Source organism: Phyllobates terribilis, unplaced genomic scaffold (genome assembly GCF_046119375.1).
Source record: "Phyllobates terribilis strain yellow unplaced genomic scaffold, ASM4611937v1 Scaffold_7__3_contigs__length_470593459, whole genome shotgun sequence".
NCBI lineage: Eukaryota > Metazoa > Chordata > Amphibia > Anura > Dendrobatidae > Phyllobates > Phyllobates terribilis.
The window spans coordinates 6717414-6789502 of record NW_027362767.1 but is presented as its reverse complement, the minus strand read 5'-3'; positions in this window follow the sequence as shown (position 1 = coordinate 6789502).

Here is a 72089-nt window from a genome sequence, read left to right as displayed (position 1 = left end):
CACGCAGCGTTCTCACTGTCCGCTATCACTTACATCGGTAACACGCAGCGTTCTCACTGTCCGCTATCACTTACATCGTTAACACGCGGCGTTCTCACTGTCCGCTATCACTTACATCGGTAACACGCAGCGTTCTCACTGTCCGCTATCACTTACATCGGTAACACGCAGCGTTCTCACTGTCCGCTATCACTTACATCAGTAACACATGGCGTTCTCACTGTCCGCTATCACTTACATCGGTAACACGCGGCGTTCTCACTGACCGCTATCACTTACATCAGTAACACGTGGCGTTCTCACTGTCCACTATCACTTACATCGGTAACACGCGGCGTTCTCACTGTCCACTATCACTTACATCAGTAACACGCAGCGTTCTCACTGTCCGCTATCACTTACATCGGTAACACGCGGCGTTCTCACTGTCCACTATCACTTACATCGGTAACACGCGGCGTTCTCACTGACCGCTATCACTTACATCAGTAACACGTGGCGTTCTCACTGTCCACTATCACTTACATCAGTAACACGCAGCGTTCTCACTGTCCACTATCACTTACATCGGTAACACGCGGCGTTCTCACTGTCCACTATCACTTACATCGGTAACACGCGGCGTTCTCACTGTCCACTATCACTTACATCAGTAACACGCAGCGTTCTCACTGTCCACTATCACTTACATCGGTAACACGCGGCGTTCTCACTGACCGCTATCACTTACATCAGTAACACGTGGCGTTCTCACTGTCCACTATCACTTACATCAGTAACACGTGGCGTTCTCACTGTCCACTATCACTTACATTGGTAACACGCAGCGTTCTCGCTGTCCACTATCACTTACATCAGTAACACGTGGCGTTCTCACTGTCCACTATCACTTACATCGGTAACACGCGGCGTTCTCACTGACCGCTATCACTTACATCAGTAACACGTGGCGTTCTCACTGTCCGCTATCACTTACATCGGTAACACGCGGCGTTCTCACTGACCGCTATCACTTACATCAGTAACACGTGGCGTTCTCACTGTCCGCTATCACTTACATCGGTAACACGCGGCGTTCTCACTGTCCGCTATCACTTACATCGGTAACACGCAGCGTTCTCACTGTCCGCTATCACTTATATCGGTAACACGCAGCGTTCTCACTGTCCGCTATCACTTACATCGGTAACACGCGGCGTTCTCACTGTCCGCCATCACTTACATCGGTAACACGCGGCGTTCTCACTGTCCGCTATCACTTACATCGGTAACACGCGGCGTTCTCACTTTCCGCTATCACTTACATCAGTAACACGCAGCGTTCTCACTGTCACCTATCACTTACATCAGTAACACGCAGCCTTCTCACTGTCCGCTATCACTTACATCGGTAACATGCAGCGTTCTCACTGTCCGCTATCACTTATATCAGTAACACGCGGCGTTCTCACTGTCCGCTATCACTTACATCGGTAACACGCAGCGTTCTCACTGTCCGCTATCACTTACATCGGTGACACGCAGCGTTCTCACTGTCCGCTATCACTTACATTGGTAACACGCGGCGTTCTCACTGTCCACTATCACTTACATCGGTAACATGCAGCGTTCTCACTGTCCGCTATCACTTACATTGGTAACACGCGGCGTTCTCACTGTCCGCTATCACTTACATCGGTAACATGCAGCGTTCTCACTGTCCGCTATCACTTACATCGGTAACACGCGTCATTCTCACTGTCCACTATCACTTACATCGGTAAGATGCGGCGTTTTCACTGTCCGCTATCACTTACATCGGTAACACGCAGCGTTCTCACTGTCCACTATCACTTACATCGGTAACACGCGGCATTCTCACTGTCCGCTATCACTTACATCGGTAACACGCGGCGTTCTCACTGTCCACTATCACTTACATCAGTAACACGCGGCGTTCTCACTGTCCACTATCACTTACATTGGTAACACGCAGCGTTCTCACTGTCCGCTATCACTTACATCGGTAACACGCAGCGTTCTCACTGTCCGCTATCACTTACATCAGTAACACGCAGCGTTCTCACTGTCCACTATCACTTACATCGGTAACACGTGGCGTTCTCACTGTCCGCTATCACTTACATCAGTAACACGCAGCGTTCTCACTGTCCGCTATCACTTACATCAGTAACACGCGGCGTTCTCACTGTCCGCTATCACTTACATCGGTAACACGCAGCGTTCTCACTGTCCGCTATCACTTACATCGGTAACACGCAGCGTTCTCACTGTCCGCTATCACATACATCGGTAACACGCAGCGTTCTCACTGTCCGCTATCACTTACATCAGTAACACGCAGCGTTCTCACTGTCCACTATCACTTACATCAGTAACACGCGGCGTTCTCACTGTCCGCTATCACTTACATCGGTAACACGCAGCGTTCTCACTGTCCGCTATCACTTACATCGGTAACACGCAGCGTTCTCACTGTCCGCTATCACTTACATCGGTAACACGCAGCGTTTTCACTGTCTGCTATCACTTACATCAGTAACACGCGGCGTTCTCACTGTCCGCTATCACTTACATCAGTAACACGCAGCGTTCTCACTGTCCACTATCACTTACATCGGTAACACGCGGCGTTCTCACTGTCTGCTATCACTTACATCAGTAACACGCAGCGTTGTCACTGTCCACTATCACTTACATCAGTAACACGCGGCGTTCTCACTGTCCGCTATCACTTACATCGGTAACACGCAGCGTTCTCACTGTCCGCTATCACTTACATCGGTAACACGCAGCGTTCTCACTGTCTGCTATCACTTACATCAGTAACACGCAGCGTTCTCACTGTCCACTATGACTTACATCAGTAACACGCGGCGTTCTCACTGTCCGCTATCACTTACATCAGTAACACGCAGCGTTCTCACTGTCCACTATCACTTACATCGGTAACACGCAGCGTTCTCACTGTCCACTATCACTTACATCAGTAACACGCAGCGTTCTCACTGTCTGCTATCACTTACATCAGTAACACGCAGCGTTCTCACTGTCCGCTATCACTTACATCAGTAACACGCAGCGTTCTCACTGTCCACTATCACTTACATCGGTAACACACGGCGTTCTCACTGTCCACTATCACTTACATCGGTAACACGCGGCGTTCTCACTGTCCGCTATCACTTACATCGGTAACACGCAGCGTTCTCACTGTCCGCTATCACTTACATCAGTAACACGCGGCGTTCTCACTGTCCGCTATCACTTACATCAGTAACACGCAGCGTTCTCACTGTCCGCTATCACTTACATCGGTAACACACGGCGTTCTCACTGTCCACTATCACTTACATCGGTAACACGCGGCGTTCTCACTGTCCGCTATCACTTACATCGGTAACACGCAGCGTTCTCACTGTCCGCTATCACTTACATCAGTAACACGCGGCGTTCTCACTGTCCGCTATCACTTACATCGGTAACACACGGCGTTCTCACTGTCCACTATCACTTACATCGGTAACACGCGGCGTTCTCACTGTCCGCTATCACTTACATCGGTAACACGCAGTGTTCTCACTGTCCGCTATCACTTACATCGGTAACTCGCGGCGTTCTCACTGTCCGCTATCACTTACATCGGTAACACGCAGCGTTCTCACTGTCCGCTATCACTTACATCGGTAACACGCAGCGTTCTCACTGTCCGCTATCACTTACATCGTTAACACGCGGCGTTCTCACTGTCCGCTATCACTTACATCGGTAACACGCAGCGTTCTCACTGTCCGCTATCACTTACATCGGTAACACGCAGCGTTCTCACTGTCCGCTATCACTTACATCAGTAACACATGGCGTTCTCACTGTCCGCTATCACTTACATCGGTAACACGCGGCGTTCTCACTGACCGCTATCACTTACATCAGTAACACGTGGCGTTCTCACTGTCCACTATCACTTACATCGGTAACACGCGGCGTTCTCACTGTCCACTATCACTTACATCAGTAACACGCAGCGTTCTCACTGTCCGCTATCACTTACATCGGTAACACGCGGCGTTCTCACTGTCCACTATCACTTACATCGGTAACACGCGGCGTTCTCACTGACCGCTATCACTTACATCAGTAACACGTGGCGTTCTCACTGTCCACTATCACTTACATCAGTAACACGCAGCGTTCTCACTGTCCACTATCACTTACATCGGTAACACGCGGCGTTCTCACTGTCCACTATCACTTACATCGGTAACACGCGGCGTTCTCACTGTCCACTATCACTTACATCAGTAACACGCAGCGTTCTCACTGTCCACTATCACTTACATCGGTAACACGCGGCGTTCTCACTGACCGCTATCACTTACATCAGTAACACGTGGCGTTCTCACTGTCCACTATCACTTACATCAGTAACACGTGGCGTTCTCACTGTCCACTATCACTTACATTGGTAACACGCAGCGTTCTCGCTGTCCACTATCACTTACATCAGTAACACGTGGCGTTCTCACTGTCCACTATCACTTACATCGGTAACACGCGGCGTTCTCACTGACCGCTATCACTTACATCAGTAACACGTGGCGTTCTCACTGTCCGCTATCACTTACATCGGTAACACGCGGCGTTCTCACTGACCGCTATCACTTACATCAGTAACACGTGGCGTTCTCACTGTCCGCTATCACTTACATCGGTAACACGCGGCGTTCTCACTGTCCGCTATCACTTACATCGGTAACACGCAGCGTTCTCACTGTCCGCTATCACTTATATCGGTAACACGCAGCGTTCTCACTGTCCGCTATCACTTACATCGGTAACACGCGGCGTTCTCACTGTCCGCCATCACTTACATCGGTAACACGCGGCGTTCTCACTGTCCGCTATCACTTACATCGGTAACACGCGGCGTTCTCACTTTCCGCTATCACTTACATCAGTAACACGCAGCGTTCTCACTGTCACCTATCACTTACATCAGTAACACGCAGCCTTCTCACTGTCCGCTATCACTTACATCGGTAACATGCAGCGTTCTCACTGTCCGCTATCACTTATATCAGTAACACGCGGCGTTCTCACTGTCCGCTATCACTTACATCGGTAACACGCAGCGTTCTCACTGTCCGCTATCACTTACATCGGTGACACGCAGCGTTCTCACTGTCCGCTATCACTTACATTGGTAACACGCGGCGTTCTCACTGTCCACTATCACTTACATCGGTAACATGCAGCGTTCTCACTGTCCGCTATCACTTACATTGGTAACACGCGGCGTTCTCACTGTCCGCTATCACTTACATCGGTAACATGCAGCGTTCTCACTGTCCGCTATCACTTACATCGGTAACACGCGTCATTCTCACTGTCCACTATCACTTACATCGGTAAGATGCGGCGTTTTCACTGTCCGCTATCACTTACATCGGTAACACGCAGCGTTCTCACTGTCCACTATCACTTACATCGGTAACACGCGGCATTCTCACTGTCCGCTATCACTTACATCGGTAACACGCGGCGTTCTCACTGTCCACTATCACTTACATCAGTAACACGCGGCGTTCTCACTGTCCACTATCACTTACATTGGTAACACGCAGCGTTCTCACTGTCCGCTATCACTTACATCGGTAACACGCAGCGTTCTCACTGTCCGCTATCACTTACATCAGTAACACGCAGCGTTCTCACTGTCCACTATCACTTACATCGGTAACACGTGGCGTTCTCACTGTCCGCTATCACTTACATCAGTAACACGCAGCGTTCTCACTGTCCGCTATCACTTACATCAGTAACACGCGGCGTTCTCACTGTCCGCTATCACTTACATCGGTAACACGCAGCGTTCTCACTGTCCGCTATCACTTACATCGGTAACACGCAGCGTTCTCACTGTCCGCTATCACATACATCGGTAACACGCAGCGTTCTCACTGTCCGCTATCACTTACATCAGTAACACGCAGCGTTCTCACTGTCCACTATCACTTACATCAGTAACACGCGGCGTTCTCACTGTCCGCTATCACTTACATCGGTAACACGCAGCGTTCTCACTGTCCGCTATCACTTACATCGGTAACACGCAGCGTTCTCACTGTCCGCTATCACTTACATCGGTAACACGCAGCGTTCTCACTGTCTGCTATCACTTACATCAGTAACACGCGGCGTTCTCACTGTCCGCTATCACTTACATCAGTAACACGCAGCGTTCTCACTGTCCACTATCACTTACATCGGTAACACGCGGCGTTCTCACTGTCTGCTATCACTTACATCAGTAACACGCAGCGTTGTCACTGTCCACTATCACTTACATCAGTAACACGCGGCGTTCTCACTGTCCGCTATCACTTACATCGGTAACACGCAGCGTTCTCACTGTCCGCTATCACTTACATCGGTAACACGCAGCGTTCTCACTGTCTGCTATCACTTACATCAGTAACACGCAGCGTTCTCACTGTCCACTATGACTTACATCAGTAACACGCGGCGTTCTCACTGTCCGCTATCACTTACATCAGTAACACGCAGCGTTCTCACTGTCCACTATCACTTACATCGGTAACACGCAGCGTTCTCACTGTCCACTATCACTTACATCAGTAACACGCAGCGTTCTCACTGTCTGCTATCACTTACATCAGTAACACGCAGCGTTCTCACTGTCCGCTATCACTTACATCAGTAACACGCAGCGTTCTCACTGTCCACTATCACTTACATCGGTAACACACGGCGTTCTCACTGTCCACTATCACTTACATCGGTAACACGCGGCGTTCTCACTGTCCGCTATCACTTACATCGGTAACACGCAGCGTTCTCACTGTCCGCTATCACTTACATCAGTAACACGCGGCGTTCTCACTGTCCGCTATCACTTACATCAGTAACACGCAGCGTTCTCACTGTCCGCTATCACTTACATCGGTAACACACGGCGTTCTCACTGTCCACTATCACTTACATCGGTAACACGCGGCGTTCTCACTGTCCGCTATCACTTACATCGGTAACACGCAGCGTTCTCACTGTCCGCTATCACTTACATCAGTAACACGCGGCGTTCTCACTGTCCGCTATCACTTACATCGGTAACACACGGCGTTCTCACTGTCCACTATCACTTACATCGGTAACACGCGGCGTTCTCACTGTCCGCTATCACTTACATCGGTAACACGCAGCGTTCTCACTGTCCGCTATCACTTACATCAGTAACACGCAGCGTTCTCACTGTCCACTATCACTTACATCGGTAACACGCAGCGTTCTCACTGTCCGCTATCACTTACATCGGTAACACGCAGCGTTCTCACTGTCCGCTATCACTTACATCGGTAACACGCAGCGTTCTCACTGTCCGCTATCACTTACATCAGTAACACGCAGCGTTCTCACTGTCCACTATCACTTACATCGGTAACACACGGCGTTCTCACTGTCCACTATCACTTACATCAGTAACACGCGGCGTTCTCACTGTCCGCTATCACTTACATCGGTAACACGCAGCGTTCTCACTGTCCGCTATCACTTACATCAGTAACACGTGGCGTTCTCACTGTCCGCTATCACTTACATCAGTAACACACGGGGTTCTCACTGTCCGCTATCACTTACATCGGTAACACGCAGCGTTCTCACTGTCCGCTATCACTTACATCAGTAACACGCAGCGTTCTCACTGTCCACTATCACTTACATCGGTAACACGCAGCGTTCCCACTGTCTGCTATCACTTACATCAGTAACACGCAGCGTTCTCACTGTCCACTATCACTTACATCAGTAACACGCAGCGTTCTCACTGTCCACTATCACTTACATCAGTAACACGCAGCGTTCTCACTGTCCACTATCACTTACATCAGTAACACGCAGTGTTCTCACTGTCCACTATCACTTACATCAGTAACACGCGGCGTTCTCACTGTCCGCTATCACTTACATCAGTAACACGCAGCGTTCTCACTGTCCACTATCACTTACATCGGTAACACGCAGCGTTCTCACTGTCCACTATCACTTACATCAGTAACACGCGGCGTTCTCACTGTCCGCTATCACTTACATCAGTAACACGCAGCGTTCTCACTGTCCGCTATCACTTACATCGGTAACACGCAGCGTTCTCACTGTCTGCTATCACTTACATCAGTAACACGCAGCGTTCTCACTGTCCACTATCACTTACATCAGTAACACGCGGCGTTCTCACTGTCCACTATCACTTACATCAGTAACACGCAGCGTTCTCACTGTCCACTATCACTTACATCGGTAACACGCAGCGTTCTCACTGTCCACTATCACTTACATCAGTAACACGCAGCGTTCTCACTGTCCACTATCACTTACATCGGTAACACGCAGCGTTCTCACTGTCCACTATCACTTACATCAGTAACACGCAGCGTTCTCACTGTCTGCTATCACTTACATCAGTAACACGCAGCGTTCTCACTGTCCACTATCACTTACATCGGTAACACGCGGTGTTCTCACTGTCCACTATCACTTACATCGGTAACACGCAGCGTTCTCACTGTCCACTATCACTTACATCAGTAACACGCAGCGTTCTCACTGTCCACTATCACTTACATCGGTAACACGCAGCGTTCTCACTGTCCACTATCACTTACATCAGTAACACGCAGCGTTCTCACTGTCTGCTATCACTTACATCAGTAACACGCAGCGTTCTCACTGTCCGCTATCACTTACATCGGTAACACGCGGCGTTCTCACTGTCCGCTATCACTTACATCAGTAATACGCAGCGTTCTCACTGTCCACTATCACTTACATCGGTAACACACGGCGTTCTCACTGTCCACTATCACTTACATCGGTAACACGCAGCATTCTCACTGTCCTCTATCACTTACATCGGTAACACGCAGCGTTCTCACTGACCGCTATCACTTACATCGGTAACACGCAGCGTTCTCACTGTCCGCTATCACTTACATCAGTAACACGCAGCGTTCTCACTGTCCACTGTCACTTACATCGGTAACACGCAGCGTTCTCACTGTCCGCTATCACTTACATCGGTAACACGCAGCGTTCTCACTGTCCACTATCACTTACATCAGTAACACGCAGCGTTCTCACTGTCCGCTATCACTTACATCAGTAACACGCGGCGTTCTCACTGTCCGCTATCACTTACATCAGTAACACGCGGCGTTCTCACTGTCCGCTATCACTTACATCGGTAACACGCAGCGTTCTCACTGTCCGCTATCACTTACATCAGTAACACGCAGCGTTCTCACTGTCCACTATCACTTACATCAGTAACACGCGGCGTTCTCACTGTCCACTATCACTTACATCAGTAACACGCAGCGTTCTCACTGTCCACTATCACTTACATCGGTAACACGCAGCGTTCTAACTGTCCACTATCACTTACATCAGTAACACGCAGCGTTCTCACTGTCCACTATCACTTACATCGGTAACACGCAGCGTTCTCACTGTCCACTATCACTTACATCAGTAACACGCAGCGTTCTCAATGTCTGCTATCACTTACATCAGTAACACGCAGCGTTCTCACTGTCCGCTATCACTTACATCAGTAACACGCAGCGTTCTCACTGTCCACTATCACTTACATCGGTAACACGCAGCGTTCTCACTGTCCACTATCACTTACATCAGTAACACGCAGCGTTCTCAATGTCTGCTATCACTTACATCAGTAACACGCAGCGTTCTCAATGTCTGCTATCACTTACATCAGTAACACGCAGCGTTCTCACTGTCCGCTATCACTTACATCAGTAACACGCGGCGTTCTCACTGTCCACTATCACTTACATCAGTAACACGCGGCGTTCTTACTGTCCACTATCACTTACATCAGTAACACGCGGCGTTCTCACTGTCCACTATCACTTACATCAGTAACACGCAGCGTTCTCACTGTCCACTATCACTTACATCGGTAACACGCAGCGTTCTCACTGTCCACTATCACTTACATCAGTAACACGCAGCGTTCTCACTGTCCACTATCACTTACATCAGTAACATGCAGCGTTCTCACTGTCCACTATCACTTACATCGGTAACACGCAGCGTTCTCACTGTCCACTATCACTTACATCAGTAACACGCGGCGTTCTCACTGTCCGCTATCACTTACATCAGTAACACGCAGCGTTCTCACTGTCCACTATCACTTACATCAGTAACACGCGGCGTTCTCACTGTCCGCTATCACTTACATCGGTAACACGCAGCGTTCTCACTGTCCGCTATCACTTACATCAGTAACACGCGGCGTTCTCACTGTCCACTATCACTTACATCAGTAACACGCGGCGTTCTCACTGTCCGCTATCACTTACATCAGTAACACGCAGAGTTCTCACTGTCCGCTATCACTTACATCAGTAACACGCGGCGTTCTCACTGTCTGCTATCACTTACATCGGTAACACGAGGCGTTCTCACTGTCCGCTATCACTTACATCGGTAACACGTGGCGTTCTCACTGTCCGCTATCACTTACATCGGTAACACGTGGCGTTCTCACTGTCCACTATCACTTACATCGGTAACACGCGGCGTTCTCACTGTCCGCTATCACTTACATCGGTAACACGTGGCGTTCTCACTGTCCGCTATCACTTACATCGGTAACACGTGGCGTTCTCACTGTCCGCTATCACTTACATCGGTAACACGTGGCGTTCTCACTGTCCGCTATCACTTACATCGGTAACACGCAGCGTTCTCACTGTCCGCTATCACTTACATCGGTAACACGCAGCGTTCTCACTGTCCGCTATCACTTACATCGGTAACACGCAGCGTTCTCACTGTCCGCTATCACTTACATCAGTAACACGCGGTGTTCTCACTGTCCGCTATCACTTACATCGGTAACACGCGGCGTTCTCACTGTCCGCTATCACTTACATCAGTAACACGCAGCGTTCTCACTGTCCGCTATCACTTACATCGGTAACACGCAGCGTTCTCACTGTCCGCTATCACTTACATCGGTAACACGCGGCGTTCTCACTGTCCGCTATCACTTACATCGGTAACACGCAGCGTTCTCACTGTCCGCTATCACTTACATCGGTAACACGCAGCGTTCTCACTGTCCACTATCACTTACATCGGTAACACGCAGCGTTCTCACTGTCCACTATCACTTACATCAGTAACACGCGGCGTTCTCACTGTCCGCTATCACTTACATCAGTAACACGCAGCGTTCTCACTGTCCACTATCACTTACATCGGTAACACGCGGCGTTCTCACTGTCCACTATCACTTACATCAGTAACACGCGGCGTTCTCACTGTCCGCTATCACTTACATCGGTAACACGCAGCGTTCTCACTGTCCGCTATCACTTACATCGGTAACACGCAGCGTTCTCACTGTCCACTATCACTTACATCAGTAACACGCGGCGTTCTCACTGTCCGCTATCACTTACATCAGTAACACGCAGCGTTCTCACTGTCCACTATCACTTACATCAGTAACACGCGGCGTTCTCACTGTCCACTATCACTTACATCAGTAACACGCAGCGTTCTCACTGTCCACTATCACTTACATCGGTAACACGCAGCGTTCTCACTGTCCACTATCACTTACATCAGTAACACGCAGCGTTCTCACTGTCCACTATCACTTACATCGGTAACACGCAGCGTTCTCACTGTCCACTATCACTTACATCAGTAACACGCAGCGTTCTCACTGTCCGCTATCACTTACATCAGTAACACGCGGCGTTCTCACTGTCCACTATCACTTACATCGGTAACACGCAGCGTTCTCACTGTCCACTATCACTTACATCAGTAACACGCGGCGTTCTCACTGTCCACTATCACTTACATCAGTAACACGCAGCGTTCTCACTGTCCACTATCACTTACATCAGTAACACGCAGCGTTCTCACTGTCACCTATCACTTACATCAGTAACACGCAGCGTTCTCACTGTCCACTATCACTTACATCGGTAATACGCAGAGTTCTCACTGTCCGCTATCACTTACAACAGTAACGCGCAGCGTTCTCACTGTCCACTATCACTTACATCGGTAACACGCAGAGTTCTCACTGTCCGCTATCACTTACATCGGTAACACGCAGCGTTCTCACTGTCCACTATCACTTACATCGGTAACACGCAGAGTTCTCACTGTCCGCTATCACTTACATCAGTAAAACGCGGCGTTCTCACTGTCCGCTATCACTTACATCGGTAACACGCGGCGTTCTCACTGTCCGCTATCACTTACATCGGTAACACGTGGCGTTCTCACTGTCCGCTATCACTTACATCGGTAACACGCAGCGTTCTCACTGTCCGCTATCACTTACATCGGTAACACGCAGCGTTCTCACTGTCCGCTATCACTTACATCAGTAACACGCAGCGTTCTCACTGTCCACTATCACTTACATCGGTAACACACGGCGTTCTCACTGTCCACTATCACTTACATCAGTAACACGCGGCGTTCTCACTGTCCACTATCACTTACATCAGTAACACGCGGCGTTCTCACTGTCCGCTATCACTTACATCGGTAACACGCAGCGTTCTCACTGTCCGCTATCACTTACATCAGTAACACGCAGCGTTCTCACTGTCCACTATCACTTACATCAGTAACACGCAGCGTTCTCACTTTCCACTATCACTTACATCGGTAACACACGGCGTTCTCACTGTCCACTATCACTTACATCGGTAACACGCGGCGTTCTCACTGTCCGCTATCACTTACATCGGTAACACGCAGCGTTCTCACTGTCCGCTATCACTTACATCAGTAACACGCGGCGTTCTCACTGTCCGCTATCACTTACATCAGTAACACACGGGGTTCTCACTGTCCGCTATCACTTACATCGGTAACACGCAGCGTTCTCACTGTCCGCTATCACTTACATCAGTAACACGCAGCGTTCTCACTGTCCACTATCACTTACATCGGTAACACGCAGCGTTCCCACTGTCTGCTATCACTTACATCAGTAACACGCAGCGTTCTCACTGTCCACTATCACTTACATCAGTAACACGCAGCGTTCTCACTGTCCACTATCACTTACATCAGTAACACGCAGCGTTCTCACTGTCCACTATCACTTACATCAGTAACACGCAGCGTTCTCACTGTCCACTATCACTTACATCAGTAACACGCGGCGTTCTCACTGTCCGCTATCACTTACATCAGTAACACGCAGCGTTCTCACTGTCCACTATCACTTACATCGGTAACACGCAGCGTTCTCACTGTCCACTATCACTTACATCAGTAACACGCGGCGTTCTCACTGTCCGCTATCACTTACATCAGTAACACGCAGCGTTCTCACTGTCCGCTATCACTTACATCGGTAACACGCAGCGTTCTCACTGTCTGCTATCACTTACATCAGTAACACGCAGCGTTCTCACTGTCCACTATCACTTACATCAGTAACACGCGGCGTTCTCACTGTCCACTATCACTTACATCAGTAACACGCAGCGTTCTCACTGTCCACTATCACTTACATCGGTAACACGCAGCGTTCTCACTGTCCACTATCACTTACATCAGTAACACGCAGCGTTCTCACTGTCCACTATCACTTACATCGGTAACACGCAGCGTTCTCACTGTCCACTATCACTTACATCAGTAACACGCAGCGTTCTCACTGTCTGCTATCACTTACATCAGTAACACGCAGCGTTCTCACTGTCCACTATCACTTACATCAGTAACACGCAGCGTTCTCACTGTCCACTATCACTTACATCGGTAACACGCAGCGTTCTCACTGTCCACTATCACTTACATCAGTAACACGCAGCGTTCTAACTGTCCACTATCACTTACATCAGTAACACGCAGCGTTCTCACTGTCTGCTATCACTTACATCAGTAACACGCAGCGTTCTCACTGTCCGCTATCACTTACATCGGTAACACGCAGCGTTCTCACTGTCTGCTATCACTTACATCAGTAACACGCAGCGTTCTCACTGTCCGCTATCACTTACATCGGTAACACGCGGCGTTCTCACTGTCCGCTATCACTTACATCAGTAATACGCAGCGTTCTCACTGTCCACTATCACTTACATCGGTAACACACGGCGTTCTCACTGTCCACTATCACTTACATCGGTAACACGCAGCATTCTCACTGTCCTCTATCACTTAAATCGGTAACACGCAGCGTTCTCACTGTCCGCTATCACTTACATCGGTAACACGCAGCGTTCTCACTGTCCGCTATCACTTACATCAGTAACACGCAGCGTTCTCACTGTCCACTGTCACTTACATCGGTAACACGCAGCGTTCTCACTGTCCGCTATCACTTACATCGGTAACACGCAGCGTTCTCACTGTCCACTATCACTTACATCAGTAACACGCAGCGTTCTCACTGTCCGCTATCACTTACATCAGTACCACGCGGCGTTCTCACTGTCCGCTATCACTTACATCAGTAACACGCGGCGTTCTCACTGTCCGCTATCACTTACATCGGTAACACGCAGCGTTCTCACTGTCCGCTATCACTTACATCAGTAACACGCAGCGTTCTCACTGTCCACTATCACTTACATCAGTAACACGCGGCGTTCTCACTGTCCACTATCACTTACATCAGTAACACGCAGCGTTCTCACTGTCCACTATCACTTACATCGGTAACACGCAGCGTTCTAACTGTTCACTATCACTTACATCAGTAACACGCAGCGTTCTCACTGTCCACTATCACTTACATCGGTAACACGCAGCGTTCTCACTGTCCACTATCACTTACATCAGTAACACGCAGCGTTCTCAATGTCTGCTATCACTTACATCAGTAACACGCAGCGTTCTCACTGTCCGCTATCACTTACATCAGTAACACGCGGCGTTCTCACTGTCCACTATCACTTACATCAGTAACACGCGGCGTTCTCACTGTCCACTATCACTTACATCAGTAACACGCGGCGTTCTCACTGTCCACTATCACTTACATCAGTAACACGCAGCGTTCTCACTGTCCACTATCACTTACATCGGTAACACGCAGCGTTCTCACTGTCCACTATCACTTACATCAGTAACACGCAGCGTTCTCACTGTCCACTATCACTTACATCAGTAACATGCAGCGTTCTCACTGTCCACTATCACTTACATCGGTAACACGCAGCATTCTCACTGTCCACTATCACTTACATCAGTAACACGCGGCGTTCTCACTGTCCGCTATCACTTACATCAGTAACACGCAGCGTTCTCACTGTCCACTATCACTTACATCAGTAACACGCGGCGTTCTCACTGTCCGCTATCACTTACATCGGTAACACGCAGCGTTCTCACTGTCCGCTATCACTTACATCAGTAACACGCGGCGTTCTCACTGTCCACTATCACTTACATCAGTAACACGCGGCGTTCTCACTGACCGCTATCACTTACATCAGTAACACGCAGAGTTCTCACTGTCCGCTATCACTTACATCAGTAACACGCGGCGTTCTCACTGTCTGCTATCACTTACATCGGTAACACGAGGTGTTCTCACTGTCCGCTATCACTTACATCGGTAACACGTGGCGTTCTCACTGTCCGCTATCACTTACATCGGTAACACGTGGCGTTCTCACTGTCCACTATCACTTACATCGGTAACACGCGGCGTTCTCACTGTCCGCTATCACTTACATCGGTAACACGTGGCGTTCTCACTGTCCGCTATCACTTACATCGGTAACACGTGGCGTTCTCACTGTCCGCTATCACTTACATCGGTAACACGTGGCGTTCTCACTGTCCGCTATCACTTACATCGGTAACACGCAGCGTTCTCACTGTCCGCTATCACTTACATCGGTAACACGCAGCGTTCTCACTGTCCGCTATCACTTACATCGGTAACACGCAGCGTTCTCACTGTCCGCTATCACTTACATCGGTAACACGCAGCGTTCTCACTGTCCGCTATCACTTACATCGGTAACACGCAGCGTTCTCACTGTCCGCTATCACTTACATCGGTAACACGCGGCGTTCTCACTGTCCGCTATCACTTACATCGGTAACACGCAGCGTTCTCACTGTTCGCTATCACTTACATCGGTAACACGCAGTGTTCTCACTGTCCGCTATCACTTACATCGGTAACACGCAGCGTTCTCACTGTCCGCTATCACTTACATCGGTAACACGCAGCGTTCTCACTGTCCACTATCACTTACATCAGTAACACGCGGCGTTCTCACTGTCCGCTATCACTTACATCAGTAACACGCAGCGTTCTCACTGTCCACTATCACTTACATCGGTAACACGCGGCGTTCTCACTGTCCACTATCACTTACATCAGTAACACGCGGCGTTCTCACTGTCCGCTATCACTTACATCGGTAACACGCAGCGTTCTCACTGTCCGCTATCACTTACATCGGTAACACGCAGCGTTCTCACTGTCCACTATCACTTACATCAGTAACACGCGGCGTTCTCACTGTCCGCTATCACTTACATCAGTAACACGCAGCGTTCTCACTGTCCACTATCACTTACATCAGTAACACGCGGCGTTCTCACTGTCCACTATCACTTACATCAGTAACACGCAGCGTTCTCACTGTCCACTATCACTTACATCGGTAACACGCAGCGTTCTCACTGTCCACTATCACTTACATCAGTAACACGCAGCGTTCTCACTGTCCACTATCACTTACATCGGTAACACGCAGCGTTCTCACTGTCCACTATCACTTACATCAGTAACACGCAGCGTTCTCACTGTCCACTATCACTTACATCGGTAACACGCAGCGTTCTCACTGTCCACTATCACTTACATCAGTAACACGCGGCGTTCTCACTGTCCACTATCACTTACATCGGTAACACGCAGCGTTCTCACTGTCCACTATCACTTACATCAGTAACACGCGGCGTTCTCACTGTCCACTATCACTTACATCAGTAACACGCAGCGTTCTCACTGTCCACTATCACTTACATCAGTAACATGCAGCGTTCTCACTGTCCGCTATCACTTACATCGGTAACACGCGGCGTTCTCACTGTCCGCTATCACTTACATCGGTAACACGCGGCGTTCTCACTGTCCGCTATCACTTACATCGGTAACACGCAGCGTTCTCACTGTCCACTATCACTTACATCAGTAACACGCAGCGTTCTCACTGTCCACTATCACTTACATCGGTAACACGCAGCGTTCTCACTGTCCGCTATCACTTACATCAGTAACACGCAGCGTTCTCACTGTCCACTATCACTTACATCGGTAACACGCAGCGTTCTCACTGTCCACTATCACTTACATCAGTAACACGCGGCGTTCTCACTGTCCACTATCACTTACATCGGTAACACGCAGCGTTCTCACTGTCCACTATCACTTACATCAGTAACACGCGGCGTTCTCACTGTCCACTATCACTTACATCAGTAACACGCAGCGTTCTCACTGTCCACTATCACTTACATCAGTAACACGCAGCGTTCTCACTGTCACCTATCACTTACATCAGTAACACGCAGCGTTCTCACTGTCCACTATCACTTACATCGGTAACACGCAGCGTTCTCACTCTCCGCTATCACTTACATCGGTAACACGCAGTGTTCTCACTGTCCGCTATCACTTACATCGGTAACACGCAGCGTTCTCACTGTCCGCTATCACTTACATCGGTAACACGCAGCGTTCTCACTGTCCGCTATCACTTACATCGGTAACACGCGGCGTTCTCACTGTCTGCTATCACTTACATCGGTAACACGCGGCGTTCTCACTGTCCGCTGTCACTTACATCGGTAACACGTGGCGTTCTCACTGTCCGCTGTCACTTACATCGGTAACACGCAGCGTTCTCACTGTCCGCTATCACTTACATCGGTAACACGCAGCGTTCTCACTGTCCGCTATCACTTACATCGGTAACACGCAGCGTTCTCACTGTCCGCTGTCACTTACATCGGTAACACGCAGCGTTCTCACTGTCCGCTATCACTTACATCGGTAACACGCAGCGTTCTCACTGTCCGCTATCACTTACATCGGTAACACGCAGCGTTCTCACTGTCCTCTATCACTTACATCGGTAACACGTGGCGTTCTCACTGTCCGCTGTCACTTACATCGGTAACACGCAGCGTTCTCACTGTCCGCTATCACTTACATCGGTAACACGCAGCGTTCTCACTGTCCGCTATCACTTACATCGGTAACACGCAGCGTTCTCACTGTCCGCTGTCACTTACATCGGTAACACGCAGCGTTCTCACTCTCCGCTATCACTTACATCGGTAACACGCAGTGTTCTCACTGTCCGCTATCACTTACATCGGTAACACGCAGCGTTCTCACTGTCCGCTATCACTTACATCGGTAACACGCGGCGTTCTCACTGTCCGCTATCACTTACATCGGTAACACGCAGCGTTCTCACTGTCTGCTATCACTTACATCGGTAACACGCGGCGTTCTCACTGTCCGCTATCACTTACATCGGTAACACGTGGCGTTCTCACTGTCCGCTATCACTTACATCGGTAACACGCGGCGTTCTCACTGTCCGCTATCACTTACATCGGTAACACGCAGCGTTCTCACTCTCCGCTATCACTTACATCGGTAACACGCAGCGTTCTCACTGTCCGCTATCACTTACATCGGTAACACGCGGCGTTCTCACTGTCCGCTGTCACTTACATCTGTAACACGCAGCGTTCTCACTGTCCGCTATCACTTACATCGGTAACACGCAGCGTTCTCACTGTCCGCTATCACTTACATCGGTAACACGCGGCGTTCTCACTGTCTGCTATCACTTACATCGGTAACACGCGGCGTTCTCACTGTCCGCTGTCACTTACATCGGTAACACGCAGCGTTCTCACTGTCCGCTGTCACTTACATCGGTAACACGCAGCGTTCTCACTGTCCGCTATCACTTACATCGGTAACACGCAGCGTTCTCACTGTCCGCTATCACTTACATCGGTAACACGTGGCGTTCTCACTGTCCGCTATCACTTACATCGGTAACACGTGGCGTTCTCACTGTCCGCTATCACTTACATCGGTAACACGCAGCGTTCTCACTGTCCGCTATCACTTACATCGGTAACACGCAGCGTTCTCACTGTCCGCTATCACTTACATCGGTAACACGCAGCGTTCTCACTGTCCGCTATCACTTACATCGGTAACACGTGGCGTTCTCACTGTCCGCTATCACTTACATCGGTAACACGTGGCGTTCTCACTGTCCGCTATCACTTACATCGGTAACACGCAGCGTTCTCACTGTCCGCTATCACTTACATCGGTAACGCGAGGCGTTCTCACTGTCCGCTATCACTTACATCAGTAACACGCAGCGTTCTCACTGTCTGCTATCACTTACATCGGTAACACGCAGCGTTCTCACTGTCCACTATCACTTACATCGGTAACACGCAGCGTTCTCACTGTCCGCTATCACTTACATCGGTAACGCGAGGCGTTCTCACTGTCCGCTATCACTTACATCAGTAACACGCAGCGTTCTCACTGTCTGCTATCACTTACATCGGTAACACGCAGCGTTCTCACTGTCCACTATCACTTACATCGGTAACACGCAGCATTCTCACTGTCCGCTATCACTTACATCGGTAACACGCAGCGTTCTCACTGTCCGCTATCACTTACATCGGTAACGCGAGGCGTTCTCACTGTCCGCTATCACTTACATCGGTAACACGCGGCATTCTCACTGTCCGCTATCACTTACATCGGTAACACGAGGCGTTCTCACTGTCCGCTATCACTTACATCAGTAACACGTGGCGTTCTCACTGTCCACTATCACTTACATCGGTAACACGCGGCGTTCTCACTGTCCGCTATCACTTACATCGGTAACACGCGGCGTTCTCACTGTCCACTATCACTTACATCGGTAACACGCAGCGTTCTCACTGTCCGCTATCACTTACATCGGTAACACGCGGCGTTCTCACTGTCTGCTATCACTTACATCGGTAACACGCGGCGTTCTCACTGTCCGCTGTCACTTACATCGGTAACACGTGGCGTTCTCACTGTCCGCTGTCACTTACATCGGTAACACGCAGCGTTCTCACTGTCCGCTATCACTTACATCGGTAACACGCAGCGTTCTCACTGTCCGCTATCACTTACATCGGTAACACGCAGCGTTCTCACTGTCCGCTGTCACTTACATCGGTAACACGCAGCGTTCTCACTGTCCGCTATCACTTACATCGGTAACACGCAGCGTTCTCACTGTCCGCTATCACTTACATCGGTAACACGCAGCGTTCTCACTGTCCTCTATCACTTACATCGGTAACACGTGGCGTTCTCACTGTCCGCTGTCACTTACATCGGTAACACGCAGCGTTCTCACTGTCCGCTATCACTTACATCGGTAACACGCAGCGTTCTCACTGTCCGCTATCACTTACATCGGTAACACGCAGCGTTCTCACTGTCCGCTGTCACTTACATCGGTAACACGCAGCGTTCTCACTCTCCGCTATCACTTACATCGGTAACACGCAGTGTTCTCACTGTCCGCTATCACTTACATCGGTAACACGCAGCGTTCTCACTGTCCGCTATCACTTACATCGGTAACACGCGGCGTTCTCACTGTCCGCTATCACTTACATCGGTAACACGCAGTGTTCTCACTGTCCGCTATCACTTACATCGGTAACACGCAGCGTTCTCACTGTCTGCTATCACTTACATCGGTAACACGCGGCGTTCTCACTGTCCGCTATCACTTACATCGGTAACACGTGGCGTTCTCACTGTCCGCTATCACTTACATCGGTAACACGCGGCGTTCTCACTGTCCGCTATCACTTACATCGGTAACACGCAGCGTTCTCACTCTCCGCTATCACTTACATCGGTAACACGCAGCGTTCTCACTGTCCGCTATCACTTACATCGGTAACACGCGGCGTTCTCACTGTCCGCTGTCACTTACATCTGTAACACGCAGCGTTCTCACTGTCCGCTATCACTTACATCGGTAACACGCAGCGTTCTCACTGTCCGCTATCACTTACATCGGTAACACGCGGCGTTCTCACTGTCTGCTATCACTTACATCGGTAACACGCGGCGTTCTCACTGTCCGCTGTCACTTACATCGGTAACACGCAGCGTTCTCACTGTCCGCTGTCACTTACATCGGTAACACGCAGCGTTCTCACTGTCCGCTATCACTTACATCGGTAACACGCAGCGTTCTCACTGTCCGCTATCACTTACATCGGTAACACGTGGCGTTCTCACTGTCCGCTATCACTTACATCGGTAACACGTGGCGTTCTCACTGTCCGCTATCACTTACATCGGTAACACGCAGCGTTCTCACTGTCCGCTATCACTTACATCGGTAACACGCAGCGTTCTCACTGTCCGCTATCACTTACATCGGTAACACGCAGCGTTCTCACTGTCCGCTATCACTTACATCGGTAACACGTGGCGTTCTCACTGTCCGCTATCACTTACATCGGTAACACGTGGCGTTCTCACTGTCCGCTATCACTTACATCGGTAACACGCAGCGTTCTCACTGTCCGCTATCACTTACATCGGTAACGCGAGGCGTTCTCACTGTCCGCTATCACTTACATCAGTAACACGCAGCGTTCTCACTGTCTGCTATCACTTACATCGGTAACACGCAGCGTTCTCACTGTCCGCTATCACTTACATCGGTAACGCGAGGCGTTCTCACTGTCCGCTATCACTTACATCGGTAACACGCGGCATTCTCACTGTCCGCTATCACTTACATCGGTAACACGAGGCGTTCTCACTGTCCGCTATCACTTACATCAGTAACACGTGGCGTTCTCACTGTCCACTATCACTTACATCGGTAACACGCGGCGTTCTCACTGTCCGCTATCACTTACATCGGTAACACGAGGCGTTCTCACTGTCCGCTATCACTTACATCAGTAACACGTGGCGTTCTCACTGTCCACTATCACTTACATCGGTAACACGAGGCGTTCTCACTGTCTGCTATCACTTACATCAGTAACACGTGGCGTTCTCACTGTCCACTATCACTTACATCGGTAACACGCAGCGTTCTCACTGTCCGCTATCACTTACATCGGTAACACGCAGCGTTCTCACTGTCCGCTATCACTTACATCAGTAACACGCGGCGTTCTCACTGTCCGCTATCACTTACATCGGTAACACGCGGCGTTCTCACTGTCCGCTATCACTTACATCGGTAACACGCAGCATTCTCACTGTCCGCTATCACTTACATCGGTAACACGCAGCGTTCTCACTGTCCGCTATCACTTACATCGGTAACACGAGGCGTTCTCACTGTCCGCTATCACTTACATCAGTAACACGTGGTGTTCTCACTGTCCACTATCACTTACATCGGTAACACGCAGCGTTCTCACTGTCCGCTATCACTTACATCGGTAACACGCAGCATTCTCACTGTCCGCTATCACTTACATGGGTAACACGCGGCGTTCTCACTGTCCGCTATCACTTACATCGGTAACACGCAGCGTTCTCACTGTCCGCTATCACTTACATCGGTAACACGCAGCGTTCTCACTGTCCGCTATCACTTACATCAGTAACACGCAGCGTTCTCACTGTCCGCTATCACTTACATCGGTAACACGCAGCGTTCTCACTGTCCGCTATCACTTACATCGGTAACACGCGGCGTTCTCACTGTCCGCTATCACTTACATCGGTAACACGCAGCGTTCTCACTGTCCGCTATCACTTACATCGGTAACACGCAGCGTTCTCACTGTCCGCTATCACTTACATCGGTAACATGCAGCGTTCTCACTGTCCGCTATCACTTACATCGGTAACACGCAGCGTTCTCACTGTCCGCTATCACTTACATCGGTAACACGAGGCGTTGTCACTGTCCGCTATCACTTACATCAGTAACACGCGGCGTTCTCACTGTCCGCTATCACTTACATCGGTAACACGCAGCGTTCTCACTGTCCACTATCACTTACATCGGTAACACGCAGCGTTCTCACTGTCCTCTATCACTTACATCAGTAACACGAGGCGTTCTCACTGTCCACTATCACTTACATCGGTAACACGCAGTGTTCTCACTGTCCGCTATCACTTACATCGGTAACACGCAGCGTTCTCACTGTCCTCTATCACTTACATCAGTAACACGAGGCGTTCTCACTGTCCACTATCACTTACATCGGTAACACGCAGCGTTCTCACTGTCCGCTATCACTTACATCGGTAACACGCAGCGTTCTCACTGTCCGCTATCACTTACATCGGTAACACGAGGCGTTGTCACTGTCCGCTATCACTTACATCAGTAACACGTGGCATTCTCACTGTCCGCTATCACTTACATCGGTAACACGCGGCGTTCTCACTGTCCGCTATCACTTACATCGGTAACACGCGGCGTTCTCACTGTCCGCTATCACTTACATCGGTAACACGCGGCGTTCTCACTGTCCACTATCACTTACATCGGTAACACGAGGCGTTCTCACTGTCCGCTATCACTTACATCGGTAACACGCGGCGTTCTCACTGTCCACTATCACTTACATCGGTAACACGAGGCGTTCTCACTGTCCGCTATCACTTACATCAGTAACACGTGGCTTTCTCACTGTCCGCTATCACTTACATCGGTAACACGCGGCATTCTCACTGTCCACTATCACTTACATCGGTAACACGCAGCGTTCTCACTGTCCGCTATCACTTACATCGGTAACACGCAGCGTTCTCACTGTCCGCTATCACTTACATTGGTAACACGCGGCGTTCTCACTGTCCGCTATCACTTACATCGGTAACACGCAGCGTTCTCACTGTCCGCTATCACTTACATCGGTAACACGCAGCGTTCTCACTGTCCGCTATCACTTACATCGGTAACACGCAGCGTTCTCACTGTCCGCTATCACTTACATCGGTAACACGCGGCATTCTCACTGTCCACTATCACTTACATCGGTAACACGCAGCGTTCTCACTGTCCGCTATCACTTACATCGGTAACACGCAGCGTTCTCACTGTCCGCTATCACTTACATTGGTAACACGCGGCATTCTCACTGTCCACTATCACTTACATCGGTAACACGCAGCGTTCTCACTGTCCGCTATCACTTACATCGGTAACACGCAGCGTTCTCACTGTCCGCTATCACTTACATTGGTAACACGTGGCGTTCTCACTGTCCGCTATCACTTACATCAGTAACACGCAGCGTTCTCACTGTCCGCTATCACTTACATTGGTAACACGCGGCGTTCTCACTGTCCGCTATCACTTACATCGGTAACACGCAGCGTTGTCACTCTCCGCTATCACTTACATCGGTAACACGCAGTGTTCTCACTGTCCGCTATCACTTACATCGGTAACACGCAGCGTTCTCACTGTCCGCTATCACTTACATCGGTAACACGCAGCGTTCTCACTGTCCGCTATCACTTACATCAGTAACACGCAGCGTTCTCACTGTCCGCTATCACTTACATCGGTAACACGCGGCGTTCTCACTGTCTGCTATCACTTACATCGGTAACACGCGGCGTTCTCACTGTCCACTATCACTTACATCAGTAACACGCAGCGTTCTCACTGTCCGCTATCACTTACATTGGTAACACGCGACGTTCTCACTGTCCGCTATCACTTACATCGGTAACACGCAGCGTTCTCACTCTCCGCTATCACTTACATCGGTAACACGCAGCGTTCTCACTGTCCGCTGTCACTTACATCGGTAACACGCAGCGTTCTCACTGTCCGCTATCACTTACATTGGTAACACGTGGCGTTCTCACTGTCCGCTATCACTTACATCGGTAACACGCAGCGTTCTCACTGTCCGCTATCACTTACATCGGTAACACGCAGCGTTCTCACTGTCCGCTATCACTTACATCGGTAACACGCAGCATTCTCACTGTCCGCTATCACTTACATCGGTAACACGCAGCGTTCTCACTGTCCGCTATCACTTACATCGGTAACACGCAGCGTTCTCACTGTCCACTATCACTTACATCAGTAACACGCGGCGTTCTCACTGTCCTCTATCACTTACATCGGTAACACGCAGCGTTCTCACTGTCCGCTATCACTTACATCGGTAACACGCAGCATTCTCACTGTCCGCTATCACTTACATGGGTAACACGCGGCGTTCTCACTGTCCACTATCACTTACATCGGTAACACGCAGCGTTCTCACTGTCCGCTATCACTTACATCGGTAACACGCAGCATTCTCACTGTCCGCTATCACTTACATGGGTAACACGCGGCGTTCTCACTGTCCGCTATCACTTACATCGGTAACACGCAGCGTTCTCACTGTCCGCTATCACTTACATCGGTAACACGCAGCATTCTCACTGTCCGCTATCACTTACATCGGTAACACGCAGCGTTCTCACTGTCCGCTATCACTTACATGGGTAACACGCGGCGTTCTCACTGTCCGCTATCACTTACATCGGTAACACGCAGCGTTCTCACTGTCCGCTATCACTTACATCGGTAACACGCAGCATTCTCACTGTCCGCTATCACTTACATCGGTAACACGCAGCGTTCTCACTGTCCGCTATCACTTACATCGGTAACACGCAGCGTTCTCACTGTCCGCTATCACTTACATCGGTAACACGCAGCGTTCTCACTGTCCGCTATCACTTACATCGGTAACATGCAGCGTTCTCACTGTCCGCTATCACTTACATCGGTAACACGCAGCGTTGTCACTGTCCGCTATCACTTACATCGGTAACACGAGGCGTTGTCACTGTCCGCTATCACTTACATCAGTAACACGTGGCATTCTCACTGTCCACTATCACTTACATCGGTAACACGCAGCGTTCTCACTGTCCTCTATCACTTACATCAGTAACACGAGGCGTTCTCACTGTCCACTATCACTTACATCGGTAACACGAGGCGTTCTCACTGTCCACTATCACTTACATCGGTAACACGCAGCGTTCTCACTGTCCGCTATCACTTACATCGGTAACACGAGGCGTTGTCACTGTACGCTATCACTTACATCAGTAACACGTGGCATTCTCACTGTCCGCTATCACTTACATCGGTAACACGCGGCGTTCTCACTGTCCGCTATCACTTACATCGGTAACACGCGGCGTTCTCACTGTCCGCTATCACTTACATCGGTAACATGCAGCGTTCTCACTGTCCGCTATCACTTACATCAGTAACACGCAGCGTTCTCACTGTCCGCTATCACTTACATCGGTAACACGCGGCGTTCTCACTGTCCACTATCACTTACATCGGTAACACGAGGCGTTCTCACTGTCCGCTATCACTTACATCGGTAACACGCGGCGTTCTCACTGTCCACTATCACTTACATCGGTAACACGAGGCGTTCTCACTGTCCGCTATCACTTACATCAGTAACACGTGGCTTTCTCACTGTCCGCTATCACTTACATCGGTAACACGCGGCATTCTCACTGTCCACTATCACTTACATCGGTAACACGCAGCGTTCTCACTGTCCGCTATCACTTACATCGGTAACACGCAGCGTTCTCACTGTCCGCTATCACTTACATCAGTAAGACGCGACGTTCTCACTGTCCGCTATCACTTACATCGGTAACACGTGGCGTTCTCCCTGTCCGTTATCACTTACATCGGTAACACGCTTTGTTCTCACTGTCCGCTATCACTTACATCAGTAACACGCGACGTTCTCACTGTCCACTATCACTTACATCGGTAACACGCTTTGTTCTCACTGTCCGCTATCACTTACATCGGTAACACGCAGCGTTCTCACTGTCCGCTATCACTTACATCGGTAACACGCAGCGTTCTCACTGTCCGCTATCACTTACATCGGTAACACGCAGCGTTCTCACTGTCCGTTATCACTTACATCAGTAACACGCGGCGTTCTCACTGTCCGCTATCACTTACATCGGTAACACGCGACGTTCTCACTGTCCACTATCACTTACATCGGTAACACGCTTTGTTCTCACTGTCCGCTATCACTTACATCGGTAACACGCAGCGTTCTAACTGTCCGCTATCACTTACATCGGTAACACGCGGCGTTCTCACTGTCCGCTATCACTTACATCGGTAAGACGCAGCGTTCTCACTGTCCACTATCACTTACATCAGTAACATGCAGCATTCTCACTGTCCGCTATCACTTACATCGGTAACACGCGGCGTTCTCACTGTCCGCTATCACTTACATCAGTAATACGCGGCGTTCTCACTGTCCGCTATCACTTACATCGGTAACACGCGGCGTTCTCACTGTCCACTATCACTTACATCGGTAACACGCAGCGTTCTCACTGTCCGCTATCACTTACATCGGTAACACGCGGCGTTCTCACTGTCCGCTATCACTTACATCAGTAATACGCGGCGTTCTCACTGTCCGCTATCACTTACATCGGTTACACGCAGCGTTCTCACTGTCCGCTATCACTTACATCGGTAACACGAGGCGTTCTCACTGTCCACTATCACTTACATCAGTAACATGCGTCGTTCTCACTGTCCGCTATCACTTACATCAGTAACACGCGTCGTTCTCACTGTCCGCTATCACTTACATCGGTAACACGCGTCGTTCTCACTGTCCGCTATCACTTACATCGGTAACACGTGGCGTTCTCACCGTCCGCTATCACTTACATCAGTAACACGCGTCGTTCTCACTGTCCGCTATCACTTACATCAGTAACACGAGGCGTTCTCACTGTCCACTATCACTTACATCGGTAACACGCGGCGTTCTCACTGTCCACTATCACTTACATCGGTAACACGCGGCGTTCTCACTGTCCGCTATCACTTACATCAGTAACACGCAGCGTTCTCACTGTCCGCTATCACTTACATCGGTAACACGCAGCGTTCTCACTGTCCGCTATCACTTACATCGGTAACATGCAGCGTTCTCACTGTCCGCTATCACTTACATCGGTAACACGCAGCGTTCTCACTGTCCGCTATCACTTACATCAGTAACACGCGGCGTTCTCACTGTCCGCTATCACTTACATCAGTAACACGCGGCGTTCTCACTGTCCGCTATCACTTACATCGGTAACACGCAGCGTTCTCACTGTCCACTATCACTTACATCGGTTACACGCAGTGTTTTCACCGTCTGCTATTACTTACATCGGTAAGACGCAGCGTTCTCACTGTCCGCTATCACTTACATCGGTAACATACAGCGTTCTCACTGTCCGCTATCACTTACATCGGTAACACGTGGCGTTCTCACTGTCCGCTATCACTTACATCGGTTACACGTGGCATTCTCACTGTCCGCTATCACTTACATCGGGAACACGCGGCGTTCTCACTGTCCGCTATCACTTACATCGGTAACACGTGGCGTTGTCACTGTCCGCTATCACTTACATCGGTAACACGAGGCGTTCTCACTGTCCACTATCACTTACATCGGTAACATGCAGCGTTCTCACTGTCCACTATCACTTACATCGGTAACACGTGGCGTTCTCACTGTCCGCTATCACTTACATCGGTAACACGTGGCGTTCTCACTGTCCGCTATCACTTACATCGGTAACACGTGGCGTTCTCACTGTCCGCTATCACTTACATCGGGAACACGCGGCGTTCTCACTGTCCGCTATCACTTACATCGGTAACACGTGGCGTTGTCACTGTCCGCTATCACTTACATCGGTAACACGAGGCGTTCTCACTGTCCACTTTCACTTACATCAGTAACATGCGTCGTTCTCACTGTCCGCTATCACTTACATCAGTAACACGCGTCGTTCTCACTGTCCGCTATCACTTACATCGGTAACACGCGTCGTTCTCACTGTCCGCTATCACTTACATCGGTAACACGTGGCGTTCTCACCGTCCGCTATCACTTACATCGGTAACACGCAGCGTTCTCACTGTCCACTATCACTTACATCAGTAACATGCGTCGTTCTCACTGTCCGCTATCACTTACATCAGTAACACCCGTCGTTCTCACTGTCCGCTATCACTTACATCAGTAACAAGCGTCGTTCTCACTGTCCGCTATCACTTACATCGGTAACACGTGGCATTCTCACCGTCCGCTATCACTTACATCGGTAACACGTGGCGTTCTCACCGTCCGCTATCACTTACATCAGTAACACGCGTCGTTCTCACTGTCCGCTATCACTTACATCGGTAACACGCGTCGTTCTCACCGTCCGCTATCACTTACATCAGTAACACGTGGCGTTCTCACTGTCCGCTATCACTTACATAGGTAACACGTGGTGTTCTCACCGTCCGCTATCACTTACATCGGTAACACGTGGCGTTCTCACTGTCCGCTATCACTTACATCAGTAACACGCGTCGTTCTCACTGTCCGCTATCACTTACATCAGTAACAAGCGTCGTTCTCACTGTCCGCTATCACTTACATCGGTAACACGTGGCGTTCTCACCGTCCGCTATCACTTACATCAGTAACACGCGTCGTTCTCACTGTCCGCTATCACTTACATCGGTAACACGCGTCGTTCTCACCGTCCGCTATCACTTACATCAGTAACACGTGGCGTTCTCACTGTCCGCTATCACTTACATCGGTAACACGTGGCGTTCTCACTGTCCACTATCACTTACATCAGTAACACGTGGCGTTCTCACTGTCCGCTATCACTTACATCAGTAACACGTGGCGTTCTCACTGTCCGCTATCACTTACATCAGTAACACGCAGCGTTCTCACTGTCCACTATCACTTACATCAGTAACACGTGGCGTTCTCACTGTCCGCTATCACTTACATCGGTAAAACGTGGCGTTCTCACCGTCCGCTATCACTTACATCGGTAACACGCAGCGTTCTCACTGTCCGCTATCACTTACATCGGTAACACGCGGCGTTCTCACTGTCCGCTATCACTTACATCGGTAACACGCGTCGTTCTCACCGTCCGCTATCACTTACATCAGTAACACGTGGCGTTCTCACTGTCCGCTATCACTTACATCAGTAACACGTGGCGTTCTCACTGTCCGCTATCACTTACATCAGTAACACGTGGCGTTCTCACTGTCCGCTATCACTTACATCGGTAACACGCGGCGTTCTCACCGTCCGCTATCACTTACATCGGTAACACGCGTCGTTCTCACTGTCCGCTATCACTTACATCGGTAACACGCGTCGTTCTCACCGTCCGCTATCACTTACATCAGTAACACGAGACGTTCTCACTGTCCACTATCACTTACATCGGTAACACGTGTCGTTCTCACCGTCCGCTATCACTTACATCAGTAACACGCGTCGTTCTCACTGTCCGCTATCACTTACATCGGTAACACGCAGCGTTCTCACTGTCCGCTATCACTTACATCGGTAACACGCGTCGTTCTCACCGTCCGCTATCACTTACATCAGTAACACGCAGCGTTCTCACTGTCCGCTATCACTTACATCAGTAACACGTGGCGTTCTCACTGTCCGCTATCACTTACATCAGTAACACGTGGCGTTCTCACTGTCCGCTATCACTTACATCAGTAACACGAGACGTTCTCACTGTCCGCTATCACTTACATCAGTAACACGTGGCGTTCTCACTGTCCGCTATCACTTACATCGGTAACACGCGTCGTTCTCACCGTCCGCTATCACTTACATCAGTAACACGAGACGTTCTCACTGTCCACTATCACTTACATCGGTAACACGTGTCGTTCTCACCGTCCGCTATCATTTACATCAGTAACACGAGACGTTCTCACTGTCCGCTATCACTTACATCGGTAACACGCAGCGTTCTCACTGTCCGCTATCACTTACATCGGTAACACGCAGCGTTCTCACCGTCCGCTATCACTTACATCAGTAACACGTGGCGTTCTCACTGTCCGCTATCACTTACATCGGTAACACGCGTCGTTCTCACCGTCCGCTATCACTTACATCAGTAACACGTGGCATTCTCACTGTCCGCTATCACTTACATCAGTAACACGTGGCGTTCTCACTGTCCGCTATCACTTACATCGGTAACACGCGTCGTTCTCACTGTCCGCTATCACTTACATCAGTAACACGAGACGTTCTCACTGTCCGCTATCACTTACATCAGTAACACGTGGCGTTCTCACTGTCCGCTATCACTTACATCGGTAACACGCGTCGTTCTCACCGTCCGCTATCACTTACATCAGTAACACGAGACGTTCTCACTGTCCACTATCACTTACATCGGTAACACGTGTCGTTCTCACCGTCCGCTATCACTTACATCAGTAACACGAGACGTTCTCACTGTCCGCTATCACTTACATCGGTAACACGCAGCGTTCTCACTGTCCGCTATCACTTACATCGGTAACACGCAGCGTTCTCACCGTCCGCTATCACTTACATCAGTAACACGTGGCGTTCTCACTGTCCGCTATCACTTACATCGGTAACACGCAGCGTTCTCACCGTCCGCTATCACTTACATCAGTAACACGTGGCGTTCTCACTGTCCGCTATCACTTACATCGGTAACACGCGTCGTTCTCACTGTCCGCTATCACTTACATCGGTAACACGCGTCGTTCTCACCGTCCGCTATCACTTACATCAGTAACATGAGACGTTCTCACTGTCCACTATCACTTACATCGGTAACACGCGGCGTTCTCACTGTCCGCTATCACTTACATCGGTAACACGCGGCGTTCTCACTGACCGCTATCACTTACATCGGTAACACGCAGCGTTCTCACTGTCCACTATCACTTACATCGGTAACACGCGGCGTTCTCACTGTCCACTATCACTTACATCAGTAACACGCAGCGTTCTCACTGTCCGCTATCACTTACATCGGTAACACGCAGCGTTCTCACTGTCCACTATCACTTACATCGGTAACACGCGGCGTTCTCGCTGTCCGCTATCACTTACATCGGTAACATGCAGCGTTCTCACTGTCCGCTATCACTTACATCAGTAACACGCGGCGTTCTCACTGTCTGCTATCACTTACATCGGTAACATGCAGCGTTCTCACTGTCCGCTATCACTTACATCGGTAACACGCGGCGTTCTCGCTGTCCGCTATCACTTACATCGGTAACACGCAGCGTTCTCACTGTCCGTTATCACTTACATCAGTAACACGCGGCGTTCTCACTGTCTGCTATCACTTACATCAGTAACACGCGGCGTTCTCACTGTCTGCTATCACTTACATCAGTAACACGCGGCGTTCTCACTGTCCACTATCACTTACATCAGTAACACGCGGCGTTCTCACTGTCCGCTATCACTTACATCAGTAACACGCGGCGTTCTCACTGTCTGCTATCACTTACATCAGTAACACGCGGCGTTCTCACTGTCCGCTATCACTTACATCAGTAACACGCGGCGTTCTCACTGTCTGCTATCACTTACATCGGTAACACGCGGCGTTCTCACTGTCCACTATCACTTACATCAGTAACACGCGGAGTTCTCACTGTCCGCTATCACTTACATCGGTAACATGCAGCGTTCTCACTGTCCGCTATCACTTACATCAGTAACACGCGGCGTTCTCACTGTCCGCTATCACTTACATCGGTAACACGCAGCGTTCTCACTGTCCGCTATCACTTACATCAGTAAGACGCAGCGTTCTCACTGTCTGCTATCACTTACATCAGTAACACGCGGCGTTCTCACTGTCCGCTATCACTTACATCGGTAACATGCAGCGTTCTCACTGTCCGCTATCACTTACATCGGTAACACGCGGCGTTCTCACTGTCCGCTATCACTTACATCGGTAACACGCAGCGTTCTCACTGTCCACTATCACTTACATCAGTAACACGCAGCGTTCTCACTGTCCGCTATCACTTACATCGGTAACACGCGGCGTTCTCACTGTCCACTATCACTTACATCGGTAACACGCAGCGTTCTCACTGTCCGCAATCACTTACATCAGTAACACACGGCGTTCTCACTGTCTGCTATCACTTACATCAGTAACACGCAGCGTTCTCACTGTCCGCTATCACTTACATCAGTAACACGCGGCGTTCTCACTGTCTGCTATCACTTACATCAGTAACACGCGGCGTTCTCACTGTCCGCTATCACTTACATCGGTAACATGCAGCGTTCTCACTGTCCGCTATCACTTACATCGGTAACACGCAGCGTTCTCACTGTTCGCTATCACTTACATCGGTAACACGCGGCGTTCTCACTGTCCGCTATCACTTACATCGGTAACACGCAGCGTTCTCACTGTCCGCTATCACTTACATCAGTAACACGCGGCGTTCTCACTGTCTGCTATCACTTACATCGGTAACACGTGTCGTTCTCACCGTCCGCTATCACTTACATCAGTAACACGCAGCGTTCTCACTGTCCTCTATCACTTACATCGGTAACACGTGTCGTTCTCACCGTCCGCTATCACTTACATCAGTAACACGCGTCGTTCTCACTGTCCGCTATCACTTACATCGGTAACACGCAGCGTTCTCACTGTCCGCTATCACTTACATCGGTAACACGCGTCGTTCTCACCGTCCGCTATCACTTACATCAGTAACACGTGGCGTTCTCACTGTCCGCTATCACTTACATCAGTAACACGTGGCGTTCTCACTGTCCGCTATCACTTACATCAGTAACACGTGGCGTTCTCACTGTCCGCTATCACTTACATCGGTAACACGCGTCGTTCTCACCGTCCGCTATCACTTACATCGGTAACACGCGTCGTTCTCACTGTCCGCTATCACTTACATCAGTAACACGTGGCGTTCTCACTGTCCGCTATCACTTACATCGGTAACACGCGTCGTTCTCACCGTCCGCTATCACTTACATCGGTAACACGCGGCGTTCTCACTGTCTGCTATCACTTACATCAGTAACACGCGGCGTTCTCACTGTCCGCTATCACTTACATCGGTAACATGCAGCGTTCTCACTGTCCGCTATCACTTACATCGGTAACACGCAGCGTTCTCACTGTCCGCTATCACTTACATCGGTAACACGCAGCGTTCTCACTGTCCGCTATCACTTACATCAGTAACACGCGGCGTTCTCACTGTCTGCTATCACTTACATCAGTAACACGCGTCGTTCTCACTGTCCGCTATCACTTACATCAGTAACACGCAGCGTTCTCACTGTCCGCTATCACTTACATCAGTAACACGCGTCGTTCTCACTGTCCGCTATCACTTACATCAGTAACACGCGTCGTTCTCACTGTCCGCTATCACTTACATCGGTAACACGCGGCGTTCTCACTGTCCGCTATCACTTACATCGGTAACACGCAGCGTTCTCACTGTCCACTATCACTTACATCGGTAACACGCGGCGTTCTCACTGTCCACTATCACTTACATCAGTAACACGCAGCGTTCTCACTGTCCACTATCACTTACATCAGTAACACGCAGCGTTCTCACTGTCCGCTATCACTTACATCGGTAACACGCAGCGTTCTCACTGTCCGCTATCACTTACATCGGTAACACGCGGCGTTCTCACTGTCCGCTATCACATACATCGGTAACTCGCAGCGTTCTCACTGTCCGCTATCACTTACATCGGTAACACGCAGCGTTCTCACTGTCCACTATCACTTACATCGGTAACACGCGGCGTTCTCACTGTCCGCTATCACTTACATCGGTAACACGCAGCGTTCTCACTGTCCACTATCACTTACATCGGTAACACACGTCGTTCTCACTGTCCGCTATCACTTACATCGGTAACACGCGGCGTTCTCACTGTCCGCTATCACTTACATCAGTAACACGCGTCGTTCTCACTGTCCGCTATCACTTACATCAGTAACACGCGTCGTTCTCACTGTCCGCTATCACTTACATCGGTAACACGCGTCGTTCTCACTGTCCACTATCACTTACATCAGTAACACGCAGCGTTCTCACTGTCCGCTATCACTTACATCGGTAACACGCAGCGTTCTCACTGTCCGCTATCACTTACATCGGTAACACGCGGCGTTCTCACTGTCCGCTATCACATACATCGGTAACACGCAGCGTTCTCACTGTCCGCTATCACTTACATCGGTAACACGCAGCGTTCTCACTGTCCACTATCACTTACATCGGTAACACGCGGCGTTCTCACTGTCCGCTATCACTTACATCGGTAACACGCAGCGTTCTCACTGTCCGCTATCACTTACATCAGTAACACGAGACGTTCTCACTGTCCGCTATCACTTACATCAGTAACACGTGGCATTCTCACTGTCCACTATCACTTACATCGGTAACACGCGGCGTTCTCGCTGTCCGCTATCACTTACATCGGTAACATGCGGCGTTTTCACTGTCCGCTATCACTTACATCGGTAACACGCAGCGTTCTCACTGTCCGCTATCACTTACATCAGTAACACGCGGCGTTCTCACTGTCCGCTATCACTTACATCAGTAACAGGTGGCGTTCTCACTGTTCGCTATCACTTACATCGGTAACATGCAGCGTTCTCACTGTCCGCTATCACTTACATCGGTAAAACGCAGCGTTCTCACTGTCCGTTATCACTTACATCAGTAACACGCGGCGTTCTCACTGTCCGCTATTACTTACATCGGTAACACGCAGCGTTCTCACTGTCCGCTATCACTTACATCAGTAACACGCGGCGTTCTCACTGTCCGCTATCACTTACATCAGTAACACGTGGCGTTCTCACTGTCCGCTATCACTTACATCGGTAACATGCAGCGTTCTCAGTGTCCGCTATCACTTACATCGGTAAAACGCAGCGTTCTCACTGTCCGTTATCACTTACATCAGTAACACGCGGCGTTCTCACTGTCCGCTATTACTTACATCGGTAACACGCAGCGTTCTCACTGTCCGCTATCACTTACATCAGTAACACGCGTCGTTCTCACTGTCCGCTATCACTTACATCAGTAACACGCGTCGTTCTCACTGTCCGCTATCACTTACATCAGTAACAGACGGCGTTCTCACTGTCCACTATCACTTACATCGGTAACACGCGGCGTTCTCACTGTCCACTATCACTTACATCAGTAACACGCAGCGTTCTCACTGTCCGCTATCACTTACATCGGTAACACGCGGCGTTCTCACTGTCCGCTATCACTTACATCGGTAACACGCAGCGTTCTCACTGTCTGCTATCACTTACATCGGTAACACGCGGTGTTCTCACTGTCTGCTATCACTTACATCAGTAACACGTGGCATTCTCACTGTCCGCTATCACTTACATCGGTAACACGCAGCGTTCTCACTGTGCACTATCACTTACATCGGTAACACGTGGCGTTCTCACTGTCCGCTATCACTTACATCGGTAACACGCAGCGTTCTCACTGTCCACTATCACTTACATTGGTAACACGCGGCGTTCTCACTGTCCGCTATCACTTACATCGGTAACACGCAGCGTTCTCACTGTCCGCTATCACTTACATCGGTAACACGCGGCGTTCTCACTGTCTGCCATCACTTACATCGGTAACACGCGGCGTTCTCACTGTCCACTATCACTTACATCGGTAACACGTGGCGTTCTCACTGTCCGCTATCACTTACATCGGTAACACGTGGCGTTCTCACTGTCCGCTATCACTTACATCGGTAACATACAGCGTTCTCACTGTCCGCTATCACTTACATCGGTAACACGTGGCGTTCTCACTGTCCGCTATCACTTACATCGGTTACACGTGGCATTCTCACTGTCCGCTATCACTTACATCGGGAACACGCGGCGTTCTCACTGTCCGCTATCACTTACATCGGTAACACGTGGCGTTGTCACTGTCCGCTATCACTTACATCGGTAACACGAGGCGTTCTCACTGTCCACTATCACTTACATCGGTAACATGCAGCGTTCTCACTGTCCACTATCACTTACATCGGTAACACGTGGCGTTCTCACTGTCCGCTATCACTTACATCGGTAACACGTGGCGTTCTCACTGTCCGCTATCACTTACATCGGTAACACGTGGCGTTCTCACTGTCCGCTATCACTTACATCGGGAACACGCGGCGTTCTCACTGTCCGCTATCACTTACATCGGTAACACGTGGCGTTGTCACTGTCCGCTATCACTTACATCGGTAACACGAGGCGTTCTCACTGTCCACTTTCACTTACATCAGTAACATGCGTCGTTCTCACTGTCCGCTATCACTTACATCAGTAACACGCGTCGTTCTCACTGTCCGCTATCACTTACATCGGTAACACGCGTCGTTCTCACTGTCCGCTATCACTTACATCGGTAACACGTGGCGTTCTCACCGTCCGCTATCACTTACATCGGTAACACGCAGCGTTCTCACTGTCCACTATCACTTACATCAGTAACATGCGTCGTTCTCACTGTCCGCTATCACTTACATCAGTAACACCCGTCGTTCTCACTGTCCGCTATCACTTACATCAGTAACAAGCGTCGTTCTCACTGTCCGCTATCACTTACATCGGTAACACGTGGCATTCTCACCGTCCGCTATCACTTACATCGGTAACACGTGGCGTTCTCACCGTCCGCTATCACTTACATCAGTAACACGCGTCGTTCTCACTGTCCGCTATCACTTACATCGGTAACACGCGTCGTTCTCACCGTCCGCTATCACTTACATCAGTAACACGTGGCGTTCTCACTGTCCGCTATCACTTACATAGGTAACACGTGGTGTTCTCACCGTCCGCTATCACTTACATCGGTAACACGTGGCGTTCTCACTGTCCGCTATCACTTACATCAGTAACACGCGTCGTTCTCACTGTCCGCTATCACTTACATCAGTAACAAGCGTCGTTCTCACTGTCCGCTATCACTTACATCGGTAACACGTGGCGTTCTCACCGTCCGCTATCACTTACATCAGTAACACGCGTCGTTCTCACTGTCCGCTATCACTTACATCGGTAACACGCGTCGTTCTCACCGTCCGCTATCACTTACATCAGTAACACGTGGCGTTCTCACTGTCCGCTATCACTTACATCGGTAACACGTGGCGTTCTCACTGTCCACTATCACTTACATCAGTAACACGTGGCGTTCTCACTGTCCGCTATCACTTACATCAGTAACACGTGGCGTTCTCACTGTCCGCTATCACTTACATCAGTAACACGCAGCGTTCTCACTGTCCACTATCACTTACATCAGTAACACGTGGCGTTCTCACTGTCCGCTATCACTTACATCGGTAAAACGTGGCGTTCTCACCGTCCGCTATCACTTACATCGGTAACACGCAGCGTTCTCACTGTCCGCTATCACTTACATCGGTAACACGCGGCGTTCTCACTGTCCGCTATCACTTACATCGGTAACACGCGTCGTTCTCACCGTCCGCTATCACTTACATCAGTAACACGTGGCGTTCTCACTGTCCGCTATCACTTACATCAGTAACACGTGGCGTTCTCACTGTCCGCTATCACTTACATCAGTAACACGTGGCGTTCTCACTGTCCGCTATCACTTACATCGGTAACACGCGGCGTTCTCACCGTCCGCTATCACTTACATCGGTAACACGCGTCGTTCTCACTGTCCGCTATCACTTACATCGGTAACACGCGTCGTTCTCACCGTCCGCTATCACTTACATCAGTAACACGAGACGTTCTCACTGTCCACTATCACTTACATCGGTAACACGTGTCGTTCTCACCGTCCGCTATCACTTACATCAGTAACACGCGTCGTTCTCACTGTCCGCTATCACTTACATCGGTAACACGCAGCGTTCTCACTGTCCGCTATCACTTACATCGGTAACACGCGTCGTTCTCACCGTCCGCTATCACTTACATCAGTAACACGCAGCGTTCTCACTGTCCGCTATCACTTACATCAGTAACACGTGGCGTTCTCACTGTCCGCTATCACTTACATCAGTAACACGTGGCGTTCTCACTGTCCGCTATCACTTACATCAGTAACACGAGACGTTCTCACTGTCCGCTATCACTTACATCAGTAACACGTGGCGTTCTCACTGTCCGCTATCACTTACATCGGTAACACGCGTCGTTCTCACCGTCCGCTATCACTTACATCAGTAACACGAGACGTTCTCACTGTCCACTATCACTTACATCGGTAACACGTGTCGTTCTCACCGTCCGCTATCATTTACATCAGTAACACGAGACGTTCTCACTGTCCGCTATCACTTACATCGGTAACACGCAGCGTTCTCACTGTCCGCTATCACTTACATCGGTAACACGCAGCGTTCTCACCGTCCGCTATCACTTACATCAGTAACACGTGGCGTTCTCACTGTCCGCTATCACTTACATCGGTAACACGCGTCGTTCTCACCGTCCGCTATCACTTACATCAGTAACACGTGGCGTTCTCACTGTCCGCTATCACTTACATCGGTAACACGCGTCGTTCTCACTGTCCGCTATCACTTACATCAGTAACACGAGACGTTCTCACTGTCCGCTATCACTTACATCAGTAACACGTGGCGTTCTCACTGTCCGCTATCACTTACATCGGTAACACGCGTCGTTCTCACCGTCCGCTATCACTTACATCAGTAACACGAGACGTTCTCACTGTCCACTATCACTTACATCGGTAACACGTGTCGTTCTCACCGTCCGCTATCACTTACATCAGTAACACGAGACGTTCTCACTGTCCGCTATCACTTACATCGGTAACACGCAGCGTTCTCACTGTCCGCTATCACTTACATCGGTAACACGCAGCGTTCTCACCGTCCGCTATCACTTACATCAGTAACACGTGGCGTTCTCACTGTCCGCTATCACTTACATCGGTAACACGCAGCGTTCTCACCGTCCGCTATCACTTACATCAGTAACACGTGGCGTTCTCACTGTCCGCTATCACTTACATCGGTAACACGCGTCGTTCTCACTGTCCGCTATCACTTACATCGGTAACACGCGTCGTTCTCACCGTCCGCTATCACTTACATCAGTAACATGAGAAGTTCTCACTGTCCACTATCACTTACATCGGTAACACGCGGCGTTCTCACTGTCCGCTATCACTTACATCGGTAACACGCGGCGTTCTCACTGACCGCTATCACTTACATCGGTAACACGCAGCGTTCTCACTGTCCACTATCACTTACATCGGTAACACGCGGCGTTCTCACTGTCCACTATCACTTACATCAGTAACACGCAGCGTTCTCACTGTCCGCTATCACTTACATCGGTAACACGCAGCGTTCTCACTGTCCACTATCACTTACATCGGTAACACGCGGCGTTCTCGCTGTCCGCTATCACTTACATCGGTAACATGCAGCGTTCTCACTGTCCGCTATCACTTACATCAGTAACACGCGGCGTTCTCACTGTCTGCTATCACTTACATCGGTAACATGCAGCGTTCTCACTGTCCGCTATCACTTACATCGGTAACACGCGGCGTTCTCGCTGTCCGCTATCACTTACATCGGTAACACGCAGCGTTCTCACTGTCCGTTATCACTTACATCAGTAACACGCGGCGTTCTCACTGTCTGCTATCACTTACATCAGTAACACGCGGCGTTCTCACTGTCTGCTATCACTTACATCAGTAACACGCGGCGTTCTCACTGTCCACTATCACTTACATCAGTAACACGCGGCGTTCTCACTGTCCGCTATCACTTACATCAGTAACACGCGGCGTTCTCACTGTCTGCTATCACTTACATCAGTAACACGCGGCGTTCTCACTGTCCGCTATCACTTACATCAGTAACACGCGGCGTTCTCACTGTCTGCTATCACTTACATCGGTAACACGCGGCGTTCTCACTGTCCACTATCACTTACATCAGTAACACGCGGAGTTCTCACTGTCCGCTATCACTTACATCGGTAACATGCAGCGTTCTCACTGTCCGCTATCACTTACATCAGTAACACGCGGCGTTCTCACTGTCCGCTATCACTTACATCGGTAACACGCAGCGTTCTCACTGTCCGCTATCACTTACATCAGTAAGACGCAGCGTTCTCACTGTCTGCTATCACTTACATCAGTAACACGCGGCGTTCTCACTGTCCGCTATCACTTACATCGGTAACATGCAGCGTTCTCACTGTCCGCTATCACTTACATCGGTAACACGCGGCGTTCTCACTGTCCGCTATCACTTACATCGGTAACACGCAGCGTTCTCACTGTCCACTATCACTTACATCAGTAACACGCAGCGTTCTCACTGTCCGCTATCACTTACATCGGTAACACGCGGCGTTCTCACTGTCCACTATCACTTACATCGGTAACACGCAGCGTTCTCACTGTCCGCAATCACTTACATCAGTAACACACGGCGTTCTCACTGTCTGCTATCACTTACATCAGTAACACGCAGCGTTCTCACTGTCCGCTATCACTTACATCAGTAACACGCGGCGTTCTCACTGTCTGCTATCACTTACATCAGTAACACGCGGCGTTCTCACTGTCCGCTATCACTTACATCGGTAACATGCAGCGTTCTCACTGTCCGCTATCACTTACATCGGTAACACGCAGCGTTCTCACTGTTCGCTATCACTTACATCGGTAACACGCGGCGTTCTCACTGTCCGCTATCACTTACATCGGTAACACGCAGCGTTCTCACTGTCCGCTATCACTTACATCAGTAACACGCGGCGTTCTCACTGTCTGCTATCACTTACATCGGTAACACGTGTCGTTCTCACCGTCCGCTATCACTTACATCAGTAACACGCAGCGTTCTCACTGTCCTCTATCACTTACATCGGTAACACGTGTCGTTCTCACCGTCCGCTATCACTTACATCAGTAACACGCGTCGTTCTCACTGTCCGCTATCACTTACATCGGTAACACGCAGCGTTCTCACTGTCCGCTATCACTTACATCGGTAACACGCGTCGTTCTCACCGTCCGCTATCACTTACATCAGTAACACGTGGCGTTCTCACTGTCCGCTATCACTTACATCAGTAACACGTGGCGTTCTCACTGTCCGCTATCACTTACATCAGTAACACGTGGCGTTCTCACTGTCCGCTATCACTTACATCGGTAACACGCGTCGTTCTCACCGTCCGCTATCACTTACATCGGTAACACGCGTCGTTCTCACTGTCCGCTATCACTTACATCAGTAACACGTGGCGTTCTCACTGTCCGCTATCACTTACATCGGTAACACGCGTCGTTCTCACCGTCCGCTATCACTTACATCGGTAACACGCGGCGTTCTCACTGTCTGCTATCACTTACATCAGTAACACGCGGCGTTCTCACTGTCCGCTATCACTTACATCGGTAACATGCAGCGTTCTCACTGTCCGCTATCACTTACATCGGTAACACGCAGCGTTCTCACTGTCCGCTATCACTTACATCGGTAACACGCAGCGTTCTCACTGTCCGCTATCACTTACATCAGTAACACGCGGCGTTCTCACTGTCTGCTATCACTTACATCAGTAACACGCGTCGTTCTCACTGTCCGCTATCACTTACATCAGTAACACGCAGCGTTCTCACTGTCCGCTATCACTTACATCAGTAACACGCGTCGTTCTCACTGTCCGCTATCACTTACATCAGTAACACACGTCGTTCTCACTGTCCGCTATCACTTACATCGGTAACACGCGGCGTTCTCACTGTCCGCTATCACTTACATCGGTAACACGCAGCGTTCTCACTGTCCACTATCACTTACATCGGTAACACGCGGCGTTCTCACTGTCCACTATCACTTACATCAGTAACACGCAGCGTTCTCACTGTCCACTATCACTTACATCAGTAACACGCAGCGTTCTCACTGTCCGCTATCACTTACATCGGTAACACGCAGCGTTCTCACTGTCCGCTATCACTTACATCGGTAACACGCGGCGTTCTCACTGTCCGCTATCACATACATCGGTAACTCGCAGCGTTCTCACTGTCCGCTATCACTTACATCGGTAACACGCAGCGTTCTCACTGTCCACTATCACTTACATCGGTAACACGCGGCGTTCTCACTGTCCGCTATCACTTACATCGGTAACACGCAGCGTTCTCACTGTCCACTATCACTTACATCGGTAACACGCGGCGTTCTCACTGTCTGCTATCACTTACATCAGTAACACGCGGCGTTCTCACTGTCCGCTATCACTTACATCGGTAACATGCAGCGTTCTCACTGTCCGCTATCACTTACATCGGTAACACGCAGCGTTCTCACTGTCCGCTATCACTTACATCGGTAACACGCAGCGTTCTCACTGTCCGCTATCACTTACATCAGTAACACGCGGCGTTCTCACTGTCTGCTATCACTTACATCAGTAACACGCGTCGTTCTCACTGTCCGCTATCACTTACATCAGTAACACGCAGCGTTCTCACTGTCCGCTATCACTTACATCAGTAACACGCGTCGTTCTCACTGTCCGCTATCACTTACATCAGTAACACGCGTCGTTCTCACTGTCCGCTATCACTTACATCGGTAACACGCGGCGTTCTCACTGTCCGCTATCACTTACATCGGTAACACGCAGCGTTCTCACTGTCCACTATCACTTACATCGGTAACACGCGGCGTTCTCACTGTCCACTATCACTTACATCAGTAACACGCAGCGTTCTCACTGTCCACTATCACTTACATCAGTAACACGCAGCGTTCTCACTGTCCGCTATCACTTACATCGGTAACACGCAGCGTTCTCACTGTCCGCTATCACTTACATCGGTAACACGCGGCGTTCTCACTGTCCGCTATCACATACATCGGTAACTCGCAGCGTTCTCACTGTCCGCTATCACTTACATCGGTAACACGCAGCGTTCTCACTGTCCACTATCACTTACATCGGTAACACGCGGCGTTCTCACTGTCCGCTATCACTTACATCGGTAACACGCAGCGTTCTCACTGTCCACTATCACTTACATCGGTAACACACGTCGTTCTCACTGTCCGCTATCACTTACATCGGTAACACGCGGCGTTCTCACTGTCCGCTATCACTTACATCAGTAACACGCGTCGTTCTCACTGTCCGCTATCACTTACATCAGTAACACGCGTCGTTCTCACTGTCCGCTATCACTTACATCGGTAACACGCGTCGTTCTCACTGTCCACTATCACTTACATCAGTAACACGCAGCGTTCTCACTGTCCGCTATCACTTACATCGGTAACACGCAGCGTTCTCACTGTCCGCTATCACTTACATCGGTAACACGCGGCGTTCTCACTGTCCGCTATCACATACATCGGTAACACGCAGCGTTCTCACTGTCCGCTATCACTTACATCGGTAACACGCAGCGTTCTCACTGTCCACTATCACTTACATCGGTAACACGCGGCGTTCTCACTGTCCGCTATCACTTACATCGGTAACACGCAGCGTTCTCACTGTCCGCTATCACTTACATCAGTAACACGAGACGTTCTCACTGTCCGCTATCACTTACATCAGTAACACGTGGCATTCTCACTGTCCACTATCACTTACATCGGTAACACGCGGCGTTCTCGCTGTCCGCTATCACTTACATCGGTAACATGCGGCGTTTTCACTGTCCGCTATCACTTACATCGGTAACACGCAGCGTTCTCACTGTCCGCTATCACTTACATCAGTAACACGCGGCGTTCTCACTGTCCGCTATCACTTACATCAGTAACAGGTGGCGTTCTCACTGTTCGCTATCACTTACATCGGTAACATGCAGCGTTCTCACTGTCCGCTATCACTTACATCGGTAAAACGCAGCGTTCTCACTGTCCGTTATCACTTACATCAGTAACACGCGGCGTTCTCACTGTCCGCTATTACTTACATCGGTAACACGCAGCGTTCTCACTGTCCGCTATCACTTACATCAGTAACACGCGGCGTTCTCACTGTCCGCTATCACTTACATCAGTAACACGTGGCGTTCTCACTGTCCGCTATCACTTACATCGGTAACATGCAGCGTTCTCAGTGTCCGCTATCACTTACATCGGTAAAACGCAGCGTTCTCACTGTCCGTTATCACTTACATCAGTAACACGCGGCGTTCTCACTGTCCGCTATTACTTACATCGGTAACACGCAGCGTTCTCACTGTCCGCTATCACTTACATCAGTAACACGCGTCGTTCTCACTGTCCGCTATCACTTACATCAGTAACAGACGGCGTTCTCACTGTCCACTATCACTTACATCGGTAACACGCGGCGTTCTCACTGTCCACTATCACTTACATCAGTAACACGCAGCGTTCTCACTGTCCGCTATCACTTACATCGGTAACACGCGGCGTTCTCACTGTCCGCTATCACTTACATCGGTAACACGCAGCGTTCTCACTGTCTGCTATCACTTACATCGGTAACACGCGGTGTTCTCACTGTCTGCTATCACTTACATCAGTAACACGTGGCATTCTCACTGTCCGCTATCACTTACATCGGTAACACGCAGCGTTCTCACTGTGCACTATCACTTACATCGGTAACACGTGGCGTTCTCACTGTCCGCTATCACTTACATCGGTAACACGCAGCGTTCTCACTGTCCACTATCACTTACATTGGTAACACGCGGCGTTCTCACTGTCCGCTATCACTTACATCGGTAACACGCAGCGTTCTCACTGTCCGCTATCACTTACATCGGTAACACGCGGCGTTCTCACTGTCTGCCATCACTTACATCGGTAACACGCGGCGTTCTCACTGTCCACTATCACTTACATCGGTAACACGTGGCGTTCTCACTGTCCGCTATCACTTACATCGGTAACACGCAGCGTTCTCACTGTCCACTATCACTTACATCGGTAACACGTGGCGTTCTCACTGTCCGCTATCACTTACATCTGTAACACACAGCGTTCTCACTGTCCACTATCACTTACATCGGTAAGACGCGGCGTTCTCACTGTCTGCTATCACATACATCGGTAACACGCGGCGTTCTCACTGTCCACTATCACTTACATCGGTAACACGTGGCGTTCTCACTGTCCGCTATCACCTACATTGGTAACACGCGGCGTTCTCACTGTCCACTATCACTTACATCGGTAACACGCAGCGTTCTCACTGTCCACTATCACTTACATCGGTAACACGCAGCGTTCTCACTGTCCACTATCACTTACATCGGTAACACACAGCGTTCTCACTGTCCACTATCACTTACATCGGTAACACGTGGCGTTCTCACTGTCCGCTATCACTTTCATCGGTAACACACAGCGTTCTCACTGTCCACTATCACTTACATCGGTAACACGCGGCGTTCTCACTGTCCACTATCACTTACATCAGTAACACGCGTCATTCTCACTGTCCGCTATCACATACATCGGTAACACGTGGCGTTCTCACTGTCCACTATCACTTACATCGGTAACACACAGCGTTCTCACTGTCCACTATCACTTACATCGGTAACACGCGGCGTTCTCACTGTCTGCTATCACATACATCAGTAACACGCGGCGTTCTCACTGTCCACTATCACTTACATCGGTAACACGTGGCGTTCTCACTGTCCGCTATCACTTACATCGGTAACACGCAGCGTTCTCACTGTCCGCTATCACTTACATCGGTAACACGCAGCGTTCTCACTGTCCACTATCACTTACATCGGTAACATGCAGCGTTCTCACTGTCCGCTATCACTTACATCGGTAACACGCAGCGTTCTCACTGTCCGCTATCACTTACATCGGTAACACGCGGCGTTCTCACTGTCCACTATCACTTACATCGGTAACACGCAGCGTTCTCACTGTCCACTATCACTTACATCGGTAACACACAGCGTTCTCACTGTCCGCTATCACTTACATCGGTAACACGCGGCGTTCTCACTGTCCGCTATCACTTACATCGGTAACACGCGGCGTTCTCACTGTCTGCTATCACATACATCGGTAACACGCGGCGTTCTCACTGTCCACTATCACTTACATCGGTAACACGTGGCGTTCTCACTGTCCGCTATCACTTACATCGGTAACACGTGGCGTTCTCACTGTCCGCTATCACTTACATTGGTAACACGCGGCGTTCTCACTGTCTGCTATCACATACATTGGTAACACGCGGCGTTCTCACTGTCCACTATCACTTACATCGGTAACACGTGGCGTTCTCACTGTCCACTATCACTTACATCGGTAACACGTGGCGTTCTCACTGTCCGCTATCACTTACATCGGTAACACGCGGCGTTCTCACTGTCCGCTATCACTTACATCGGTAACACGTGGCGTTCTCACTGTCCACTATCACTTACATCGGTAACACGTGGCATTCTCACTGTCCACTATCACTTACATCGGTAACACGTGGCGTTCTCACTGTCCACTATCACTTACATCGGTAACACGCAGCGTTCTCACTGTCCGCTATCACTTACATCGGTAACACGCAGCGTTCTCACTGTCCGCTATCACTTACATCGGTAACACGTGGCGTTCTCACTGTCCGCTATCACTTACATTGGTAACACGCGGCGTTCTCACTGTCCGCTATCACTTACATCGGTAACACGTGGCGTTCTCACTGTCCACTATCACTTACATTGGTAACACGTGGCGTTCTCACTGTCCACTATCACTTACATCGGTAACACGTGGCGTTCTCACTGTCCACTATCACTTACATCGGTAACACGTGGCGTTCTCACTGTCCGCTATCACTTACATCGGTAACACGCGGCGTTCTCACTGTCCGCTATCACTTACATCGGTAACACGCAGCGTTCTCACTGTCCGCTATCACTTACATCGGTAACACGCGGCGTTCTCACTGTCCACTATCACTTACATTGGTAACACTCAGCATTCTCACTGTCCGCTATCACTTACATCGGTAACACGCGGCGTTCTCACTGTCCGCTATCACTTACATCGGTAACACGCAGCGTTCTCACTGTCCGCTATCACTTACATCGGTAACACGCGGCGTTCTCACTGTCCACTATCACTTACATTGGTAACACGCAGCGTTCTCACTGTCCGCTATCACTTACATCGGTAACACGCAGCGTTCTCACTGTCCGCTATCACTTACATCGGTAACACGCGGCGTTCTCACTGTCCACTATCACTTACATTGGTAACACGCAGCGTTCTCACTGTCCGCTATCACTTACATCGGTAACACGCAGCGTTCTCACTGTCCGCTATCACTTAGATCGGTAACACGCAGCGTTCTCACTGTCCGCTATCACTTACATCGGTAACACGCGGCGTTCTCACTGTCCACTATCACTTACATTGGTAACACGCAGCGTTCTCACTGTCCGCTATCACTTACATCGGTAACACGCGGCGTTCTCACTGTCCGCTATCACTTACATCGGTAACTCGCGGCGTTCTCACTGTCCACTATCACTTACATCGGTAACACGCAGCGTTCTCACTGTCCGCTATCACTTACATCGGTAACACGCGGCGTTCTCACTGTCCACTATCACTTACATCGGTAACACGCAGCGTTCTCACTGTCCACTATCACTTACATCGGTAACACGCAGCGTTCTCACTGTCCGCTATCACTTACATCGGTAACACGCGGCGTTCTCACTGTCCACTATCACTTACATCGGTAACACGCAGCGTTCTCACTGTCCGCTATCACTTACATCGGTAACACGCGGCGTTCTCACTGTCCACTATCACTTACATCGGTAACACGCAGCGTTCTCACTGTCCGCTATCACTTACATCGGTAACACGCAGCGTTCTCACTGTCCGCTATCACTTACATCGGTAACACGCGGCGTTCTCACTGTCCGCTATCACTTACATCGGTAACACGCGGCGTTCTCACTGTCCGCTATCACTTACATCGGTAACACGCAGCGTTCTCACTGTCCGCTATCACTTACATCGGTAACACGCGGCGTTCTCACTGTCCGCTATCACTTACATCGGTAACACGCGGCGTTCTCACTGTCCGCTATCACTTACATCGGTAACACGCAGCGTTCTAACTGTCCGCTATCACTTACATCGGTAACACGCGACGTTCTCACTGTCCGCTATCACTTACATCGGTAACACGCAGCATTCTCACTGTCCGCTATCACTTACATCGGTAACACGCAGCGTTCTCACTGTCCGCTATCACTTACATCTGTAGCACGCGGCGTTCTCACTGTCCGCTATCACTTACATCGGTAACACGCAGCGTTCTCACTGTCCGCTATCACTTACATCGGTAACACGCGACGTTCTCACTGTCCGCTATCACTTACATCGGTAACACGCAGCGTTCTCACTGTCCGCTATCACATACATCGGTAACACGCAGCGTTCTCACTATCCGCTATCACTTACATCGGTAACACGCAGCGTTCTCACTGTCCACTATCACTTACATCGGTAACACGTGGCGTTCTCACTGTCCGCTATCACTTACATCGGTAACACGTGGCGTTCTCACTGTCCGCTATCACATACATCGGTAACACGCAGCGTTCTCACTATCCGCTATCACTTACATCGGTAACACGCAGCGTTCTCACTGTCCGCTATCACATACATCGGTAACACGCAGCGTTCTCACTATCCGCTATCACTTACATCGGTAACACGCAGCGTTCTCACTGTCCGCTATCACTTACATCGGTAACACGCAGCGTTCTCACTGTCCGCTATCACTTACATCGGTAACACGCGGCGTTCTCACTGTCCGCTATCACTTACATCGGTAACACGCGGCGTTCTCACTGTCCGCTATCACATACATCGGTAACACGCAGCGTTCTCACTGTCCGCTATCACTTACATCGGTAACATGCAGCGTTCTCACTGTCCGCTATCACTTACATCGGTAACATGCAGCGTTCTCACTGTCCGCTATCACTTACATCGGTAACACGCGGCGTTCTCACTGTCCGCTATCACATACATCGGTAACACGCAGCGTTCTCACTGTCCGCTATCACTTACATCGGTAACACGCAGCGTTCTCACTGTCCGCTATCACATACATCGGTAACACGCAGCGTTCTCACTATCCGCTATCACTTACATCGGTAACACGTGGCGTTCTCACTGTCCGCTATCACATACATCGGTAACACGCAGCGTTCTCACTGTCCGCTATCACTTACATTGGTAACACGTGGCGTTCTCACTGTCCGCTATCACTTAAATCAGTAACAAGCGACGTTCTCACTGTCCACTATCACTTACATCGGTAACACGCGGCGTTCTCACTGTCCGCTATCACTTACATCAGTAACAAGCGACGTTCTCACTGTCCACTATCACTTACATCGGTAACACGTGGCGTTCTCACTGTCCGCTATCACATACATCGGTAACACGTGGCGTTCTCACTGTCCGCTATCACTTAAATCAGTAACAAGCGACGTTCTCACTGTCCACTATCACTTACATCGGTAACACGTGGCGTTCTCACTGTCCACTATCACTTACATCGGTAACACGCAGCGTTCTCACTGTCCGCTATCACTTACATCAGTAACAAGCGACGTTCTCACTGTCCACTATCACTTACATCGGTAACACGTGGCGTTCTCACTGTCCGCTATCACTTACATCGGTAACACGTGGCGTTCTCACTGTCCGCTATCACTTACATCAGTAACAAGCGACGTTCTCACTGTCCGATATCACATACATCGGTAACACGCAGCGTTCTCACTGTCCGCTATCACTTACATCGGTAACACGTGGCGTTCTCACTGTCCGCTATCACTTACATCGGTAACACGCGGCGTTCTCAATGTCCGCTATCACATACATCGGTAACACGTGGCGTTCTCACTGTCCGCTATCACTTACATCAGTAACAAGCGACGTTCTCACTGTCCACTATCACTTACATCGGTAACACGTGGCGTTCTCACTGTCCGCTATCACATACATCAGTAACACGTGGCGTTCTCACTGTCCGCTATCACATACATCAGTAACACGTGGCGTTCTCACTGTCCGCTATCACTTACATCGGTAACACGTGGCGTTCTCACTGTCCGCTATCACTTACATCGGTAACACGTGGCGTTCTCACTGTCCGCTATCATTTACATCAGTAACAAGCGACGTTCTCACTGTCCACTATCACTTACATCGGTAACACGTGGCGTTCTCACTGTCCGCTATCACATACATCGGTAACACGTGGCGTTCTCACTGTCCGCTATCACATACATCAGTAACACGTGGCGTTCTCACTGTCCGCTATCACTTACATCGGTAACACGCAGCGTTCTCACTGTCCGCTATCACTTACATCGGTAACACGTGGCGTTCTCACTGTCCGCTATCACTTACATCGGTAACATGTGGCGTTCTCACTGTCCGCTATCACTTACATCGGTAACACGTGGCGTTCTCACTGTCCGCTATCACATACATCGGTAACACGTGGCGTTCTCACTGTCCGTTATCACTTACATCGGTAACACGTGGCGTTCTCACTGTCTGCTATCACTTACATCAGTAACACGCGGCGTTCTCACTGTCCGTTATCACTTACATCGGTAACACGTGGCGTTCTCACTGTCTGCTATCACATACATCGGTAACACGCAGCGTTCTCACTGTCCGCTATCACTTACATCGGTAACACGCGGCGTTCTCACTGTCCGCTATCACATACATCGGTAACACGCAGCGTTCTCACTGTCCGCTATCACATACATCGGTAACACGTGGCGTTCTCACTGTCCGCTATCACTTACATCAGTAACACGCAGAGTTCTCACTGTCCGCTATCACTTACATCGGTAACACGCGGCGTTCTCACTGTCCGCTATCACTTACATCAGTAACACGAGGCGTTCTCACTGTCCGCTATCACTTACATCAGTAACACGCAGAGTTCTCACTGTCCACTATCACTTACATCGGTAACACGCAGCGTTCTCACTGTCCGCTATCACTTACATCGGTAACACGCAGCGTTCTCACTGTCCACTATCACTTACATCGGTAACACGCGGCGTTCTCACTGTCCGCTATCACTTACATCAGTAACACGCAGCGTTCTCACTGTCCACTATCACTTACATCGGTAACACGCAGCGTTCTCACTGTCCGCTATCACTTACATCAGTAACACGCAGAGTTCTCACTGTCCACTATCACTTACATCGGTAACACGCGGCGTTCTCACTGTCCGCTATCACTTACATCAGTAACACGCAGAGTTCTCACTGTCCACTATCACTTACATCGGTAACACGCAGCGTTCTCACTGTCCGCTATCACTTACATCGGTAACACGCAGCGTTCTCACTGTCCACTATCACTTACATCGGTAACACGTGGCGTTCTCACTGTCCGCTATCACATACATCGGTAACACGCAGCGTTCTCACTGTCCGCTATCACATACATCGGTAACACGTGGCGTTCTCACTGTCCGCTATCACTTACATCAGTAACACGTGGCGTTCTCAGTGTCCGCTATCACTTACATCGGTAACACGCAGCGTTCTCACTGTCCGCTATCACTTACATCGGTAACACGCAGCGTTCTCACTGTCCACTATCACTTACATCGGTAACACGTGGCGTTCTCACTGTCCGCTATCACATACATCGGTAACACGCAGCGTTCTCACTGTCCGCTATCACTTACATCAGTAACACGCAGCGTTCTCACTGTCCACTATCACTTACATCGGTAACACGCAGAGTTCTCACTGTCCGCTATCACATACATCGGTAACACGCAGCGTTCTCACTGTCCGCTATCACATACATCGGTAACACGCAGCGTTCTCACTGTCCGCTATCACTTACATCAGTAACACGCAGAGTTCTCACTGTCCACTATCACTTACATCGGTAACACGTGGCGTTCTCACTGTCCGCTATCACTTACATCGGTAACACGCGGCGTTCTCACTGTCCGCTATCACTTACATCGGTAACACGCGGCGTTCTCACTGTCCGCTATCACTTACATCGGTAACACGTGGCGTTCTCACTGTCCGCTATCACTTACATCGGTAACACGCAGCGTTCTCACTGTCCACTATCACATACATCAGTAACACGTGGCGTTCTCACTGTCCGCTATCACTTACATCGGTAACACGCAGCGTTCTCGCTGTCCGCTATCACTTACATCGGTAACACGCGGCGTTCTCACTGTCCGCTATCACTTACATCGGTAACACGCAGCGTTCTCACTGTCCGCTATCACATACATCGGTAACACGTGGCGTTCTCACTGTCCGCTATCACTTACATCGGTAACACGCAGCGTTCTCACTGTCCGCTATCACATACATCGGTAACACGCAGCGTTCTCACTGTCTGCTATCACTTACATCGGTAACACGTGGCGTTCTCACTGTCCGCTATCACTTACATCAGTAACACGCAGAGTTCTCACTGTCCACTATCACTTACATCGGTAACACGTGGCGTTCTCACTGTCCGCTATCACTTACATCGGTAACACGTGGCGTTCTCACTGTCCACTATCACTTACATCGGTAACACGTGGCGTTCTCACTGTCCGCTATCACTTACATCGGTAACACGCGGCGTTCTCACTGTCCGCTATCACATACATCAGTAACACGTGGCGTTCTCACTGTCCGCTATCACTTACATCGGTAACACGCGGCGTTCTCACTGTCCACTATCACTTACATTGGTAACACGCAGCGTTCTCACTGTCCGCTATCACTTACATCGGTAACACGTGGCGTTCTCACTGTCCGCTATCACTTACATCGGTAACACGCGGCGTTCTCACTGTCCACTATCACTTACATTGGTAACACGCAGCGTTCTCACTGTCCGCTATCACTTACATCGGTAACACGTGGCGTTCTCACTGTCCGCTATCACTTACATCGGTAACACGTGGCGTTCTCACTGTCCGCTATCACTTACATCAGTAACACGTGGCGTTCTCACTGTCCGCTATCACTTACATCGGTAACACGCAGCGTTCTCACTGTCCGCTATCACTTACATCAGTAACACGTGGCGTTCTCACTGTCCGCTATCACTTACATTGGTAACACGCAGCGTTCTCACTGTCCGCTATCACTTACATCGGTAACACGTGGCGTTCTCACTGTCCGCTATCACTTACATCGGTAACACGCAGCGTTCTCACTGTCCGCTATCACTTACATCAGTAACACGAGACGTTCTCACTGTCCGCTATCACTTACATCGGTAACACGTGGCGTTCTCACTGTCCGCTATCACTTACATCGGTAACACGCAGCGTTCTCACTGTCCGCTATCACTTACATCAGTAACACGCGGCGTTCTCACTGTGCACTATCACTTACATCGGTAACACGCAGCGTTCTCACTGTCCGCTATCACTTACATCGGTAACACGCGGCGTTCTCACTGTCCGCTATCACTTACATCAGTAACACGAGACGTTCTCACTGTCCGCTATCACTTACATCAGTAACACGCAGCGTTCTCACTGTCCGCTATCACTTACATCGGTAACACGCGGCGTTCTCACTGTCCGCTATCACTTACATTGGTAACACGCAGCGTTCTCACTGTCCGCTATCACTTACATCGGTAACACGCGGCATTCTCACTGTCCGCTATCACTTACATCGGTAACACGTGGCGTTCTCACTGTCCGCTATCACTTACATTGGTAACACGGGGCGTTCTCACTGTCCGCTATCACTTACATCGGTAACACGCAGCGTTCTCACTGTCCGCTATCACTTACATCGGTAACACGCGGCGTTCTCACTGTCCGCTATCACTTACATCGGTAACACGCAGCGTTCTCACTGTCCGCTATCACTTACATCGGTAACACGTGGCGTTCTCACTGTCCACTATCACTTACATCGGTAACACGCAGCGTTCTCACTGTCCGCTATCACTTACATCGGTAACACGTGGCGTTCTCACTGTCCGCTATCACTTACATCGGTAACACGCGGCGTTCTCACTGTCCACTCTCACTTACATCGGTAACACGCGGCATTCTCACTGTCCGCTATCACTTACATCAGTAACACGCAGCGTTCTCACTGTCCGCTATCACTTACATCGGTAACACGCAGCGTTCTCACTGTCCTCTATCACTTACATCGGTAACACGTGGCATTCTCACTGTCCACTATCACTTACATCGGTAACACGCGGCGTTCTCACTGTCCACTCTCACTTACATCGGTAACACGCGGCATTCTCACTGTCCGCTATCACTTACATCAGTAACACGCAGTGTTCTCACTGTCCGCTATCACTTACATCAGTAACACGCAGCGTTCTCACTGTCCGCTATCACTTACATCGGTAACACGCGGCGTTCTCACTGTCCGCTATCACTTACATCAGTAACACGCAGTGTTCTCACTGTCCGCTATCACTTACATCAGTAACACGCAGCGTTCTCACTGTCCGCTATCACTTACATCGGTAACACGTGGCGTTCTCACTGTCCTCTATCACTTACATCGGTAACACGTGGCGTTCTCACTGTTCGCTATCACTTACATCGGTAACACGCGGCGTTCTCACTGTCCACTATCACTTACATCGGTAACACGCGGCGTTCTCACTGTCCGCTATCACTTACATCGGTAACACGTGGCGTTCTCACTGTCCGCTATCACTTACATCGGTAACACGTGGCGTTCTCACTGTCCGCTATCACTTACATCGGTAACACGCGGCGTTCTCACTGTCCACTATCACTTACATCGGTAACACGTGGCGTTCTCACTGTCCGCTATCACTTACATCGGTAACACGCGGCGTTCTCACTGTCTGCTATCACTTACATCGGTAACACGCGGCATTCTCACTGTCTGCTATCACTTACATCGGTAACACGCAGCGTTCTCACTGTCCACTATCACTTACATCGGTAACACGTGGCGTTCTCACTGTCTGCTATCACATACATCGGTAACACGTGGCGTTCTCACTGTCCACTATCACTTACATCGGTAACACGTGGCGTTCTCACTGTCTGCTATCACATACATCGGTAACACGTGGCGTTCTCACTGTCCACTATCACTTACATCGGTAACACGTGGCGTTCTCACTGTCCGCTATCACTTACATCGGTAACACGCGGCATTCTCACTGTCCGCTATCACATACATCGGTAACACGCAGCGTTCTCACTGTCCACTATCACTTACATCGGTAACACGTGGCGTTCTCACTGTCCGCTATCACTTACATCGGTAACACGCAGCGTTCTCACTGTCCGCTATCACTTACATCGGTAACACGCGGCGTTCTCACTGTCCGTTATCACTTACATCGGTAACACGTGGCGTTCTCACTGTCTGCTATCACTTACATCAGTAACACGCGGCGTTCTCACTGTCCGTTATCACTTACATCGGTAACACGTGGCGTTCTCACTGTCTGCTATCACTTACATCGGTAACACGCGGCGTTCTCACTGTCCGTTATCACTTACATCGGTAACACGCAGCGTTCTCACTATCCGCTATCACTTACATCGGTAACACGCGGCGTTCTCACTATCCGCTATCACTTACATCGGTAACACGTGGCGTTCTCACTGTCCGCTATCACTTACATCGGTAACACGCGGCGTTCTCACTATCCGCTATCACTTACATCGGTAACACGTGGCGTTCTCACTGTCCGCTATCACTTACATCGGTAACACGCAGCGTTCTCACTATCCGCTATCACTTACATCGGTAACACGCAGCGTTCTCACTATCCGCTATCACTTACATCGGTAACACGTGGCGTTCTCACTGTCCGCTATCACTTACATCGGTAACACGCGGCATTCTCACTGTCCGCTATCACATACATCGGTAACACGCAGCGTTCTCACTGTCCACTATCACTTACATCGGTAACACGTGGCGTTCTCACTGTCCGCTATCACTTACATCGGTAACACGCAGCGTTCTCACTGTCCGCTATCACTTACATCGGTAACACGCGGCGTTCTCACTGTCCGTTATCACTTACATCGGTAACATGTGGCGTTCTCACTGTCTGCTATCACTTACATCAGTAACACGCGGCGTTCTCACTGTCCGTTATCACTTACATCGGTAACACGTGGCGTTCTCACTGTCTGCTATCACTTACATCGGTAACACGCGGCGTTCTCACTGTCCGTTATCACTTACATGGGTAACACGCAGCGTTCTCACTATCCGCTATCACTTACATCGGTAACACGCGGCGTTCTCACTGTGCGCTATCACTTACATCGGTAACACGCGGCGTTCTCACTGTCCGCTATCACATACATCGGTAACACGCGGCGTTCTCACTGTCCGCTATCACATACATCGGTAACACGCAGCGTTCTCACTATCCGCTATCACTTACATCGGTAACACGCAGCGTTCTCACTGTCCGCTATCACTTACATCGGTAACACGCGGCGTTCTCACTGTCCGCTATCACATACATCGGTAACACGCAGCGTTCTCACTGTCCGCTATCACTTACATCGGTAACACGCAGCGTTCTCACTGTCCGCTATCACTTACATCGGTAACACGCGGCGTTCTCACTGTCCGCTATCACATACATCGGTAACACGCAGCGTTCTCACTGTCCGCTATCACTTACATCGGTAACACGTGGCGTTCTCACTGTCCGCTATCACTTACATCGGTAACACGTGGCGTTCTCACTGTCCGCTATCACATACATCGGTAACACGCAGCGTTCTCACTATCCGCTATCACTTACATCGGTAACACGCAGCGTTCTCACTGTCCGCTATCACATACATCGGTAACACGCAGCGTTCTCACTATCCGCTATCACTTACATCGGTAACACGCAGCGTTCTCACTGTCCGCTATCACTTACATCGGTAACACGCGGCGTTCTCACTGTCCGCTATCACATACATCGGTAACACGCAGCGTTCTCACTGTCCGCTATCACTTACATCGGTAACACGCAGCGTTCTCACTGTCCGCTATCACATACATCGGTAACACGCAGCGTTCTCACTATCCGCTATCACTTACATCGGTAACACGTGGCGTTCTCACTGTCCGCTATCACATACATCGGTAACACGCAGCGTTCTCACTGTCCGCTATCACTTACATTGGTAACACGTGGCGTTCTCACTGTCCGCTATCACTTACATCGGTAACACGTGGCGTTCTCACTGTCCGCTATCACTTACATCAGTAACAAGCGACGTTCTCACTGTCCACTATCACTTACATCGGTAACACGCGGCGTTCTCACTGTCCGCTATCACTTACATCAGTAACAAGCGACGTTCTCACTGTCCACTATCACTTACATCGGTAACACGTGGCGTTCTCACTGTCCGCTATCACATACATCGGTAACACGTGGCGTTCTCACTGTCCGCTATCACTTACATCAGTAACAAGCGACGTTCTCACTGTCCACTATCACTTACATCGGTAACACGTGGCGTTCTCACTGTCCACTATCACTTACATCGGTAACACGCAGCGTTCTCACTGTCCGCTATCACTTACATCAGTAACAAGCGACGTTCTCACTGTCCGCTATCACTTACATCGGTAACACGTGGCGTTCTCACTGTCCGCTATCACTTACATCAGTAACAAGCGACGTTCTCACTGTCCGCTATCACATACATCGGTAACACGTGGCGTTCTCACTGTCTGCTATCACTTACATCGGTAACACGCAGCGTTCTCACTGTCCGCTATCACTTACATCGGTAACACGCAGCGTTCTCACTGTCCGCTATCACTTACATCGGTAACACGCAGCGTTCTCACTGTCCGCTATCACATACATCGGTAACACGTGGCGTTCTCACTGTCCGCTATCACTTACATCGGTAACACGCGGCGTTCTCAATGTCCGCTATCACATACATCGGTAACACGTGGCGTTCTCACTGTCCGCTATCACTTACATCAGTAACAAGCGACGTTCTCACTGTCCACTATCACTTACATCGGTAACACGTGGCGTTCTCACTGTCCACTATCACTTACATCAGTAACACGCGGCGTTCTCACTGTCCACTATCACATACATCAGTAACACGTGGCGTTCTCACTGTCCTCTATCACTTACATCGGTAACACGCGGCGTTCTCACTGTCCACTATCACTTACATCGGTAACACGTGGCGTTCTCACTGTCCACTATCACTTACATCAGTAACACGCGGCGTTCTCACTGTCCACTATCACATACATCGGTAACACGCAGCGTTCTCACTGTCCGCTATCACTTACATCGGTAACACGTGGCGTTCTCACTGTCCGCTATCACTTACATCGGTAACACGTGGCGTTCTCACTGTCCGCTATCACTTACATCGGTAACACGTGGCGTTCTCACTGTCCGCTATCACTTACATCAGTAACACGCGGCGTTCTCACTGTCCGTTATCACTTACATCGGTAACACGTGGCGTTCTCACTGTCTGCTATCACATACATCGGTAACACGCAGCGTTCTCACTGTCCGCTATCACTTACATCGGTAACACGCGGCGTTCTCACTGTCCGCTATCACATACATCGGTAACACGCAGCGTTCTCACTGTCCGCTATCACTTACATCAGTAACACGCAGCGTTCTCACTGTCCGCTATCACATACATCGGTAACACGTGGCGTTCTCACTGTCCGCTATCACTTACATCAGTAACACGCAGAGTTCTCACTGTCCGCTATCACTTACATCGGTAACACGCGGCGTTCTCACTGTCCGCTATCACTTACATCAGTAACACGAGGCGTTCTCACTGTCCGCTATCACTTACATCAGTAACACGCAGAGTTCTCACTGTCCACTATCACTTACATCGGTAACACGCAGCGTTCTCACTGTCCGCTATCACTTACATCGGTAACACGCAGCGTTCTCACTGTCCACTATCACTTACATCGGTAACACGCGGCGTTCTCACTGTCCGCTATCACTTACATCAGTAACACGCAGAGTTCTCACTGTCCACTATCACTTACATCGGTAACACGCAGCGTTCTCACTGTCCACTATCACTTACATCGGTAACACGTGGCGTTCTCACTGTCCGCTATCACATACATCGGTAACACGCAGCGTTCTCACTGTCCGCTATCACATACATCGGTAACACGTGGCGTTCTCACTGTCCGCTATCACTTACATCAGTAACACGCAGCGTTCTCACTGTCCGCTATCACTTACATCGGTAACACGTGGCGTTCTCACTGTCCGCTATCACTTACATCGGTAACACGCGGCGTTCTCACTGTCCACTATCACTTACATCGGTAACACGCAGAGTTCTCACTGTCCGCTATCACATACATCGGTAACACGCAGCGTTCTCACTGTCCGCTATCACATACATCGGTAACACGCAGCGTTCTCACTGTCCGCTATCACTTACATCAGTAACACGCAGAGTTCTCACTGTCCACTATCACTTACATCGGTAACACGTGGCGTTCTCACTGTCCGCTATCACTTACATCGGTAACACGCGGCGTTCTCACTGTCCGCTATCACATACATCAGTAACACGTGGCGTTCTCACTGTCCGCTATCACTTACATCGGTAACACGCAGCGTTCTCGCTGTCCGCTATCACTTACATCGGTAACACGCGGCGTTCTCACTGTCCGCTATCACTTACATCGGTAACACGCAGCGTTCTCACTGTCCGCTATCACATACATCGGTAACACGTGGCGTTCTCACTGTCCGCTATCACTTACATCGGTAACACGCAGCGTTCTCACTGTCCGCTATCACATACATCGGTAACACGCAGCGTTCTCACTGTCTGCTATCACTTACATCGGTAACACGTGGCGTTCTCACTGTCCGCTATCACTTACATCAGTAACACGCAGAGTTCTCACTGTCCACTATCACTTACATCAGTAACACGCAGCGTTCTCACTGTCCACTATCACTTACGTCGGTAACACGTGGCGTTCTCACTGTCCGCTATCACTTACATCAGTAACACGCAGAGTTCTCACTGTCCACTATCACTTACATCGGTAACACGCAGCGTTCTCACTGTCTGCTATCACTTACATCGGTAACACGTGGCGTTCTCACTGTCCGCTATCACTTACATCGGTAACACGTGGCGTTCTCACTGTCCACTATCACTTACATCGGTAACACGTGGCGTTCTCACTGTCCGCTATCACTTACATCGGTAACACGCGGCGTTCTCACTGTCTGCTATCACTTACATCGGTAACACGTGGCGTTCTCACTGTCTGCTATCACTTACATCGGTAACACGCAGCGTTCTCACTGTCTGCTATCACTTACATCGGTAACACGTGGCGTTCTCACTGTCCGCTATCACTTACATCGGTAACACGTGGCGTTCTCACTGTCCACTATCACTTACATCGGTAACACGTGGCGTTCTCACTGTCCGCTATCACTTACATCGGTAACACGCGGCGTTCTCACTGTCCGCTATCACATACATCAGTAACACGTGGCGTTCTCACTGTCCGCTATCACTTACATCGGTAACACGCGGCGTTCTCACTGTCCACTTTCACTTACATTGGTAACACGCAGCGTTCTCACTGTCCGCTATCACTTACATCGGTAACACGTGGCGTTCTCACTGTCCGCTATCACTTACATCGGTAACACGCGGCGTTCTCACTGTCCACTATCACTTACATTGGTAACACGCAGCGTTCTCACTGTCCGCTATCACTTACATCGGTAACACGTGGCGTTCTCACTGTCCGCTATCACTTACATCAGTAACACGCAGCGTTCTCACTGTCCGCTATCACTTACATCGGTAACACGCAGCGTTCTCACTGTCCACTATCACTTACATCGGTAACACGAGACGTTCTCACTGTCCGCTATCACTTACATCGGTAACACGAGACGTTCTCACTGTCCGCTATCACTTACATCGGTAACACGCAGCGTTCTCACTGTCCGCTATCACTTACATCGGTAACACGAGACGTTCACACTGTCCGCTATCACTTACATCAGTAACACGTGGCGTTCTCACTGTCCGCTATCACTTACATCGGTAACACGCAGCGTTCTCACTGTCCGCTATCACTTACATCAGTAACACGTGGCGTTCTCACTGTCCGCTATCACTTACATCGGTAACACGCAGCGTTCTCACTGTCCGCTATCACTTACATCAGTAACACGTGGCGTTCTCACTGTCCGCTATCACTTACATCAGTAACACGCGGCGTTCTCACTGTCCGCTATCACTTACATCAGTAACACGTGGCGTTCTCACTGTCCGCTATCACTTACATCGGTAAAACGCAGCGTTCTCACTGTCCGCTATCACTTACATCAGTAACACGTGGCGTTCTCACTGTCCGCTATCACTTACATCGGTAAAACGCAGCGTTCTCACTGTCCGCTATCACTTACATCGGTAACACGAGACGTTCTCACTGTCCGCTATCACTTACATGGGTAACACGCAGCGTTCTCACTGTCCGCTATCACTTACATCGGTAACACGCGGCGTTCTCACTGTCCGCTATCACTTACATCGGTAACACGCAGCGTTCTCACTGTCCGCTATCACTTACATCGTTAACACGCGGCGTTCTCACTGTCCGCTATCACTTACATCGATAACACGCGGCGTTCTCACTGTCCGCTATCACTTACATCAGTAACACGCGGCGTTCTCACTGTCCACTATCACTTACATCAGTAACACGTGGCGTTCTCACTGTCCGCTATCACTTACATCAGTAACACGTGGCGTTCTCACTGTCCGCTATCACTTACATCGGTAACACGCAGCGTTCTCACTGTGCACTATCACTTACATCAGTAACACGAGACGTTCTCACTGTCCGCTATCACTTACATCAGTAACACGAGACGTTCTCACTGTCCGCTATCATTTACATCAGTAACACGTGGCGTTCTCACTGTCCGCTATCACTTACATCAGTAACACGAGACGTTCTCACTGTCCGCTATCATTTACATCAGTAACACGCAGCGTTCTCACTGTCCGCTATCACTTACATCGGTAACACGCAGCGTTCTCACTGTCCACTATCACTTACATCGGTAACACGAGACGTTCTCACTGTCCGCTATCACTTACATCGGTAACACGCAGCGTTCTCACTGTCCGCTATCACTTACATCGGTAACACGAGACGTTCTCACTGTCCGCTATCACTTACATCAGTAACACGTGGCGTTCTCACTGTCCGCTATCACTTACATCGGTAACACGCAGCGTTCTCACTGTCCGCTATCACTTACATCAGTAACACGTGGCGTTCTCACTGTCCGCTATCACTTACATCGGTAACACGCAGCGTTCTCACTGTCCGCTATCACTTACATCAGTAACACGTGGCGTTCTCACTGTCCGCTATCACTTACATCAGTAACACGCGGCGTTCTCACTGTCCGCTATCACTTACATCAGTAACACGTGGCGTTCTCACTGTCCGCTATCACTTACATCGGTAAAACGCAGCGTTCTCACTGTCCGCTATCACTTACATCAGTAACACGTGGCGTTCTCACTGTCCGCTATCACTTACATCGGTAAAACGCAGCGTTCTCACTGTCCGCTATCACTTACATCGGTAACACGCCGCGTTCTCACTGTCCGCTATCACTTACATCGGTAACACGCAGCGTTCTCATTGTCCGCTATCACTTACATCGGTAACACGCGGCGTTCTCACTGTCCGCTATCACTTACATCAGTAACACGCAGCGTTCTCACTGTCCGCTATCACTTACATCGGTAACACGCGGCGTTCTCACTGTCCGCTATCACTTACATCGGTAACACGCGGCGTTCTCACTGTCCACTATCACTTACATTGGTAACACGCAGCGTTCTCACTGTCCGCTATCACTTACATCGGTAACACGTGGCGTTCTCACTGTCCGCTATCACTTACATCGGTAACACGCAGCGTTCTCACTGTCCGCTATCACTTACATCGGTAACACGCAGCGTTCTCACTGTCCGCTATCACTTACATCGGGAACACGCGGCGTTCTCACTGTCCGCTATCACATACATCGGTAACACGTGGCGTTCTCACTGTCCGCTATCACTTACATCGGTAACACGTGGCGTTCTCACTGTCCACTATCACTTACATCGGTAACACGCAGCGTTCTCACTGTCCGCTATCACTTACATCGGTAACACGAGGCGTTCTCACTGTCCACTATCACTTACATTGGTAACACGCAGCGTTCTCACTGTCCGCTATCACTTACATCGGTAACACGCAGCGTTCTCACTGTCCGCTATCACTTACATCGGTAACACGCAGCGTTCTCACTGTCCGCTATCACTTACATCAGTAACACGAGATGTTCTCACTGTCCGCTATCACTTACATCAGTAACACGTGGCGTTCTCACTGTCCGCTATCACTTACATCGGTAACACGCAGCGTTCTCACTGTCCGCTATCACTTACATCAGTAACACGCAGCGTTCTCACTGTCCACTATCACTTACATCGGTAACACGTGGCGTTCTCACTGTCCGCTATCACTTACATCGGTAACACGCAGCGTTCTCACTGTCCGCTATCACTTACATCGGTAACACGTGGCGTTCTCACTGTCCACTATCACTTACATCGGTAACACGCAGCGTTCTCACTGTCCGCTATCACTTACATCGGTAACACGTGGCGTTCTCACTGTCCACTATCACTTACATTGGTAACACGCAGCGTTCTCACTGTCCGCTATCACTTACATCGGTAACACGCAGCGTTCTCACTGTCCGCTATCACTTACATCGGTAACACGCAGCGTTCTCACTGTCCGCTATCACTTACATCAGTAACACGAGATGTTCTCACTGTCCGCTATCACTTACATCAGTAACACGTGGCGTTCTCACTGTCCGCTATCACTTACATCGGTAACACGCAGCGTTCTCACTGTCCGCTATCACTTACATCAGTAACACGCAGCGTTCTCACTGTCCGCTATCACTTACATCAGTAACACGAGATGTTCTCACTGTCCGCTATCACTTACATCGGTAACACGTGGCGTTCTCACTGTCCACTATCACTTACATTGGTAACACGCAGCGTTCTCACTGTCCGCTATCACTTACATCGGTAACACGTGGCGTTCTCACTGTCCGCTATCACTTACATCGGTAACACGCAGCGTTCTCACTGTCCGCTATCACTTACATCAGTAACACGAGATGTTCTCACTGTCCGCTATCACTTACATCAGTAACACGTGGCGTTCTCACTGTCCGCTATCACTTACATCGGTAACACGCAGCGTTCTCACTGTCCGCTATCACTTACATCAGTAACACGCAGCGTTCTCAGTGTCCGCTATCACTTACATCGGTAACACGCAGCGTTCTCACTGTCCGCTATCACTTACATCAGTAACACGCAGCGTTCTCACTGTCCGCTATCACTTACATCGGTAACACGCGGCGTTCTCACTGTCCGCTATCACTTACATTGGTAACACGCAGCGTTCTCACTGTCCGCTATCACTTACATCGGTAACACGCGGCATTCTCACTGTCCGCTATCACATACATCGGTAACACGAGACGTTCTCACTGTCCGCTATCACTTACATCAGTAACACGTGGCGTTCTCACTGTCCGCTATCACTTACATCGGTAACACGCAGCGTTCTCACTGTCCGCTATCACTTACATCGGTAACACGTGGCGTTCTCACTGTCCGCTATCACTTACATCGGTAACACGTGGCGTTCTCACTGTCCGCTATCACTTACATCGGTAACACGCAGCGTTCTCACTGTCCGCTATCACTTACATCAGTAACACGAGACGTTCTCACTGTCCGCTATCACTTACATCAGTAACACGCGGCGTTCTCACTGTCCGCTATCACTTACATCGGTAACACGCGGCGTTCTCACTGTCCACTATCACTTACATCGGTAACACGCGGCGTTCTCACTGTCCGCTATCACTTACATCAGTAACACGAGACGTTCTCACTGTCCGCTATCACTTACATCAGTAACACGCGGCGTTCTCACTGTCCGCTATCACTTACATCGGTAACACGTGGCGTTCTCACTGTACGCTATCACTTACATCAGTAACACGAGACGTTCTCACTGTCCGCTATCACTTACATCGGTAACACGCAGCGTTCTCACTGTCCGCTATCACTTACATCGGTAACACGTGGCGTTCTCACTGTCAGCTATCACTTACATCGGTAACACGCGGCGTTCTCACTGTCCGCTATCACTTACATCGGTAACACGTGGCGTTCTCACTGTCCGCTATCACTTACATCAGTAACACGCGGCGTTCTCACTGTCCGCTATCACTTACATCGGTAACACGTGGCGTTCTCACTGTCCGCTATCACTTACATCAGTAACACGCAGCGTTCTCACTGTCCGCTATCACTTACATCGGTAACACGCAGCGTTCTCACTGTCCGCTATCACTTACATCAGTAACACGAGACGTTCTCACTGTCCGCTATCACTTACATCAGTAACACGCAGCGTTCTCACTGTCCGCTATCACTTACATCAGTAACACGCGGCGTTCTCACTGTCCGCTATCACTTACATCGGTAACACGCAGCGTTCTCACTGTCCGCTATCACTTACATCAGTAACACGAGGCGTTCTCACTGTCCGCTATCACTTACATCAGTAACACGCAGCGTTCTCACTGTCCGCTATCACTTACATCGGTAACACGCGGCGTTCTCACTGTCCGCTATCACTTACATCGGTAACACGCAGCGTTCTAACTGTCCGCTATCACTTACATCAGTAACACGCAGCGTTCTCACTGTCCGCTATCACTTACATCGGTAACACGCGGCGTTCTCACTGTCCGCTATCACTTACATCGGTAACACGCAGCGTTCTCACTGTCCGCTATCACTTACATCAGTAACACGCAGCGTTCTCACTGTCCGCTATCACTTACATCGGTAACACGCAGCGTTCTCACTGTCCGCTATCACTTACATCAGTAACACGCAGCGTTCTCACTGTCCGCTATCACTTACATCGGTAACACGCAGCGTTCTCACTGTCTGCTATCACTTACATCAGTAACACGCAGCGTTCTCACTGTCCGCTATCACTTACATCGGTAACACGCAGCGTTCTCACTGTCCGCTATCACTTACATCAGTAACACGCAGCGTTCTCACTGTCCGCTATCACTTACATCGGTAACACGCAGCGTTCTCACTGTCTGCTATCACTTACATCAGTAACACGCAGCGTTCTCACTGTCTGCTATCACTTACATCAGTAACACGCAGCGTTCTCACTGTCCGCTATCACTTACATCGGTAACACGCAGCGTTCTCACTGTCTGCTATCACTTACATCAGTAACACGCAGCGTTCTCACTGTCTGCTATCACTTACATCAGTAACACGCAGCGTTCTCACTGTCCGCTATCACTTACATCGGTAACACGCAGCGTTCTCACTGTCCGCTATCACTTACATCAGTAACACGCGGCGTTCTCACTGTCCGCTATCACTTACATCGGTAACACGCAGCGTTCTCACTGTCCGCTATCACTTACATCAGTAACACGAGGCGTTCTCACTGTCCGCTATCACTTACATCAGTAACACGCAGCGTTCTCACTGTCCGCTATCACTTACATCGGTAACACGCGGCGTTCTCACTGTCCGCTATCACTTACATCGGTAACACGCAGCGTTCTCACTGTCCGCTATCACTTACATCAGTAACACGCAGCGTTCTCACTGTCCGCTATCACTTACATCGGTAACACGCGGCGTTCTCACTGTCCGCTATCACTTACATCGGTAACACGCGGCGTTCTCACTGTCCGCTATCACTTACATTGGTAACACGCAGCGTTCTCACTGTCCGCTATCACTTACATCGGTAACACGCGGCGTTCTCACTGTTCGCTATCACTTACATCGGTAACACGTGGCGTTCTCACTGTCCGCTATCACTTACATCGGTAACACGCAGCGTTCTCACTGTCCACTATCACTTACATCGGTAACACGCGGCGTTCTCACTGTCCGCTATCACTTACATCGGTAACACGCAGCGTTCTAACTGTCCACTATCACTTACATCAGTAACACGTGGCGTTCTCACTGTCCGCTATCACTTACATGGGTAACACGCAGCGTTCTAACTGTCCACTATCACTTACATCGGTAACACGCGGCGTTCTCACTGTCCGCTATCACTTACATCGGTAACACGCAGCGTTCTCACTGTCCACTATCACTTACATCAGTAACACGCGGCGTTCTCACTGTCCGCTATCACTTACATCGGTAACATGCAGCGTTCTCACTGTCCACTATCACTTACATCAGTAACACGTGGCATTCTCACTGTCCACTATCACTTACATCGGTAACACGCGGCGTTCTCACTGTCCACTATCACTTACATCAGTAACACGTGGCATTCTCACTGTCCACTATCACTTACATCAGTAACACGCGGCGTTCTCACTGTCCACTATCACTTACATCAGTAACACGTGGCATTCTCACTGTCCACTATCACTTACATCGGTAACACGCGGCGTTCTCACTGTCCGCTATCACTTACATCGGTAACACGCAGCGTTCTCACTGTCCGCTATCACTTACATCAGTAACACGTGGCGTTCTCACTGTCCGCTATCACTTACATCAGTAACACGTGGCGTTCTCACTGTCCGCTATCACTTACATCGGTAACACGTGGCATTCTCACTGTCCACTATCACTTACATCGGTAACACGCGGCGTTCTCACTGTCCACTATCACTTACATCAGTAACACGTGGCATTCTCACTGTCCACTATCACTTACATCGGTAACACGCGGCGTTCTCACTGTCCGCTATCACTTACATCGGTAACACGCAGCGTTCTCACTGTCCGCTATCACTTACATCAGTAACACGCGGCGTTCTCACTGTCCGCTATCACTTACATCGGTAACACGCAGCGTTCTCACTGTCCACTATCACTTACATCAGTAACACGTGGCATTCTCACTGTCCACTATCACTTACATCGGTAACACGCGGCATTCTCACTGTCCGCTATCACTTACATCGGTAACACGCGGCGTTCTCACTGTTCGCTATCACTTACATGGGTAACACGCGGCGTTCTCACTGTCCGCTATCACTTACATCAGTAACACGTGGCATTCTCACTGTCCACTATCACTTACATCGGTAACACGCGGCGTTCTCACTGTCCGCTATCACTTACATCGGTAACACGTGGCATTCTCACTGTCCACTATCACTTACATGGGTAACACGCGGCGTTCTCACTGTCCACTATCACTTACATCGGTAACACGCGGCGTTCTCACTGTTCGCTATCACTTACATGGGTAACACGCGGCGTTCTCACTGTCCGCTATCACTTACATCAGTAACACGTGGCATTCTCACTGTCCACTATCACTTACATCGGTAACACGCGGCGTTCTCACTGTCCGCTATCACTTACATCGGTAACACGCGGCGTTCTCACTGTCCGCTATCACTTACATCAGTAACACGTGGCATTCTCACTGTCCACTATCACTTACATCGGTAACATGCAGCGTTCTCACTGTCCGCTATCACTTACATCGGTAACACGCGGCGTTCTCACTGACTGCTATCACTTACATCGGTAACACGCGGCGTTCTCACTGACCGCTATCACTTACATCAGTAACACGTGGCGTTCTCACTGTTCGCTATCACTTACATGGGTAACACGCGGCGTTCTCACTGTCCGCTATCACTTACATCAGTAACACGCAGCGTTCTCACTGTCCACTATCACTTACATTGGTAACACGCAGCGTTCTCACTGTCCGCTATCACTTACATCAGTAACACGTGGCGTTCTCACTGTCCGCTATCACTTACATCAGTAACACGTGGCGTTCTCACTGTCCGCTATCACTTACATCGGTAACACGCGGCGTTCTCACTGACCGCTATCACTTACATCAGTAACACGCGGCGTTCTCACTGTCCGCTATCACTTACATTGGTAACACGCAGCGTTCTCACTGTCCGCTATCACTTACATCAGTAACACGCGGCGTTCTCACTGTCCGCTATCACTTACATCAGTAACACGCAGCGTTCTCACTGTCCACTATCACTTAAATCAGTAACACGTGGCGTTCTCACTGTCCGCTATCACTTACATCGGTAACACGCGGCGTTCTCACTGTCCGCTATCACTTACATCGGTAACACGCGGCGTTCTCACTGTCCGCTATCACTTACATCGGTAACACGCGGCGTTCTCACTGTCCGCTATCACTTACATCGGTGACACGTGGCGTTCTCACTGTCCGCTATCACTTACATCGGTAACACGCAGCGTTCTCACTGTTCGCTATCACTTACATCGGTAACACGCAGCGTTCTCACTGTCCGCTATCACTTACATCGGTAACACGCAGCGTTCTCACTGTCCGCTATCACTTACATCGGTAACACGCAGCGTTCTCACTGTCCACTATCACTTACATCAGTAACACGCAGCGTTCTCATTGTCCGCTATCACTTACATCGGTAACACGCAGCGTTCTCACTGTCCGCTATCACTTACATCGGTAACACGCAGCGTTCTCACTGTCCGCTATCACTTACATCAGTAACACGCAGCGTTCTCATTGTCCGCTATCACTTACATCAGTAACACGCGGCGTTCTCACTGTCCGCTATCACTTACATCAGTAACACGCAGCGTTCTCATTGTCCGCTATCACTTACATCAGTAACACGCGGCGTTCTCACTGTCCGCTATCACTTACATCGGTAACACGCAGCGTTCTCACTGTCCGCTATCACTTACATCAGTAACACGAGACGTTCTAACTGTCCACTATCACTTACATCAGTAACACGCAGCGTTCTCACTGTCCGCTATCACTTACATCAGTAACACGCAGCGTTCTCACTGTCCGCTATCACTTACATCAGTAACACGCAGCGTTCTCACTGTCCGCTATCACTTACATCAGTAACACGCGGCGTTCTCACTGTCCACTATCACTTACATCGGTAACACGCGGCGTTCTCACTGTCCACTATCACTTACATCAGTAACACGAGACGTTCTAACTGTCCACTATCACTTACATCGGTAACACGCAGCGTTCTCACTGTCCGCTATCACTTACATCGGTAACACGCGGCGTTCTCACTGTCCGCTATCACTTACATCGGTGACACGTGGCGTTCTCACTGTCCGCTATCACTTACATCGGTAACACGCAGCGTTCTCACTGTCCGCTATCACTTACATCAGTAACACGCAGCGTTCTCACTGTCCGCTATCACTTACATCGGTAACACGCAGCGTTCTCACTGTCCACTATCACTTACATCAGTAACACGCAGCGTTCTCATTGTCCGCTATCACTTACATCAGTAACACGCGGCGTTCTCACTGTCCGCTATCACTTACATCGGTAACACGCGGCGTTCTCACTGTCCGCTATCACTTACATCAGTAACACGAGACGTTCTAACTGTCCACTATCACTTACATCAGTAACACGCAGCGTTCTCACTGTCCGCTATCACTTACATCAGTAACACGCAGCGTTCTCACTGTCCGCTATCACTTACATCAGTAACACGCAGCGTTCTCACTGTCCGCTATCACTTACATCAGTAACACGCGGCGTTCTCACTGTCCACTATCACTTACATCGGTAACACGCGGCGTTCTCACTGTCCACTATCACTTACATCAGTAACACGAGACGTTCTAACTGTCCACTATCACTTACATCGGTAACACGCAGCGTTCTCACTGTCCGCTATCACTTACATCAGTAACACGTGGCGTT